This window comes from Chiloscyllium plagiosum, chromosome 9, assembly GCF_004010195.1.
Source record: "Chiloscyllium plagiosum isolate BGI_BamShark_2017 chromosome 9, ASM401019v2, whole genome shotgun sequence".
Lineage (NCBI taxonomy): Eukaryota > Metazoa > Chordata > Chondrichthyes > Orectolobiformes > Hemiscylliidae > Chiloscyllium > Chiloscyllium plagiosum.
The window spans coordinates 59,456,413-59,528,501 of NC_057718.1; the positions used below are offsets into that span (position 1 = coordinate 59,456,413).

A 72,089-nucleotide genomic window follows, 5' to 3' on the forward strand; every position below is an offset into this window, starting at 1 on the left:
TTTGGAAGCCCTTGCTTAGGAATAGATTTTAAATGCGTGTGTTTGAATTTGTAGGTTATTTCCAGCTACAAACTCTGAAAAATCATTTCACTTGCCCAATGCTCAAACATAAATATTAGAACCTTTGAGCTTTCAGTTAGTGAGTCTGAAGAGGTAACATTGGGTGAAATGCAAAACACATGAGGAGCACTGGAAATGACAGGTGAGGAATCGAAAGACTTGAGAAAGCTTTAAGCCCCTGCCATTTGCCTACAGTGCGAGTAAATGTAAGAATCTACCAGAACTATGTTTAGGTGACATTAATGCTGGAGAAAAAAGCATTTGTAATTAACTTTGAAACCACTTTGAGTAGATTGCAGCAATTGTCAGAGAATGGGTAGTATTACCTCTCTGACATCACTGCAGTGATATGCAAGAGACTTTGACGTGCAGAAAGTGGAAAGTTTACCATCATTTGCAAAGGAGCCACAAATTTTTCAGAAAGCAACCATCAAATGGAGTTCTCTCATGAGCACTGTAAATGGCACCATCAAAACCTTCAGTATCCAATTACAGGAGATTATCTTTCTGGATCCCACAGTGCATGACCACTTAGATACGGGTGGGTCAGCAGGTTTCATCCACATCTAGATTTAATGGCAGCTCTCACATCTTGAAGCCTGACAGGAACAAAATTGCCTCTCCTTTATTGCCACAAGAACTGAAGTCTGAGATTCTGATGCAAAGGAAGCAGTGATCAGTCCTCAAATGCATTTGAGATGATGGACCTGTAAATTACAATGAAGCTGTTATGGGTTCCATTGATGGGTGTGGTAAAGAGAGAGTTTTCCTGATGTTGTTAGAATTGAAAGTAGTGGAATTTAGCTCAGGGAGCAAAACAAATGGATGATGGTGAATTGGTCACCTTTTTATCACCTTTGAGCGAGTCCCAGTTGCATTGAGCTTTATGGAGGATTTCTGCTGTGGGGCCTCATGAGTTTTTCCATCATATCTTACTACACTTCTTTCATAACTACCTACTCTGTCCCTATGGAGTTCCTCATGTCCAATATTGGTCCATTGTACCACAAACAATACACAGAACAATGTGCCACTCAGTGGATAGCTAATAAGGACTAGCATACCTTGTGCCTGCAGCACCTTTAAAAGTCCACCATGCACTGTTTGAGTGCTGGCACGTCAGCATTGTCAAACATTTGACGTGCCCTATAGCTGTGACTATCCTTGAAATGGGGGGGAGGGGCACAGCGTCCTTCATAGGGGTCTACTGCTGTTCCTGAGCTTGTGGTCCTCCTGCATCCACCTTTTTCCCACCTTCAGTAGGCAGCCATAGTGACCAGCATGCCCCGATTGGCAGGGTCCAGGACCCAGTGGAAATGATGGAAAATGGAAACAGGAATAAAAGAGGTTCTTAGCTCTCACAACACACACATCTGTTTGCCTCCTTCAAAGAGCACTCAACCCAGCAGTTGTGATAGCCTTGAGCTCTGGCTGAAGCACTAATACATGAACAGGGAGGCCAGAGCCATTCAAGGCATGGATGCTGTGAACATGTGGGTAGGCACAAAATGAGCAGCTTGAGGTGCAATCCTTATCCAATCCTTGAGCTGGAGCTTGTCTTTGCACACTAACTATCCTGTTGCAGCCTTTCAGTTCTCATTGCTGGTGTGCCCTGCTATGTGGCTTTCTGTTTCCTAAGTTGCCTGCAATTATATTGGTGTGGTGCCATGATGCTTGTGAAGGGTTAGCAAAAGCCAGATGCCAATATCAGTGCACAAGGGGTACATGTGGCTGGTGCTTGTGGATTATGCCCTGTGCTGCACTTTAGTTGTATACAACGTGCAAATCAATCAGAGCAAGTAAAGAGCTGAAACTGCCAGGTGCTTGTTCTGATTTCCATGTTGAGTTTTCTTTTGGTGGCTAGCTTGTTTGGTGAGTTTGGAAAGATAGAAAGTTGAATATTAATGAGGTAAATTAGGCTGTCAACAAAGCATTATAAAAGCAATAATCCGCCTTAATTGGTGAATCGCCACTGCCCAGCAAGAATCTCACGATGCTCCTTGTTGAGAGCATAAAAGATGGAGCAAGATGCTGACAACACTGAGAGTGACCTCATCAAATGTCACTACATCCCACATTGCTTGGCTTCCCTATAAAACTCTGTCTTTTGACATTTTTACTTGGAGGGGATTACTAACTTGGAATTACAATGACAAAGAAGGTTGATAGAGATTTATGGCTTTGTGCTTCTAAAGTTGTACAGTAACTTCTCTTGCAGGCTATGTTTCAAATCTCATCATCTTCCATGACGAGGTCAAATTTCTCCTCATCTGCTCCCTGGCCTGCACTGGGGATAATTTTGTCTGGTAGTCTGCCTCTTGTGGGATTTATGTGCAATTATATCCCATTATATGGTTGCGTGAATTGGATGTTAGCTAGCTCCTGAGGCATGTGTACTTGTTGCACAGCTGAAGTAAGAAACAATTGAGGAGAAGTGTTAAATATTGTGCATAGTTATAATTGCTGGTGGTGGAGACAGGTGTTCACATTATAGAACTCTGAGTTAATGTTTGATTAAGCACTAACTTAAGCAAGTTGCTTCACCAGAACGAGGGGTTAATTGTGCAGCAAATGCTGAATGAGACAAAATATGCTGGTGACAGGATCTTAAAGTGAAGGGATGCAATATTGTCTTCCTTACAGTGCAATATTTTGTTGCACTGATCAGGAGTGTGAGTATTAGAACCTTGGCAGACATTGCAAGTACATCCCCACCTGCGTGGTATGGTAGACAGTTAGTGAGGATTCCTCAAGGTAGTCAAAAGCGATCGGACTGTGACCTGCTCTTGGGGCCTACAATTTATTTTCTTTTAAAGCACAGCCTCCTGACGGTCTATAGAGCTGATTGAAACACTATACTTGCATATTCATTCCTGTGTAAATTGGGAGTCATTTGCTGGGATGTTTGGAAATTATTGTGAATCTTTTCTTATGCTACTTGTGGCTAAAAGTTGCAGCCACAGACCTGACCTACTTGACAGGATTGCTTATCAGCTCTATTTGTGTGGCCCTTCCTCCCAGGAAGCTGTAGCTCCCTAATACATCTCAGGCTACTTCACAATCTCTACTGGATGGACATGTCTTGAGTGGTCCAAATGTTGGAAGCGCTGTTTGTACCTTCCCAAGAGTATTTTCACTATTTATTCTTTTATGGGATGTTTGTGTTGCTGGCAAAGCCAGTATTTGCTGCCCATCTATAATCCTACAAATAGCAATTTGACTCTCTCCTGCTGTATTTCAATGAATAAAGTGCTTGAGTAAAATGCAGTGTAATGGGATGAAGCATACAGAATGACAATGATGCTGTCAGTGTCACATGATCAGGTCGAGCAGGTAAGGGGAGCAGAAGCTCTGATCTCATGTCAGATAATGTGTGCGTATAGATCAAATTGTAATTGCAGATTTCTTGCAGAAAATTCCATGGATTCCTGTAACATTGCTTTGAGAGACTAAACAGAATTGAATCCCAAAAACACAACAAATCAGGAAGTTTGTAGTCTTGTTGAAACTGGGCAGTTCTTTTATACCTTTGTACCATGCTATTTTCTTTGACATCCTTTGACAGATATATAAGTGAAAGACATTCTTGAACAGTGGCACTAAAACTCTGATGAGGCATCTAGGCAAAGCTAACAGAATGAGTGAGAACATTATCACTTACTTGCTGCTGTCCGGGTCTGTGGCTGCAATTTTCAGCCAGACGGCTATAATAAAAGCTGCGCTGTAATTTCCAAACATCTCAACAGATCACTCCCAATTTACATGGGATTTGCACCAATAAATCCTCTAATGGATATGCAAATACAGTTTTCTAATCAACTCGACAGACCGTCAGGAGGCACAAATAATTTTGCTTTGCAAAACTGTGTCCAAACTCATCACAGAAATTCAGGCCAGGTAAGTACTAATTTTATCCTGAGGAGCTTTTCACTGCAAGAAACATTAAAGATCTGCAAGCTAAATAGAAATTAAAGTGCTCATCACAATGTCGATAGCACAGAATAACTCAACATCCTTTGTTATTACTTTATTTTGCTCACAGTTTATGGCAAGGTGGAAAAGGCTGGTACAGCGAAGAACGAGGGCGCTGCACGTTGGGAGCGATGGGGCTGTGCCATGATCTTGGGGCTTCTTTCAAAGCACAACCACAGTGAAGTAGTTGCAGGAAGTGCCTGTTGTTGAAAATATATGAACTTTGATCCACTCAATGTGACTGTCCATCCGTTTCATCCCTCCTCCCTTACCCTGGATGGGCACAACTTAGGGGTCCAAATGTTGGAATATCTTTTTGTACTTCTACTGGTGTATTTGTATTGCTTATTCTTTCATGGATGTGGATGTTGCTGTCAAGGCTAGCATTTGTTGCCCATTCCTCATGACCCCTGAGGTGATTGCTAGATCACCTCAGAGGGCAGTTGAGAGACAATCACAACCACTTGTACTACATTAAGACTGGTACATTATTGCTTTATTTCTTTGTGGGTGTTCTTTATGAGTATGCAAAACCAGGACTGGAAGGCATGATTTGGAGATGCTGGTGTTGGACTGGGGTGTACAAATTTAAACATCACACAATACCAGGTTATAATCCAATAGGTTTATTTGGAAGCATGAGCTTTCAGAGCGCTGCTCCTTCACCTGATGATCCGAAAGCTAGTGCAACCAAATAAACCTGTTAGACTATAACCTGGTGTTGTGTGATTTTTAACTTAGGACTGGAATGGATAGCCTGAACTAAAATCCATCCATTAATTTAGTTTCACATGTCCTTATTACACAGGAGATGGCTACCAAATAAAAATATCTTAAATGCTTTAGGAATACTAGAGTCACATGTGGAAACGTGATGGCCAAATGAATTTCATTGATGGTGCCCCACACTCTTGGAATCCTGGGGGTAAAAGAAACATGTGAGTTCTCCAACTGCTGGTTCCTTTTTGATGAGGAATTGTATAAGTATTTCCCCTGGAAAACATGGCACCTGTGACGAGCTTTGTTAATCAATTTATGACAGTCTGACTGGTTTACTTGATGTTCCATATGAAACTAACTTATAGCATAAAAGGTTAACTTCACCAAGCACTTGTAGCTGCAGTCATTGGTGTGCCCTGCAGTAAATAGCACAGAACATAACTATGCCATGTAAATAGCTCAGAACTATGTCATAACAGAGCCTGGGATTTGGGGATGGCTAAAAGGTATTTAACAAGGTGTTCAGGCTCTAACAATCTTGAATTCAATATTGAGTCTTAGAGGCTGCATTATCCCAAGCAGAAATGAGATATTTACGCTGAGCTTCACTGGAACACTGCAGCAAACCCGAGACTAGATTAGATCCCCTAGAGTGTGGAAACAGGCCTTTTGGCCCCAAGTGTCCACACCAACCCTCCGAAGAGTAACCCACCCAGACCCATTCCACTCCATTTACCGCTACTTAATGCACCTAACACTATGGGCAATTTAGCATGGCAAATTCACCCAACTCACACATTTTGTAGGAAGAAATAAGAGGACCCAGAAGAAACCCAAGCAGACACACAGAACGTGCAAACTCCACACAGACAGTCACCCAAGGGGGGAAATCGAAACCAGGTCCCTGGTGCTGTGAGGCAGCAGTGCTAACCACTGAGCCACTGTGCTGCCCCCACAAAGGGTTGGCTCAAGAGATGACTTTCAACAGATTGCAGCGAGGTAGCTGCTCTGCTACTTATGAAACCCTGAGCCAGAATCAGTTTGTCCTCGAATGATTTTGAGATAGGATGAGACAGAAATGTTGGCCAGAGAACACTGTGGTGTGTTGAAATGGCAGGCAACTGGAAACTCAGGGTCATCTTTGCAGACAGAATGTAGGTATTCTGCAAAGCAGTCACCCAGCCTGTGTTTCATCTCCCCAGTGTAGAGGAGGCTACATTGTGAGCAGCGAATACAGTAGACTAGATTGAATGAAGTATAGGCAAATCATTGCTTCAACTGGAAGGAGTATCTATGGCCTTGGATAGTGAGGAAGGAGGAGGTGAATGGTAAAGGAGGAAGTATTACACCTTCTGTGATTGCATTGGAGGGTGATGCAGGGTGATGTAGTGAATGGAGGCAGAGTGGACCGAGATGCCTTGGAGAGAATGGTCCCTACAGAATGCTGACAAGGGAGGAGAGGAGAATATGTGTCTGATGGTGGCATCTCGCTGGAGTGGCAGAAATTGTGGTATATGGAAACTGCAGAATACCAACAATGTTCTGCTGCATGTTCCTCCTTGGAATATTACCATCCAGCCCATTGTCTGCCTAACTGTTATTCTCTCTGGGCTACTAGTTCCCCATTACCCACTTTTCTTTCTCCATGGCATATTAACATCCATCCCTTTGTTTTCCTAACCCTGTTGTTCTTTCTCTGGGCTCCATGTCCACCTATATCTCACTCCTTTCCTCCCCAACTCCCCTGCCTTTAGCTTACATATCATTTTTTCCGAAGAAGAGCAACTCAACTTGAAATGTCAACTCTGCTTTCTGATGTTGGACTTTCTTGAGCAATTTCTGCTTCTTCTTGCAGTAATTGGAATTAAATAATTGGGAAGCAATGAAAAAATGTATGGTGGTTTCCCACAAGATTGGAATTCTTGGAGGAAGCCACTCTTAAGATACACACTTGTCTCAAGATCGAAATGCAGAAGTTAGATAAGGTTTCAGAGCAGTGATTAGTCAAATGGTTACTCCTGCAAACAGCTTTAAGTGTTTGGACATACTTCATTAGAAATTATACCTGAGATTCATAGGGAAAATTGATAATGTCTGTGATTAATGTTTCACGGAACTTGTTTATGCTAACGAATATCCTGTTATATTTAACCTTGATACAAACCAGGTATGCATCAGGTAGGTGAAAACAATGACTGCAGAATCTGGAAACCAGATTCTGGATTAGTGGTGCTGGAAGAGCACAGCAGTTCAGGCAGCATCCGAGGAGCACTAAAATCAACATTTCGGGCAAAAGACCTTCATCAGGAATACAGGCAGAGAGCCTGAAGGGTGGAGAGATAAGTGAGAGGCTTCAGGTATGCATCAGACCAGTTACCATAGCTGATGAAGCAAAAGCCATAACCTGCCGATATGAGATCATGTGGTATGGATGGAATAACTCAATAACGTGGGTACATTACAAGCTACACTGCTGAAGGCTGTTGAAAGAGCTGAAGACTGTTGAAAACATTTATGTAGTTTGGAATCAGCACTCCAAAAATTTGAAAATTACACAACACCAGGTTATAGTCCAACAGGTTTAATTGGAAGCACACTAGCTTTCGGAGCGATGCTCCTTCATCAGGTGATTGTGGAGGGCTCGATCGTAACACAGAATTTATAGCAAAAATTTGCAATGTGATGTAACTGAAATTATACACTGAAAAATCACCTGATGAGCCTTTCATCTGTTAGAATACCGTGATAGTTTCACTTCTTTCATGTGTAAATCACCAAACCTTTTTTTAAAAAGGTTGCATTCTCGGGTTAGCTGTTAACAATGGTGATAGCTAGACAATATGTTGAAGGTGTTGGCCCCCCTGTGTTCTCTGTCTATGACCTGATGTTTAGATTGATTCTAATCTAAAAAGTGAGATAACAGAGTTTTACATAAATTCATGCAGTTTTTGAGCTCAGAGTTCTACATGAATGTATGCAGTTTTTGAGCAAAGTGCAATGTAACTCTGCAAGAACAAATTCACCCCACAAAATGTGTGTGTGCACGTGGGTCTTTGTCTGTGTGTGTGTGTCTGTCTGGGGTGGGGGTTGTGAGTGTGAGAAAGTGTGTGTGTGTGTGTAGTGAATGCAGAGTGTCTTAAGTCTGTGAGGGGATGCATGTGTGCATGTGGGAGTGTGTGTGTCTATAAGGGTGTCTGTGTGCGCGTCTGTGCGTACCTGTGTCCGTGTGTGTGTTTGTGTATGTAGGAATATCTGTGTGTGTGTAGTGCAATGGTGATCACCTGTAATGTGACATGAATCCAAGTCCCGGTTGAGGCCCTCCCTATGGGTACCGAACTTAGCTATCAGCCTCTGCTCGGCCACTTTTCTCTGCTACCTGTCCCGAAGTCCACCTTGGAGGATGGTCACCCGAAGGTCCGAGGCTGAATGTCCTGGACCACTGAAGTGTTCCTCAACTGGGAGGGAACCCTCCTGTCTGTTGATTGTTGCGGTGCCCATTCATCCGTTGTTGTAGCCTTTGTTCGGTTTCCCCAATGTACCATGCCTCCGGGCATCCTTGCCTGCAACGTATAAGATAGACAACGTTGGCTGAGTCACGTGAGTACCTGCCATGTTCAAGGTGGGAGGTGTTCCCACGCGTAATAGTGGTATCTATGTCCACAATCTGACACGTCTTGCATCGTCCACCGTGACAGGGATGTATGGAATTGTCCTGAGAGCCGGGAACAAGGCCTACAAAGGACCATATCCTCTGTAAAGATATAAAAGATCACCTCACCATGAAATAATCCACAAATTAGATCCAAGGTCAAACATTCTCAAATGAAAGATGTAGCACACTTTCATATCTGAAGCGAGTGCATTCTGTCCAGATGGCCTAAATTTGTGAAATCAGAGACTAGCAGCAAAATGGGGGAGTGGTAAAGGTAAAATATTTATATGCATGTTTGTCTGTTGTGTTAATTTTGGGAGTATGTCATATAAAAAAAATTATTCTGAAAGATTTAATGTTCAGGCAACATTAAGCTCCACTCATTCTTTTGCTCATGGACACCTTGTGGGTAGGGGGAAGAGTGTTTTACACACACAGGATGTTCTACACAACATCTGTTCCTACCTAGAAGGACAAAGTGACATTGACATTTGGGACAGCCAACAGTGGTTCATTGATCAAAATTGATTTTAATCTCTCAAAAGATTCTTTGCACTCCCTAGCACTTCTTTCACAGCAGATCTGTCAATGGAACAGCTATACTGCTGAGACTCAGAACAAACTTGTAGAAACTGCACATTTCCAAGACCTCAATATTTCTGGTTTGGTCTTAGGGACAATGAACTCCACCAGTGCTTGTACTTTTGTTGTTGTTAGCAACACTTGCCTTTACCCTACAGTCTGCCCTTGGTCAGTTCCTCACTTTTGTGCAGACTCACCTTTGGCAATGTTTGTCACCAAATCAGTCCACTGTAATGATCTAAACATAGTCTCTAGTTGTTCCAGAGCCTCCTTCCAAGCATCACTGGATATCAACACATCAAGGTTAACCACACAGTCAGGAACACTAGCTACTACATGGTTCATCAGTATCTGGAAAGTTGCCAGTGTATTTCCTTTTAGCCCAATTGTTATCACTCAGTATTGGAAAAGACTCTCTGATGGGACAAATGCTATTATTTTTCTAGCTTCAAATGTTAATATCTTTTTAACAAATCTCTTATGGTAAGAAATGTGGCAGTGCCAACTCTATCAATACAATCTTCCAAACAAGGAGTTCTATAGGAATCTACATTTGTTACTGTATACACCTTTCTGTAGTCTATGTAGAATCTGATTGAAGGCTTAAGCATTAATATGATTGTGAAACTCCAGCTGTTTTGATTAGATGGTTATACTGTTTTACAGAAGATTTTCCTACATCCACTTCATGTATGGCTCTTTGGTTTATCTTGACATACTCCTTATTGTGGCGATCATGTTAAGGTTACTCACTGTCCTCCATCTGAATATGATAGGATGGTATTCACCTTTCCTAAGAGTTCTGTGTTAGTTAACAAGATTATAGGAAGTTCAAGTTGGGAATTATTTCGGCTTCCTTCTGCCTCATCATCTGTATCCCTCTAAACAGTGACATTGCTTTCTGTCACAGTTGATTCTTTTTCTGGAGTGTCATCTAAATAATTTTACTTTGCTAAACCTTTTGACCACTCTATATGAATCTTTTACTTGCACCCTACCAAGGCAGTGATACAAATACATCAACACCTGGTTGAAATGTACAGTTCTCGTCATGCTTGTGCACCCATTTCTTCATAGTTGTTCATGAAGCTTTAAAGGGTTCCAGAGTAACTTGTCTGCCTCTTGACGAGCTACTCCCAGAACATGGATTTGTAATCCAACATGGAAGATTCATCTGAAGACGTCTTACTGGACATGAAATATTAACTCTCTGTTTCTCTCTCCACGATGCTGTCATATCTGATTTTCACCAGTATTTTTGGTTTTTGTTTAAATTTCAGATTTCCAGTATTCACAACACTTTGCTTTCTTTATTAAAGAAAGTTTGTTGCTCTGTTCCCAATACTTGCCTTTAACTAACTTCAAGGGCCTCTTACAATATGTCCATAAATTAATTCAAAAGGACTGAAACTGCTGGACTCATTCAGTATGCCCTGAGTGGCAAACAAAAAGAATTTGGGGATATTCATGATAGTTTGCCCTGATCATCGTTTAGAGGGTTTGATTATATCATTCTAAAGACCCTTGGATTTGTGAATGGTATGCTGAGATTTTTAATTATGTTACACCCAGATATGACTTCCTGCAAAATTTTAGACATAAAATTGGAACCTTGATCTAACTGGATCTCAATCAGTAATTCATACTCAGTTAAGTTTCCTACCTTCCCTACCTTGGCAGAAATTGTTCTCAAGGGATTGATCTTTGGGAAGACAAGTAGCCACAAAAGTGAGGAAATACTGGTGTCCCACATCTTGAGATGCAATGATCCCACATGGTCTACCAAAAACGTACCAAATGGATCCTCAAAAATAGTATGGGAACTGGAGGTGTCAGTTTGTTTGCAGGTTACAGCTTTCGCACAACTTGGCATGTATGGTACATTTTACAAAACCATAACATATCCTTGTGAAGACCAGGCCAGTAAAACCTTTGACTTACACATGCTTGATTCTTTCAGATCCTACCTTCTGCTGTAGGTATTTCATGGTCTATCCTTAATCTCTCCTGATGATGGTTTGGGCAGCACACTATCTGGTAAGTCACCATCCACTCTTCATCTGTAAGCCTGTGAGCAGATCTCCACTTCATCAGACTCACATTTAAATATAGTGGCCTTCTGGAATTCCCCCTTCAATTTCAGCTCTATTACATGCACAAACTGGGTCACATGACCTCTCTCTGAAAGTATTGTAGACTTAGGGATACCTGTTGAGCATCTTGTGTTCTTTGCAACTGCAACATTTTCCCTGCATCAACTAGTCTCCTTTGTTTTGTGAAGGATTCTTTCCAGACAGTCCAAGACACATCAATATGTCCAATCAATTAATCAATATTCCAGATAAGACATCTTAGTCATGCAAGAAACTCTGGATTCATTTCTCATTCCTTTCCTTCTTGGACGAATGAGTCTATCCTTTACTCAAATTCTTAATTACTACTCAGGGTGACCTGTTTAATCGGCCTACTAACTCTCATCTTCGCACCCCATTTAGACAAATATTCTCAAGCAAGATCTACAAAAGGTTAATTTCTTTTGACAAGACTCATCTGCTGAATGCAGATTTTGATCTTCCACAGCAAGAATTGTACTCCTTATACAAGTCAAGATAAACCATGGCCTCCACCACTTTGCCCACAGTGAAAACCCCCTATGTACTTGCAGAGAGATATAAATGTTGCTACATACAGGTTTAGAACATCCTCTACAGATTCAGTAGTACATCTATCATCTTAAACTAAACAACTAAATAAGCCGAGGGGCCCATTCCTATGCTGTACTGTTCTATGTAAAGAGGCTATTGCTTGGTTCTGAAGATCTGCATTTACAATGGCCAGATTCCATTAATAAGGATCATGCTTTGGATGAAGCTCAATCCACATCCAGTTATTTGGTATAGGACCTGCACTGAATGATTTCCTTATGTAACTTTTGGTTTCATATACCTTCCATATGCTTTTGATATGGAGGATCACCCATTAAGAAAGTCAAATGCAGAAGGTTTTGTCAAATTGTATAATTGGAGTCATAGCATTAATTGATCTAGCCATAAATATTGCACTATGACTGATGAATTTGACTTAAAAATAAAACAAAGAACTGTGGATGTTGATCTGAAACAAACAAAGGCTAGAATTGCTGGAGAAACTCAATTGGTCTGGCAGTGCCTGTGAAGAAAGGAACAGCATTAGCGTTGAGTCCGTGACCCTTCTCTGGAACTGATAGTCCCTAGGAAAAGGGGATATTTAAACTGATGACAGGATGGTGATGGAGGGTTGGTGGAGGAGTGAATGGATAGTTGGAGAAGAAACCCACAGAATGTGTGTGTGAGAGTGTGAGTGTTGTGAGGAGAGAGAGAGAGAGAGAGAGAGAGAGAAATAAAGTGGACAGACAAAGGGGTTGTTGACAGCAAGCTAGGGAAGAAGAAAAGCTGCACTGAAAGCAACTCATTTCACAATCGGGCCTGAATGTTGGGCTGGGTATTCATCATGAAAGGAGGCGATCAGATCCTAAAATGGTTAAACTCGATATTGAATCCTGAAGATTGGAAGATCCCAAGCGGAAGACTGTTATCCCAGCCTGCATTGAGCTTTGCTGGAGCACTGCAGCACATCTGAGACAGAAATTGTGGACAGGGAACAAAGATAGTGTATTGAAGTGGCAGATGATTGGAAGCTCAGGGTCCTTATTACAGACAGAGCGTAGGTGTTCTGCAAAGCTGTCCCTCAGTCTATGTTACATCTTCTCAGTGTAGAGGAGACCACATTGTGAGCAGCAAACACAGTAGACTAGATTGAGTGAGTGCACATAAATTACTACTTAATCTGAATGAAGAATCTGGACTCTTGGATAGTGGGGAGATAGGAAGTAAACAGGCAAATCTTACACCTTCTGCAATTGCAGAGGAAGGTGCTCTGGGGAGGTTTAGGAGTAGAGGAGTAGTGGACTAAGGTGTCCTGCAGGGAACAGTCCCTGCAGAATGCTGACAAGGAAGGGAAGGGGAATATATGTCTGGTGATGGTATCCCATTGGAGGTGGATGAAATGGCAGCTTATGATTCCTTGGATATGGAGACTGGTGAGATAGAAATTGAGGACCAGAGGGACCCTATCATTGTTGATTTCATGTATCCCATGTCTATTATCACTCCATCCCAGGTCCTGTCATGAAATAGGTTGCTTTCAGCACAGCATAAATGCTACCTTTTCCTAGCTGCTATCACTTCTGATGAAGGGTCATTAGACTCAAAACATTAATGCTGTTTTTTCTTCACAGATGCTGCCAGACTAGCTGAGTTTCTCCAGCAATTTCTGTTTTTATCTGTGAAATTGGCAAATGTTTTTACCATTCTTTCAGGCAAAATTAAAATAACCTATTTGTATCAATGCAAAATTGAATAAAATCGAGATATTACATTAGAAGATAAATGGGTTGTCTTCCTCAGAGCACACTGTAAATGGGCAATTTGTAAAAGATTAACAACCCCTTAAGTAAAGACCTAAGAGAGGAGTTGTATGCTGTTTTAAATTCCTGAGCTTCAGTCCCATTTGAACGACAGGCTGTCTTTCCAACCGCCTCAATATCCTTATAACTCTCCCAAACACAAATGTTTTTGCCAAGTCTGTGCTAAAATCTATTTAAAGTATGGATATATCTTTTTGGTCTCATTCACCTATAAGGTGTGGTCTACAGAATCTAATATGTCATATGTCTTGTCACAAGTAATTAAGGCCTCCAAATGTTCCCTTCTTTGTGGGATTAATGATCACGCTGCATTGTGCTTGAAATTCAAATAAAATCATATTTCCAACACAAAAATGTATTTATTTTAACACAAACAAATATTATCATTCCACTTTGTTGCCACAGCTCTCTATCCCACACTAGTCTCCAGCGCAGAAGGTGAGCAAATAGCTTATATTCCAGCCAATTTAGAAAATGCCGTCTGCTTTGTCAGGCCCCTTCTTCTCTAAGTATTCCTCCAACTCAATGGAATCAGCAATAAAACCACCTATAATAATAAGCAGACAACAAATTGCGTCATGACCAAACTAAAGTGCAAAAGAAGCAATGCAGAGACTAGAATCATTCCTGGAAAACACGCAAAAGCTCCTATTATCTATTTACTTGTGATTGAACAGCCCTTTAAACACCATCTCAGTCGTGATCAAATGCATCTTTTTTTAATTGGAGGGGGTGTCAGATACTGGGCAAGGCTCCTGAGGTTTCAGCTAAAATGACATTGTGGTCTAAGTGTCTTACACGACTCAGATTTTAAAGTACCCACGATGTCCCTGCCAGTCTGGGACAGGAATCTGTTCCAAATTTTAAAACTGCTCAGTTCAGCTGGTAACAGGAAACAGTGCATTGTGAGCAGGAACCTTCCTGTCAGAAGGGCTTTGTTAAAATCGAAGCTCAAAAAATTCAAGAGTGTTGTTCAGGAAACTCAGGAATACAAACTAGTTCATTTTACCTTTCTAGGAATCTTTGAGGTCAGAATATCTATTTATTGTACCATATGTTATGTCACAGAATTTCTTTAATATGTTTTAGTATAAAGCCTTTCAGGACCTTTCAAGATCCATTTGATAGGAGAGAAGAGAAAGCTGGAGAAAATAAAAAGGTATTTTAATAAAAGCAACGATTTAGATAACACAGTTTAAAAATTAACTTGTCAGACACTGGGATTGAATCAACATTCTATTTTGTTCTACGTTATTCTAAATCAAAACGTTCATCAGAGTGGGTCTAAGCTGTGCTATAGGTCCAGTGCAAGTAAACATTTTAACATGTCACCACATGTGATCATGCAAGACATGGCATGGATATCAGATACAATATGATACAGATGATTACAAATTCAACTTGTTTCAGCAAGACTTGTGTATGGAAAGTCTGACATTAAAGCTGGTATCGTTTTGCTATCTCTGAAGAATGTATAAGATTCCATGGTGCTATTCTTGCAAGATTTGGGGATTTCTCCTCCGTTTTCTTGCCAATATTTATTCATTAGCTAACATCACTAAAAAACAGATTATTTGTCATAATCATATTGCAGTTTACAGACAATGCCATGGCAACTGGATATCCTACTTAACCACAGCACTGACACTTCACTGGTTGTAAAGCATTCCAGGACTTTATGGGTTGTCAACGGCACTATATAAATATAAATCATTTTTTCTTTTATCTTGGTGCTGTTAGTTGGGGTTCTTTACACCGTGCTACTGAATGCCAAAACATCAATTTATACATTACAATTTTTCTGATAGGCAAATATAAACTTCCCTGAGCCAAACCTGGTACACAAGGAGGGTGAGGTTGAAAATCAACCCCACTGACTTTTCCCGAACTCCATTCTGTTATATAAGATGATGGCCCTGAAGGGGTTAATGTTACATTGGCTCTGTCCATTTTTGTGATGTCACACACAATCTGTGATAAGTTCTATTTTTACGTATGGAGAGAGCAGAGATACCTTTGCTGCTTCCTAACTTGTGAGTATTTATGCTTCCCAAATGTAGCTGTACTTATTATTATTTTGTAGCAAACCTTTTTGTTATCTAAGCACAGTGCATATTCTGTAGATACTCTCCAGTTGTGTATCCTTCACTAATAATCACGAGATAGGCCAAAGATAAAGCACAAGCAAAGGAAGATTGATAGTGGCAAACTACCTCAAACAACACTTAAACAATGGCACATACAAACATTTAGAGTCATATAGCATGGGAACAGACCCTGTGGTTCAACCAGTCCATGCTGAACATAATCCCAACCTAAACTAGTCCTACCTGCCTGCTCCTGGCCCATATCCCTCCAATCCTTTCCTATTCATGTACTTATCCAAACGTCTTTTAAACATTGTAATTGTACCTACATCCACCACTTCCTCAGGAAATTCATTCCATCTATGAACCACCCTCGGTGTGAAAAATTTGCCCCTCGTATCTTTTTAATTCTCTTTCCTCCCACCTTAAAAATGTGCCCCCTAGTCTTAAAATACCCCATCCTAGGGGAAAAAAGCCCTAGGTATACCCCTCAATATTTTATAAACTTTGGTAAGGTCGCCTCTCAACCTCCCATGCTCCAGCAAAAAAAAGTCCCAGCCCATCCAGTCTAATTCAAACCTTCCTTTCCCTATGTGGCAAATAACACATAAGGCTAACTTTGGTCTTCCAGGAAAGTACCATGCATCCCATCTATAGGTCATATCTGCAAAATTGGACTGGGAGGGGCTATACACCTGCACAATCTGGGCTGATTTCTGATATGATTCCTGATTACATTAATAGCACAATTTGGGCCAAGTAAAAGAGGCCATTTGGAATTTTCCAGTCTGCTTCCAGTTTCCCAGCAGGTTAGGTGCTTGGAGGATAGTATCCAGTGAGAGGCCAGAGGGCTGGCACTCTGACCAGGTTTGAAGACCCCTCTCACCCCAACCAGCCCGTGTGCAAGAGCAGCTGCAGAGGACCCTTTCGATGGACTCCTCACTTTTTACTCTTCCCCATCCCCTCCCCAAAACTGGTTGGCCGGGTCATGAAACTATTTTTCAATGACTAATTTATAAATATTAGAGAGATACTAGCTCTACGATGATGCGCCCTCTTACTTTCCCACAGCCTGCTGCTCTATTTAGCTTTGTTAAAAATCACTCAACACCAGGTTATAGTCCAGCAGGTTTATTTGGAAGCACTAGCTTTCGAAGTGCTGCTTCTTCATCAAGTGACAACCAGCTGATGAAGAAACAATGCTTCATAAGCTAGTGCTTCCAAATAAACCTGTTGGATTCTGACCTGGTGTTGAGTGATTTTTAACTTTGTCCACTCCATTCTGGAACCAGCTCCTCCAAACCATTTAGCGTTGACAGCCTTCCTGGAATCCTTACTGAAACAATGAACCACCTCTCTGACCATCAATTTGCTGTCTCTATGGAAAATCATACATGGGTAATTATTTTGCCCCTAGCGATAAATTCAAGAATCAAAATATGAATAGTGTTCTTTTGATATTTTGTAGAGCTGTGTTTCTGGAACAAAGTGAAGGAAGTGTAGCTCTTCATTCAGTTGCACAATTATTTAAGTCTCATTGTATGATACTTACATTGGGTATGAAAGGTTGCACTGCAGGTACTTTGTACAATACAAAACCACTTTAAAAACTTAAGAAAACTAAAATATTTATGAATAATTCCAAGAAAAAAGATAAAAGTACAACATTCAGGGAACAGTTCAAGGCCGCAAGGAATTAATAACATTCACTTACACACAATGAGAACGAAGTGGAAGGCTATTGTTTGGCTTTCTCTTTATTAGGACAACAGTTCTATATTTTAGCTGAAATTCCTTTTCACAGTATTACAAGCATTTTTGAGAGATAAAGGGCTCATTTCTTGAACGTCAGACCAGATTCAAGGTGTAAACCCTTTTGTTGCAATGACAGAACTCTCAATTCAATCTTCCAGGAGGTATCCAATTAAATGGGCAAACCTGCTGACCATTTTGGGATGGAGACAGACTGAGGATTAGAAAAGTGATTCAGGCTGTGGGCTGGCATGAGCAGCAGGCATCCTTCACTGAGTCTGCAAATGGAGACAGAGCTGCTGAGCTGAAAGGGACGAGGTAGGGTGAGATGAAGTGCAATGACAAAATGGCAACCGTTTCCTCACCACCAGTGCTGTCCTTGATATTCATCTCCAGATCATTCTCCAGGAGGTGATCTTACAAATGCAAGCGTCCAAGAGCAGATAACCTCACCCTTGCTGATTTGTTCCTTTTGTATGCAGATTACGTATTAGTTTCATGGTGCTCAATCTCCAACTCTGCACTCTGCTGTGAGTTGACAAACTGAAGACACTACTGAAAAAAAGGTCTAAAAAAAAAAAAAAGCTTGTAATAGTGTGAAAAGAAATTTCTTGTAGTGAAAGTGCTCTGCCCTCAGAAAATGCCTGTTGATTGCTGCATGAACCATTGGCTTCTGACCACTGTTGGATGGGCTGCTGTCAGTGCACAGAAGTGACCAGCAAATGCAAGGAGATGGGAATATTCCTATCCAACACGGTTTACCAAAATTTCGTTGTCACCCGACTGCATCTCCAACTCTGAATCCACCTATATGGACATGGTAAACTAACCACCCTTTCTGTAAATTTAAGACAATTGCTTTATTAAAGTTACTATTTCAATACAGAGCAACAAAACTACATGAATGAATTACTTTAATTTGTTCAAATTATTACCTTTTTCAGGAACATATGTCTGGGCAGGCCATTAACTATTGTTAAAAAGGACATCAATGAATTGTTGTTGATGTTTAAGAGTTTGTTACAGAGCATCCCTTGCAACATCTGCGTTTAGTACCACATGCTCCTGGAAATTTGCTGGCAAAATACAGGAAAACAACTCTATATGCATTTGGCCTGCTGCCAATTGTCACTGAACTTCAGCCAAGGAGTGCCATTATGGATATCACAAACAAGAGAGATTTGGGGCAAATTTTGACTTAACCATCTGATTTAATTGACAGAATGAATGCACCTGTCAGTGTGTAATATTCCTTTGATTAGTCTTGGCCTCAATGATGAGATAATGTAAAAGCTTGTCAGTGCAACAAGGCAGCACTGAACCGTACAGGGATTCTACAGTAGTGTGTTCAGTGATAAAGATGGGCAATTGCAGGCACTGTAGAATGTTAATGCATTCACTTTGTACTGAAGATGAACTGACTGTACATTTGGAATCCATTAATCATGAAAAATCGTCTCTCTTCATGGGGATGACTGTTGTACCTTTGTACAAATGCCAGAATCTGAGAAATTAAATCAGTGACACTTTCAGAGATATTTAGCATTTACAGAGGTTATGCTTTTCCCAACCACCTTCAATTGCCTAGTTCTTAAAATCTACTCATCTTTGCATCATTACCTTCTGACCGAAAGAGAGGCAAATAGAATACAGGCCCTTCTGTGATCTTCATTACTTCATGCATTGGGTTGGCAAAACCAAAACATACTGGGAAGGGTTTGAAACGTTAGCTGTTCCAGCCACCTGTTTCTACAGCAATTGTGGCACTTTTCTTGATACATGTTGCATTCTAAGGTTTGGCATAAAACTGACATTATAGATCTGCCACCTGTATTTGAAGGCTGTACATTGGCACTCCCATAAATTTAAATGGAACTGCAAAAGAAGTAGGTTTAGTAATGGGTTATATCAGTTTTCAAGCTGGTTCAGCCCATTCAAAACTTGCACTTGTGTCCAGACTGCTTAATGGCCTGACTTTTGCAGTAGGAGTAATATGAAGTTATTAGTGTTCTCGCTGTTATTATGGAATAAATTGAACAATAATACTATGCATCGTGAGAAGTTAAATACAGAAACTCAGAAGTTGTTCCATTATTTATTCTACTTCTCCCAAACATTCATTACGCTGGTACCTCATTGATGGCACCAAAGTTGAAAAGCATGATCAAGCAACTACTTAAACCCTAAACTAGCCATAAAGTCTTAGGCTGGTCCATTTGAAACAAATTGCAATCTCAGTGAATGGCTGTTATCCGAATTTGTATTTTTGCTGGGCATTGATGTCAAGGTTGAGAGAGATAGGGGCTGAATCTTATGCTTCTTGGCAATTTGTCAACTGCATCATGTTTCATGGAGAGTTTCTCTCAATGAGGCCTAGTGAGCAACATCTCAAGCTCACCTCATCATCTACTTACCCCATCCCAATGGTGATCTTCTCATCTGATGCTAGCCTGATTGTATCACTTGCCATACCTAGAACCCACCAGTGCGAGAATATTCTGTAATGGACCAGTATCCCTGGCATTGGCACCATCGTTAAACAGCCATTCTGCATCTGGGCAAGTCTTTCATTCCGAAGCTGTCCTGCACAATATGCGATATTTGCCCCAGACATTGCAGATAAGTGGATATTGGAACCTCATGTTGTGGGCAGCAACCTGGAGGTCCTGGTGTTTGTGTTGTTGCACAGGGGGGGCTGTCCTTTTCCATAGATTGGCAGCGGAGGCCACAAGCACAGAAAAATCGACGTTTCGGGCAAAAGCCCTTCATCAGGAATACAGGCAGAGTGCCTGAAGGGTGGAGAGATAAATGAGAGGAGGGTGGGGGTGGGGAGAAAGTAGCATAAAGTACAATAGGTGAGTGGGGGAGGGGATGAAGAACTCTGCCAGCCTGCTCTGAGGTTGCCTACCTAGCTTAGTGCACTTTCAAATGTCCAGAAGAAGGCACAGCGTTGTCGGAAGAAGTTCAATGATGTTTAATGGTTCGGAATGGCCCATTTAAACTTTGTTGCAACCAGATTTGACCGGTGAGGTCCCAAGTTAGAGTCCTGTTTCTTGGATTCCTCAATGGGTAATTCTGTGTTTAACTCACAAACATGGAATATTGAGTATCCCATGGCTTTTATTTTAAAATTTGCTTACTGCTAAAAGGGTAGCTATCAAGTGATTGTTCAGCATCTGCTCTGCATGTCTGTGACCCTTACATTAAGTGAGGCTTTGTCTGCATTTCCTCATCACGTTTTTGATAGCTCCACAAAGTCTTTTGTAATCTTATCATGAAGCCACTTGATAACCAGATCGCTGGCTCTAGCCTGTCATTCTTTGTCAGCTTCCCTTGCACCTTCTGGTTCTCTTTTTTGGTTACTGACCTGGGTCGGGAACTTTTAACCCTTTTGGGATCTGTCCTGACTATTTCTGAAACTTTAGGCTGGATTTCAAGCCTTGTGACCTTTCAGCAATCTTTCCTGAACATGTTTACAGCCCCATCTTAGCTTTCTGGATCTCACTCTTTGCTGCTCCTGCTGAATTAATTTGAATGAATTCCATGGTCACCCCAACCATCAAGGGTTTTACTGCTCCCTCTAGGTCTTTTGAACCACGTTTTGTCTTTTTTTATTCATTCATAGAGTGCATCGCTGGTTGGCCAGCATTTACGGCCCATCCCTAATGGATGGCTGAGATGGCAACCACATTTTTGTGCCTCTGTGGTCGCACGTAGGCCACATCAGGTAAGTTTGGTGGTTTCTGGCTGGAAGGACTTTAGTAAATGAGGTGGGTTTTTCCAAAAATCAACATTGGTTTCATGGTCATCATTAGACTCCTAATACCAGATTTTTATCAAATTCAAATTGCACCATCTCCTGTGATGGGATTTGAACCGAGATGCCCAGAACAATACCTGGGTCACTGAATTAGCAGTTCAGCAATAACACTGCTAGGCCATCACCTCCCTGTTGTTCCTGGTCAGAAAGCAAGAGAAGCACATACATGGACCACCACCACCACCAACACCTGCAACTTCCCTCCAGACCACTCGCCATCCTGACTTGGGAATATATTGCTGCTCCTTCAATTTGCTGGGTCAAATTCCTGAAATCCCTCCCCATCAACATTGAAGGTGTACCGACATCAAAAGGAGGGCACAGTTCAAGAAGAAAGATCACCATCAACTTCTCAAGGGCAGTTGGGAATAGACAATAAATGTAGCATCCATGTCCCATGAATGAATAAAAAAAGTATTAACATTCTGTGTCAGTTCCCTGGACTTACCTAAATCTGTCTAGATAGTCACAGCAGCTATTTTAGGTCAGTTTTTGTAATTTTAAAAACCATTTGTAATCTGAGTGGCCTCAGGTATAATAATCAGTTGATGGATACTGCTCATCCGTTTTTACGACAGTTGTAATGCAGTGTCAGACAAGAAGGGACAAAAAGTTTAATGTTAGTTGTGCAACACAGAGCAAGGTCCATGCACAGAATCATAATGAAAAGAACACATTTGCGAGTTTATTATATCTGACTGCATGGAGTATCCACTGAAATTTCTTCGACTTATACCTCCTTTGTTTCCTCTTTATTAGTGTAGGATGGAGCAAAAATCCCCATCATCTAAAATACTGGACAAAATCTCGGGCTCAGGCGGCAAACACACAACAGAGCCAGAATGATTTTCAGCCTGCAATTCCAATTTACAACTCCACTCTAAGAGAACAATCAACCAAACCTAACACCAAAACTAACTTTTATGCCTCAGGCTACCCGGCACAGTTAGTATGGGGTCTACTATCGAACATTCAACTTAAATCAAAATCCATTCACACATGTTATTAATGTTCAGTAAACCAACTGAACACTAATAACACAATGCCAAGCACAGATTTGGGGCGAAGAGAACGGGCCTACAATCAGTATAATTGTAGGCCCAACCTCACCTGAGGCAGCAATCTCTGGGTGTGTTCCAAGAAGCTATTTCCAGAAGAGGAATCACAAAGAGCTATCCCCAGAAACATTCCAAAGAAAGATCTCCAGAAGAAGAATTCCAATAGCTAATTCCAGCATCCATTTCCAACAGCTATCTCCAAAAGGAGGATTCCAACAGTATTTCCAAGAGCTACCCACACAGGTCTGCTCCATACCAGGGGAACCAATGACACTTGATCACAACCAGCAGATCCAAGGAGTGACAAACTTCAAAGACCACCAACCTGACCAACACCATGGGGCCTCAAATACAGCTGGAGGTGGACATCGGGCGCGCAAAAGCAACAGAAAGTAAGGAAAACCAAGTACATACCTGATAGATCCACTACATGTTGGACTCAACACAGACTGAAGGCCTACACAGTCCGAAGTCTTCATCCAGATACCGGGTATGGCAAGTGGGAACAGCCAGTAGTACTTCAAAATCGCGTTTTCCTCAGTGGTGAGCTGAAACTTCGGAGACACCAAAGTTTCCGACCTAGTTAGCAGGGAGGGGAAGGCAGATGGTGACAGTGTATGGGATCCCAAGGGTAGGAAGTTTGATTAAAGTTTGTGATTAAAACTCCTGTTTTAAATTCAAATAGTGTTTAATGTAGCTAATTGTACATTTAATAGCATTACTGTCCTTTGTGTAATTGATTGTATTAATTTCACTGTTTATTGCATTTGCCTTTTATTTCTTGTATTATACTTTTATATTGTAAATAAATGCAGAGATTCTTTTGCCCTGAAACACCTGTCGACTGCTTTCTTCATTTCACCTTCCCTAAATAAGTCCAGTATTTTGAACCAGGGATCTGGGGGTGATTTGAACCACCTAAAATCAGCAAATTACTGTTTGTAAACCAGAACCCTACAGAATGGTGACCACTGCAGGACACCGGCAGAGGAATGTGATGTGGTAGAGGATATTTTAGAACCAAAGTCTCTGATGAAGGAAAGGATCTGTTTAAAAAGGTAAAAATATCAAAGAAGTGGGACCTGGATCTCTTGAGAGCTGAGCGTCTGGGGTAGGCAGCAGCCCCGGTGGCTGACAGCAAGGAGCATAAACCCTCCACAAAGAAGGCAATCTGGCTCCACTGCCTTCAGCGACAGATCTGGATACTGGTTAGGAAAGTTAGGGAACTGAAGGCATAGTTAAGGGAGTCAGAGGCAGGCTCGAGCAGGAGGACCAGGGTAGAAGAAATGCTGGATGCAGACCTGCAGTGAGAGAGGTGGCAAGCAGAGAAAAGATTCAGAAACAAGTGGGATTACCTGCGGTGTCAAATTACTGAAGCTTAGGAAAGTGAACAGGCACTGAAAGGGAGAATACCTGTCTGGGGAAACAAGTAAAAATGCAGGAAGAGAAGTTAAGGTAGATGGGGCCACAGGGCCAGGCTGGGAAGTGTTGGGGCCAGGGCCCACGTGCCCAGTTCAGTTGCGCAAGTATGGCGTGCCCTGGCTTGGTCAGGAGCAGGGGAAATCCAGAGAGTCATTTCATGTCCCCACATGGAACACAGCACACCTGTATAATGTGATGTCTAAAGAGGACTCGTCTGTAAACTTCATGGAAGTGGAAAGGGGGAGAAATAAGTAGCTGTGATAATGTGGAGATGGCCAAGTTGATGCTGTTCTCCTGGACAGCAGGCTGTACAAGGCCCTCTCAGCTGACAGCACACCCCCGAGTAAATTTGTAGCCATCGAGGAAGAGAACCTGGAAACTTCCGGGTAGATAATGCCCTACAGGTCACAGGAGAAACCTCGCACTAGTAAACAAGCCACGGCCAAGGAAGGTGCCCATATATATATACACACCTTCTTGGATTTGAGGGGCTCAGGCTGGACAGCAACAACCAGGGATAGAGGGGGTGTGAAGAAGGGGTACAAGGGTAGCTCTGGCTCCAGACCTGAAGACAGTCCACACACAGGATCTCATCCTTAACCCCGTCCAGGGAACGCTGACTGGGGAGAGATTGCAGAGGGCCCATACAAAAGGGCAACCAGGCAATGACCCCAGACTGTGGAGAGTCCTCGGGGGAAGCCATAGTTCTACAGGCTGCAGGACCAGAGCTGATGAACTGCCTCGCAGGGCAGGTTAGCTCACCCATAGTTTGGGGCTTGGGAGGGTTCCCCATTAGAAAGGGGGAGTACTGAAGTGAACACTCTGGGCTCTGAAGCTGAAGACACCATGCTCTCTGGTGTATGTGCTGCCCAGAGGTGGCAGGAAGTGTACACCTGCCCCAGACAGTGATGGGACACCACAAGCCAGGCAGTAGCCACAGACAGTGGAGAGACCCCAGAGGAAACCATGGTCCCATAGGCCCACAGAGCTAGGGGCAGCCAAGACCCCCTCAAGCCAGAGCAGTCCACCTGTAGTCTGGGACAGGGGAATGGCCCCATAAAGAGGGGCCATTCCCGTGGAGAAACTTCGAAGCCCAGAGGCTGAGGATCCTGAGGTCCCCAGTATAATGGCTGCCCAGAGGCCATAGGAGGTACAGACCGTCAGGTTCTAACCCTGCCATCTGGAGACAGATAACATTGTACAGTTGTGAGTATATAGTTCACTTAGAGTTCAGGACTACAGTTAGTGTAAGGTGTGAGCTGTTGGATTGCTCTAATATGTGGCCAAGCCTGAGGGCAAGTGAAGGGCAAGGCTCTGTTCTATGTTTTTTGTGTTTTCTAGGGAACGATCAGGAAACCAATTGACTTCGAAAGGAACACCAGTAACATGAGGACAAGCACAGATTTGTCACGAAGATAAGGAGCCTGAAATCTGTATACTTGCAGGCCCCAAACTCACCTGAGGCAGCAATCCCCAGGAGAGATCCCAGCAACAATTCCCAAGAACAATTCCAAGAGCTACCAACACAGGCCTGTTCCGAATTAGGGAAACAACGGCAACTGACCACAAGCAGAAGGTCCAAGCACCAATGAACTCCAAAAGCCACTGACCTGACCAACACCACAAGGCCTCAGACACATCCTGAGGTGAAAACTGGGCCTGTTAAACCAGCAGAAAGCAAGGAAAACCGAGCACTTAACCAATAGATCCACTACTCAATTTGCCACATCAGTGGACTCAACGCAGACTGAAGGCCTATGCAGTCTGAATCCAGACACCTGGTACAGCAAGCAGGAACAGTCAGCTGTACTTCAAAATCACATTTTCCTCATTGGTGAGCTGAAATTCTCAAGATCCTAAAGTTTCCAACCTAGCTATCAGGGAGGGGAAGGTAAGTCATGACAGTGAATGGGACTCCAAGAGTAGGAAGCCTGATTAAAGTTTCTGTGATTCAAACCTTGCTTTAAGTTCTAATAGTGGTTAATGTAGCTAATTGTATATTTAATAGTATTATTGTCCTATGTATAACTAATTGTATTAATTTTACTGTTTATTGCATTTACCTTTATTTCTTGTGTTATACTTAACTTTTCTATTGTTAAAAAACAGAGATTCTTTTGCCCTGTAATACTTGTCTACTGCCTTCTTCATTTCACCTTCCCTAAATAAGACCAGTGTCTAGAATTAGGGATCTGGGGGTGATCAAACTACCAAACAAAATCAGCAAATTACGGAGTGCAAACCATTAGCCAATCTTTCCCTGCGTCAATACATTACTCTTGACACCCTGAGTATTTATATTCTGCAATATATTTGCTGTGGTACCTTATATGCTTTCCAGATATCTCCCTGCAACATATTCACCTTTCACCCACATTCCAGAGCACGTTATTCTTTATGCTATGCAATAAACTAGTATCAAGGATCACTGGGGCAAATCAAGCCCCATTATTCCCAAAGTCATCACAAAGGAATAGATTTTATCAAAAGTACTTTAAGTTCCCAATTTTCCTGTCAGCTAGAAGCAGTCTAACAGAAAATATCATCCATGTTTCTGTACTTAACAAGAGTGTCCATTTATTACAAAAACATTGGTTGTAACCACAGGTAAACAAATATAAACTGATGGCATAAAGTCTACTCATTCATGTCTAATCCACTTACAACCATCTACCCCACACATAACAAACAGACAAAAAAATGATGTTATTTATGAAGTGGAAAAAGTGCTGGCGAAGCATTTCAATTACCTCAGTCCACATTGTCCACTACGATGATAGTTTTGCTTGCCAGAATTTTCTGTTCTTCAACCTCTTTTCTTCAAGTTCTCTTCACTTATCTGCAGGAGGCACAGATGATTAGTACACAAACTGCAAAGTCTCTTAGTTACTGGTTTAAGGCTACAGTTTTCAGCAACTGCCGAGAGAAAATAAATTTGTTTTTCTTCAGGCTTTGGGTACTTTACTGTGGAGAAAGAGACACCGTCTGCCCTTGGAGCTGTCTGACAGCTTATTGTGCACATCTACAAAATGTTCAGCTATTTAGGAGCCAATCAGATAGTTGTTGTCGGGCCGATGGCCTTTGTCACCCACAGCTGATCACAATCCCACAAATCAATTAGTAAACTGTTTCCTGCCAAATCTCACTTTGTGCAAAACTCCTGATGCCAGCCAGTTTGCAAAGAGCCACCCCTATGGTTTGAACAAAGCAGCAGTACAAACACAGCTTGCAATGATTTTCAGCCACCTGTTATTTTTTAAAAGTGCAGCAATTCCTTTCATAATCCTTGAGTTTAAAGCAGTCTTTTTTCCATTTCAGTCCACAATCAAATATACAGCAACATTATAGAAGATATAGTCTACTCGGGAGGTAAATTGTTTTAGATCTAGTATTGTGCAATGAGGAATGATTAATTAGTAATATTAAAGTTAAAGAAAAACTTAAATATCTTTGTACATGGAACTCAAAAGTTAGCATGCAGGAATGTGAAACAAAGGGAAAGAAAATGGAATGTTCTTTTTTACAAGGAGATTGGAATATAAGGATAAAGAAGTCTTGCCACAATTCTAATGATTTTGAAGAGACCATACTTGAAATACTGTGTACATCTCTTACTCTCCATATTTAAAGAAATACATGCTTGCATTGGAGGCTGTACAGAGAACAGGTACTAAACTGGTCACTGGCAATGAGAGGGTCTTCCTATATTGAGAGACTGAGTGGACTGGGTCTATATTCCCTGATGTTAAAAAAGAATGAGAAATTATCTCATTGAAACATTCAAGATGAAGGCAGAAAAGGAATACAGTGACGGATGTTTCTCCTGGCTGGGGAACCTGGAGGAAAGGTCTTTGAGGAAATATCTCCTTACTAAAACGTTTATGACTCTTTCAACTTCTCTGTCCTAGAGAGTTGTAGTTGGCCATCATCAAATGTATTGAGATAGAAAATTTGTCATCATACAGGGAATCAAGGGATATAAGGGACAGCTAAGTAGTGTTTTCCCTCTCCTATCTCATATGTTCTTATGTTAAAACAACACAACTTTGGGTCACGATTTGAGAAACCCCTAAAATCCAGAAATCTTTGTTGTGTTTGCATCTGTCACATAGAATATACTTACAAAATGTTATTGCCATCCATTTAACATCCCAGAGGAACTGTCCATTTCCGTTTTAGCAATGCCTTCATAATATTTTGATTTCCCACATTTCAGCACCTCCCAATTGGCTTCTTGTTCTTGCCACTTGATAAGCATGATAGATTTGTGATGGTTTTGTGAAATGTATTGACAGCTTTCAAAACTGTGGAAAGGAATTAAGATCACAATTGTGTCATAAACTTGAAATGTATTGTAGTCTGACATTGCGTTGAGTACGAAGTCATTGCTCTGGTCTGCTAAAGTAACAACTTGCCGTCATGATGTGAGTAAGCATTTCTTGATCAATAACAAATGTCTGAGAACACACTCCCAAAGACGCTAGGTCCATTGCAACATTTATTTCAGTATAGCTGCTGCTATTGTGTTGTTTACTTGAGCCAGTAGCAAGCCTGAACGCCTTCATAACAGTTATTAACTCTGTTCATGATCCTTTGTTGATTCTCCTGGAAGTGTCCTTTAAGCACACAGTCACTAAGGAACAAGAAACTACTAATGAGGTCTTCTAATAAAGTGTAAAATAATGGAATCCTATTTCAATCATTTATTAAGACTCGGGGAGGAAAGTGCATTGATTTGTCATCCAGTAAAATAATCAGGCTGTTCCAAAGTACTTCCTAACCAATGAATTACTTTTGAGGTATATCATTCTCAATTATAGAATCCCTCCAGTGTGGAAGCAGGCCATTCAGCCCATCAAGTCTATGCCAATCCTCTGAGCAGCATCCCACCCAGACCCAACCTATTCCTGCAACCCCACATTTCCCAGGCTAATCCCTGGACATTATGGGCAAATTATCATGGCCAATCCACCTAACCCAAATATTTTTGGACTGTGGAAGGAAACCAGAGCATACCCATGGGGAAAATGTGCAAACTCCACACACACAGTCACCCAAGGGGGAATCAAACCCAAATCCCTGGTACTGTGAGGCAGCAGTGCTAACCACTGAACCACCATACCTCCAGCTACTTTTGAAGACAAAAAGTAATTGCCAATTTATCTACAGCAAAGGTCTACAGACAGCAAGCCCAAAAAATCCTAATCAGCATTCATTTTCCACTGTCAAGACACTGTCTACAGCACATACTATCTCCAGGACGTACCACACCACTCATTGTTGTACATATCCCAATCCTGTGATTTTGATCATCAGGAAGGAAAGGACCAGCAATGTTGTAGAAACAGTACTAGCTCCAAATCCATGACTTAGTCACATGCCATGCAAATTTGGGTATATATTGCCATTCCTTGCTTGATAATTCATTACCCTGGATGTTTCCACCTAACATTATGGTTGGAGCACCATCAGTGATAGGACTCAAAATATTCATGAAGAAAGACCATTATCACTCTCCCAGGGCAGCTAAATTGGGGAATAAACTAGGTTTGCCAATATCCTGAGAATAAGTAATTCTTTTTTAAATGAATGAGTCGTGTATTAGTGGTATTAATTGAAGGCAGAATATTGGTTCAAACCTTTGGAAACCTTTCTGCCTTTCCCTGAATATTATTATTAATTTTTTTTTGGTTTTGTCTAAATACGTTTGGCTCAATAATCTGACTGACAATGCACATGTCCCTCATACTGTGCTGGCTTGAGGCATGAAATCACCAGCTCCTGACTCACATCAGAGAAAGTGTAAGGACTGTATCTTTTTATTTTGCATATTTTTGACTGTGAACTGAAATGAGAAAGAGCAGTATTAAAACAAATGTTTGAAAGGATGTTTTGAAAAGCAAGTAACCTGACACCCAAGGCAGTCACCATGTAAAAGCTGTTTGGACAAGTTGTATGGCAAGTTTGAGTTACAGACAGTTTGGAACCAAGGGGTTATACAGATGAAGATTTTCCTGGCTACAAGACGTTGATTGGTCTATGGACCAGTTATCAATGACAGAGACCTGTCTGCCTGCTAACAACCGTGTGATTAGTTCTCAAGTAACTTAAGATCTTAACGCTGGGAGCAAGTTACAGAGAACAAAGTTACAGAGAGAAGAAATGCTGTTCTTCCCCAGTTCAGGAGAAGTTTCTCTGTTCGTTGCAGTCAAAGTTCACTGTGAACCTAAAGCAAGTAAATTTATCTTTCTTGTAACCATTTTTGTAAACCCTGAATTTTAACTGATGTAGCAGAGTCAGCTGGCCAGCTTGTGTCTTTTATCAACCAGTGATACATCCAGAGAGAGGTGCCTGAAATAATATGCTGGCCAGCAGAACAGTCTTAAGGATCATCTCAGCAACAGAGCCTGAGAACAAAGACTACTGAACTGGCTTTTCAGACTTTCCCCTTTGTCCACAACCTATTTTATCCTGTTTGTTTGTTGATTAGTGTGCGTGTAATGGGATGTTTATAAGGGGTTAGAGTATTTTAATCATATTATTGTTTATGTGTAGGTACAGTCTAGTTATTTGTAAAAATAGTGGTACTTATTTGATACAGAAACATGATTCATGCTTTTTACAAATCTGGGACTGAAAGTCAGGTAAATTTGGAAACTTTGTATGTTTTAATTTTTCTTTGACTTTTGTGACACTTCCCGGAAGAGTAGAGCTTGATTTATAGTGCACTTTCCCAGTGAGTCATAGCAAAAGCCAAACTGACATTCATGACCCTAATGACATAAAACAGGCAAGTGACAAAAATATCAACAAATTGTATTTGGAAAGAACTTAAAGAACTGTTTCCTGCATGATCCAGGAAATTTGTTTAGAATGCACAGACAATATCTTGCATTCACACTGCAAATTTCTACTACATGGAGTTTGATTTGATATGAGGGAAATATAATTTTACCATAATTCATAATTCATGTACACCGGATGACAAATGGTGTCAGAGGCAGAGGTGTTTTTTTTCTTATTTTTATCAAAGCAGAAGAAAAAAACTTTGAAGGTTTTGAAGACAGAATACATTCACAGGCAGACTGCTTCTAAGCTCACAGCACAGTAGCTCAGTGGTTAGCACTGCTGCCTCACAGCATCAGGGACCCGGGTTTGGTCCTAGCCTCGGGCAACTGTCTGTGTGGAGTTTGTGTGTTCTCCCCATGTCTGCATGGGTTTCCTCACAAGCCAGGTGAATTGGCCATGCTAAATTGCCCATAGTGTTAAGTCAGAGGAAAATAGAGGGTAGGGGAATGGGTCTGGGTGGGTTATCCCTTGGAGGGGTGGGTGTGGACTTATTGGGCCAAACAGTCTGTTTCTATACTGTAGGGGATCTAATCTCAGCTGAGGAGGCACTGACATGGTGGTATTATCTTCATCGATTATTCCAGAGACTCACGTAATGTTCTGGGGACCTGTGTTTGAACCCCACCACGGCAGATGGTGAAGTTTGAATTCAATAAAAGTCTAGAATTAAGAGTCTAATGATGACCATGAACTGATCAAACCCCATCTGGTTCACAAATGTCCTTCAGGGAAGTAAACTGCAGTCCTCACCTGGAATGGCCTACATATAACTTCAGACCCATCGCAATGTGTTTGACTTTTAACTGCCCACTGGGCAATTAGGGATGGGTAATAAATGCTGGCCGAGCCAGTGGAACCCACATCCTGTGAATACATTTTAAAAACAACTAGGGCCATTGGATTTGATTTTAAAACTGTGCAAGTGTGTGGAATTGGGCCAAAATATCCCTGGATTTAACAGTAGCACAAAAGAGGAGAAAGTGAGGATTGCAGGTACTGGAGATCAGTGTCGAAAAGTGTGGTGCTGGAAAAGCACAGCTGGTCAGGCAGCATCCAAGGTACAGGAGAGTTGACGTTTCGAGCATAAGCTCTTTGTCAGGAATGTGGGGAGCCCAAGGAGCTGAGAGATAAATGGGAGGTGGGGTAGGGTTGGGGGGAAGGTAGCTGGGAATGCGATAGGTAGATGAAGGAGTGGGCGATGGTGATAGGTCGGAGAGGATGGTGCAGCTGATAGGTGGGAAGGGATTTGGACAGGTAAGACAATTCAAGACGGTGATGCCAAGTGGAGGATTGGATCTGGGATAAGGTAGGGGAGGGGAAATGAGGAAACTGGTGAAACCCACATTGATCCCATGTGGTTGGAGGGTCCCAACTCAGAAGATGAGGCGTTCTTCCTCCAGGTGTTGGGTGGTTAGAGTTTGGATGTGGAGGAGGCCCAGGACTTGCATGTCCTTGGTGGTGTAGAAGGATGACTTAAAGTATTTGGCCACAGGGCTGTCAGATTGTTTAATGTGTGTGTCCCAGAGATTGTTTCTGAAATGTTCTGCAAGTTAGCGTTCTGTCTCCCCAATGTAGAGGAGACCATATTGAGAGAAACGGTCACTGTAGATGATGTGTGTGGAAGTTACTTGGCCTCCTACACTGCCAAACTCTAGCCACCCAACGCCTGAAGGATGAACACCTCATCTTCTGCCTTGGACCTTCCAACCACATAGGATCAATGTAGATTTCACCAGTTTCCTTATTTCCCCTGCCCCTACCTTATGCCAGACCCTACCATCCAACTCAGCACCACCTTCTTGAACTGTTCTACCTGTCCATCTCCCTCCCTCCCCCCATTCCTGATGAGGAGCTCATGCTCGAAATGCTGGCTCTCCTGCTTTCTAGAACTTGCCTGACGTGCTTTTCCGGCACCACACTTCCACAGTCGCACAAGAGACTGGAAATTATCACTAGAAATGAATCTCCATTGAGTTATGAGCCAATGTTTATAAAATCATGAGATGAATGGATAGGGTAAATAGACAAAGTCTTTTCCCTGGGGTGGGGGAGTTTAGAACTGGAGAGCATAAGTTTCGGGTGAGAGGGGAAAGATGTAAAAAGGACATAAAGGACAATTTTTTCACATAGAGGGTGGTACATGTATGGAATGAACTGCCAGAGGAAGTGGTAAAAGACATCTGGATGGGCATATGAATAGGAAGGGTTTAGAGGGATATGTGCCAAGTGCTGGCAAATGGGACTGGATTAATTTAGGATAGCTGGTTGGGATGGACAGGTTGGATTGGAGGGTCTGTTTCCATGCTGTAAATCTCTATGACTCTATGACTCTAATTGCATAAACTGTCAACTATCTAACCTCTGAAGAAGGGCTTATGCCCGAAACATCGATTCTCCTGCTCCTTGGATGCTGCCTGACCTGCTGCGCTTTTCCAGCAACACATTTTTCAGCTCTGATCTCCAGCATCTGCAGTCCTCACTTTCTCCTAACTATCTAACCTCTGAAGAGGAACTGGAATATCTATCACTAGGAATTGAATCTTCAAAGCACTCACCTTAAACAGGGTAACTCTTCTGGAGGCTGGGGCAACTTAGCTCAACAAATTGATTTAACATCTGCTAACAACAGTTAACGAAAACCCAACAATATGCTCCATGCAGTCCAGAGATTACCCTAGTCAGAACTCAAGTAAGTCATTAATGGCCAGTCTAGTACAAGACAAAAGACCACCCTCAGTATTCAACAGCTGATGTGTTCATTCTCTTTGAAGGTGAAGCTCATTCATGAAACATTGAATTTGATTTTGTAAAATCAATAAAGTCTTGTAGATTATGTTTGCAATTGGGCTAGGTCAGGAGCTAAATAATTTGCATTTGGATTTTTAAAATCTAGAAATGAAAATATATTTCATTTGGTTTTTGTTTGAAGGTGTTAAATTAACCATTGATTTTTGCAAATTCCTCTTCCAGTTCACTATTTTGCCACAAAGCTAGCTAGTTACCTTTTCAAAAATCATATTAAAAATGATGTAAAGCCCATATAGCGTGATTGCCCCTTCCCTTGCGAGCAGCACTTTTATTTTCTGAAGCATCTTGGCACATGTGGCACTGTTTTATCCTCTGGGTCCTCATTTTCAAAATTTATGCAAGTTGAAGGTGCCTTGGTTGGTGCCAATTAATTAGCACAAAAATGTTGCATAGTGTGCACATTCAAATCATTATTGTTAGTGCCCTTTTCAAACATACAGAATGTAATCAGAAGGATTATATTTTTAATTAAATAAAAATGCATCAGCATGGCATGCTACCATATATTAATAAGGCCCTACAGTTTCATCTTCGATAGAAAAATCATGTATATTTTAGAAAGAGAACAATTGTGATCAACTAACAATGTAAACCAGTGGGAGATATTGAACCCAACTTTCAATATGACTGATGGTGTATTTATACTACTGCCTGTTGTGATCGATCCAGACAATTCCATTTTCCACCTGAAGTAGTTTGAAATAGACTGCCAATGATTGCAAAGCTGTGAGTATTTAGCTTCTTTTGTGAACTGCTTAAGGCTTTAAGCTTTGAATGGTGAAGCAAGTTGCATCAGAATGGAAAGTATTTCTGTTTGCATTATAAATGAAGTATTAAATAACTCATTACAAATTGTACCTCACCCAAAAGTGAAAAGTATCAGTCTTACTTAATCAAATAAGATCTGTCTCTGTAATTGTCTTCATTGTTAGTTTTATCAACACGCTGTATTCTATTAAGTTATGCCTAATACTAGGAGAAAGTGAGGACTGCAGATGCTGGAGATCAGAGTTGAGAAAGTGGTGCTGGAAAAGCACAGCAACTCAGGCAGGGTTCGAGGAACAGGAGAATTGACGTTTTAGGCATATGCCCTTCATTAGGAATAAGGCCTGATGAAGGGCTTATGTCTGAATTGTCGATTCTCCTGTTCCTCGGATGCTGCCTGACCTGCTGTGCTTTTCCAGCACCACACTCTCGACTTATGCCTAATACTACATGAACAATGGATGTTGAAGAGTTACTGTAATTACTGGAAATTCCAACTTTGTACCAGCAGTAAACTTTGTATTCAACAGTAAATGGGGCTCAATATTCTTATACACTGAATGCTATAACAATATAGCTGTGGAGATTGTAATAACTGTGCAAGTAAGGAAGAGAATATGTCTGAGGAATATTCCCCACGGTGGATCACAGAACTATACAGCGCAATGGGAGACCATTCAGCTATACCAGATTCCTATACCAGATTCTGAGAACCAGTAGCTGACCAATTCAGGGAGACCACAGAAACATGCCAAATAATTGCATGCATAGATTACATAGGGTTACCTCAATGCTGTGAAAAAAAAAATGGAAATTGCTTAGCCTGCAATGAAATTAGCTGCAGATGTCCCCCAACTTCTCCTCCAGCCACTTGCTGTGGAAATGACCCTCCATGAATAAAATCAAGTCACAATCAAAACTCCCATTCATTCAACATTTTCAGCCAAACAAACAACTCAAATACTTTATGAAATTGAATTTAGATAAAATTTTCCAGAGACTAGGAAGTAATCAGGAAATAAATGTCTGTGAGGCTTGTCTAAAATGTGGAGTGGAACGGCCTCCAAGTTTGGAAAGGACATTTCATAAATTATTAGGTAACCTTCCCCCTGACCTGACAGTAGCACAAACTGCAGGCAAGTACTTGCCTCATTGCAAACAATTTCCATTCTATCACTGACAAACAGAAAAAGCGCAAAGCAAACTCACTGGATTACCATGTTGCTAACAGGCATCTACTTACCAAGGTGAATGTATTTCTGCAGTGCCCCACTGGGCTCTGTAATTAAAGTTACTTTGTGTATAGGTAAGAGCTAAGTACCTACCTCATAAATAAATTGTAAGCATCTCACCATCTGCTTGTGTTAATTTTTTTTGTAGCAAAGATCAATTTCGGCAAGGACTTCTTTGTGCATGCATTCCACTGACCTCCACCTTTTACGTCCAAGTATATGCCTTAAACTCCTTAATACCAATACCAAAATTAATTGTAAAAGCTTGAATAAATTTCATCTGCTAGATAAACATCGACTATTCTAACTCAATGCTTATGTGTAGGGAAATCAGTTATTTAGCACAGTAGAGTTTATGCTACACGGCCTTACAATTTTTCTTTTAATCTCCTTTTGGAGAGAGAGGAGAAATGATGCAAGGCAAGTGAATTTCCATTTTGTCTTTTCCCCTGTATGGCTGATACAACTCTAGCGGAGCATCTGTGCATATCCTGGAAAGAAAACTGAAAACTAGTCTATGCTGTCTTTTCCTGGGTGCCCACGGCTCTTCACAAAGTAACATCATCCAAGTGGGAGAACTTTCATAGTGATCTCAAAATGATGAAACGAAGATTCCTCAGTGATGGATCAGTACAAAGTACAATGTGATTAAAAGCTAGGTTCAGTTTCCAGTGTGTGCTGATCCCAACCCAAGGTAGCAGCTGGGCTCTTACAATTGGCATCAGTGCTTCTGAACGAGATAATCACTGCTGCTGGTCTGGGTATACAAGTCCATTATCTGAGGGCTGGTTTGGCTTGGTTGTAGTGCCTTCCATGGTTGAATAGTTTTGGACTCTCACTGCTCGGCCTCATAGTTAAATAATGGTCACTTGGGGCAAGGTTCGCACCAGAAGGCTGGAGACAACTGAAACTTAAACCTTCGTAAAAGCCAGTGCCTTTGGGTAAAAATCAGAGTGAAAAATGCAATTAAATGTGATTGCATTTTATTTATAGTTCAATTGATTATTACTGCTCATGCCACATGTGTAAAAATTAAAGTGCATCAGAAGCAAGGATAAAACATCTGGCAGTAGATGCTGCTGAGTCAGAAATCATTGCTCCACACAAACGTTTCATCAAATCAACATTTAATGTGCAAACCAGAGGCTTGTTTTATTGTATGAAGCCAAGACAGATATAATCAATCAAATCCAAAATAAGCATCATTCTGTATTTCGAGAAAAAACAATTATGTTGACAAATTTGCATCATGTTCTTTTCTGTCAATTTATTTCAGAAACTTGATACTCTTGAAAAGGATAAAGATTTCAGGGTCATGCCATTTGAAATTTGGCCTGTTTTTCTTTGAATGACCTTCAGCTCCTCCCCACCTGCCTCTTTGTGTTCTGGTCGGAGACAGTAGTCTTTAGGAGCTCCACTGTGTCTCTTCTCTGGAGACTGCGGTTGGAATGCAGCCCAGAACAGGGTGACTTTGTGACGGCTGTAAAGGATCCCAAGTGAAATGAGTTTGAGCAGCCTTGGAGCGCATAAAGATGCTTACCTGCTGACATCCTGTGGCCATTGACTCAAAATCCGGAGGAGGCTGACATTCCAGCCTGTCTGCCATATGTGTTGTAAGTTCCCTCAGTTTCCACCTGCATCCCACTGAAAAGGGAAATAACACTGCAGCCTCCAGATAGAGCTGGATGTGAGTTCAACCATGCGTGAATTTGGATGGCCATCAGGCCAAACTGATGGATTAACAGAGCTGCATTGTCACCTACTCTGTGGGGAAATTTTTCGGTTCTACTAATCCTGCCGTTGAAGGTTAGTAGAGTTGCAGCTATGATGGTTATCAGCTAATATCAGATCATGAAAAGGCAGTAACAATAAACTAAAACTCCTGTTAACAATTACTTCAAGGAATTAAGCCTGCCTGTTAACAATAGCAGCCACAAAATTAAATGTGCCTATTTTTGGTCTTGTAGAGAATCCAGGATTGTCTGAATGGATAGGCCCTAAGCTCACCTGATATTAGGCTTCAGGTTTTATTATCATTTAGCTGTTGAGCTGAAAACATTTAACAGGAACTGAGTGGCAAAGGAAAATTGAACATGGGTCATTGTGAAATCAGCGATAGTCTCAGATAACTGGTTAAGGGAAGGAGTTAAGTGGGGAGAGTGCCAATTGATAAAGGGGTCTTCAAGAAAGAGAAAGGTTAAGTAATTGAATTGGAGGGAAGGTGATCAGATTGAGAGGGTAGTTGATTAGTTGTGAGGGTAGAGGATTAGTCGAGTGATTAATCAGGAGTTTGCTGAATGGTCAGGAGTGTGCATCAATCAAGAGGATAGGTTAGGAGGTTAGGTGATCCTCAGCTGGGTTGGTGATTGATCAGGAGGGTAAGTGTTTGGTAAGGAGGATAATTAATCAGTCAGGAGGATAGGTTATTTGTCATGTGGGTAGGTGATCAGGCAATTAGTGATTTGTCAGATGGATAGGTAATCAGTTGGGAGGATACATGATGTGTTGTGAGGGCAGATGTTAGTCGGGAGGGTAGGTATTTGGTTGGGAGAATGGGTGATTGGTTGTGACGGTAGATGATCAGTCAGGAGGGTAGGTGATTGTGTTAAAGGGGTAGTTGAACAGTTTAAAAGGAGGTGCTCACTTTGTGTCTTCCACTGTGTCTCCCACCTGCACACACACCATGGGTGCTGGGGATAAAATAAGCACTACCGCACTTAGGTGGTAGTGTGGGGGTTAAAATAAGGAAAAAAAAAGAAATAAAAGGAGGTGCTGGTTGTGAGGGTAGAATACATAAAAAGAGGTCCTATCTTCCACAAACGTTAGCTCATCCAAAGCTTTAGTACCCATGCCCTAACTTGCATCCCATTTGTCCCCCCATCACCCTGTGACACCCTCTTATCACTATATCCTCCCCTGCCACTGAAAGCCTCTGAGATTTCAGCTCTGTTCCTCATGCATGTCCCCAATTCTAATTGCTCCAATATTTTATTAGCGATGTCTTTAGCTTCCTCGGCCTAAAGTTCTGGAATTCATTCCCTTAATCTCTCTGCTGTGCTCTCCTCCTTTAAGGCACTCCTCAAAATCTATCTTCTTGGTCAAGCTATTGGTCATTTGTCCAAATATCTCTTTATATAATGCACTTGTGATTTGTAATAAACATTTACTCATGGCCAAACAATAGTGGAGTCTTAGAAGACAGTTTAATGCACATTGAAAGAGGCAGAGTCGGGATACATTTCTGAGCCTGCGTTCTTCATTAGTCTGACACTATCCTTCTGTCATTCCAAGAGCACAGGTAGAACTTCTTGACCTTTGGTACATGAAAGTATTGGAAGCTGCATGTTAAGGTTGGGAAATTGCTGCAGTAGACGGGGTACTTGCACTGATTTGTTTGCAAAATATAATTATTTTCAAAAATAAAATGATAGGATTTGGTTTTATGACATTTTCACAAGGCCCATAAATTGATATTCTATCACCTACTTCTACAAATTAATGTTGCAAGATCTTGAGAGAAATAACAAAGGTGTACACCATCTGCACAGACTAACTAATAAACTCAGTAGGATTTTCACGGTCAATATGAATCTGCTCCTAACATAATGGTGAGTGTGAAGGAAGTAAATTGACCCATAGTGTCCAGTCTAGGTGAACCAGCCATGGTAAATGCAGGTTTATCGGGATAAGATAGAGGGGGGAGGGTAGAAAGTGGGTTTAGGTAGGATGCTCTTCAATAGGTTAGTGCAGACATGATGGGCCAAATGGCCTCTTTCTGCACTTTAAGGATTCAATAATTCTAGGTAGACATAGATCTTGTGGCTAAAGAAATCAAGGAATATAAGCCAAGGGCAGGATTAGGGTATTGGGCTCGATGATCAGCCATGATCATATTGAAGGCGGAGCAGGCTCAAGAGGTCAAATGGCCTACTGTTGCTTCCATCTTCTATGTTTCTAGGAACTGAAGATGATTGGTCTGTAAAGATACAGAGACATCCGTATCTTAGCATTCACTGTTTCTGGCCCATTACCCTCACCGTGAATGTACTCTTAACATGCCAGAACTTCGATTTGTTGATCACAATGCGTTCTATCTTTTTGTCTCCCCCAGATATGAACAACATTACCATGGACTCTGCAATCAAGAGGATGATGCCACAAAACATGGTGCCCTTCATCTCTGAGGGATGGAGTGTGGATGCTTCAGAGAAAACACTGGCAAGCCTTCCTCCTGTACCCTTCACCAGCCCAGACGGGTCGGTACAAGATAAGAGTCAGGAGTATCTGCTGGTGAATACATCACTGCCACATCTCTACAGCTGGCTGAGGAAGAAATGGCCCAGTTCACTGTCACTCAGAGGACTACCAGAGACCAGGCCTCAGCTCAGCCTTAGACAGGAGTGGGTCCCATTCATTACTCCATCGACACTTAAAAGCAGTCACAGGAGCAACGGGTAAGGAGTGTTTAGAATTCAAGAAGTTAGGACTCTACCTCCTCAGGCTTGCAAGTCTGTAGCTGCCTCCATGGACAGGTTGGCAGCTGCATTGGATAGCTCAGTCAATTAGTCTCAAAGTCTGCTGGGTAAGTGCATTGACCTGAACTTCATCGCGATAGCCATTTGTACTTGGCATCAACAGCAAGGAGTGAGGGGCCTTGGCCTCACTCCAGGTGCCCTTCCTCACAAATAGATAGAGAAATGCCTGTCCACCCACAGTCGCCCAGAAATCTCTTCTTGAGATACTCCAGAGGTTGCCAAAACCTCCACCCTTCTTGTCACTCTTAAATCTGCTAAAGCCAAAGTAGGCATGTGTCCTTCTAGGCAGAATGCACTCAACATGTCTGGGCCCTGGAGGCAATTTCCCTTCCCTCCTTGGTTGCCTAAGTAAAATTCCAAGGCTAATGCGGTTCACTGTAGGGCAGGCTCCTTCCACCTTTGCACTGAGATGTAGTGGGAAGGAGAGAACATAGGTGGTAAGGGTGACATGCCACTCTAAATATGTTATTGAACTTATAAATATATATTCCCTCCTCTTCATCAGCTGTGTGTGTGTGAATATGTGACGAGCAGCAACTATCAAATTGTAGGTACACAGCCTGCCAATCCTTAGTACTATATAATATTTGATATGAAGTGAGCAGTCCCTGCACCATGTACAGGCTATGGGTAAAACTCAGGTAACTGCTATTTAGCAACTAGAAAGTGAGAACTGCAGATGTTGGAGATCAGAGTCAAGAAATGTGGTGCTGGAAAAGCACAGCCAGTCAGGCAGCATCTGCGGAGCAGGAAAATCGATGTTTCATCAGGAGCTTATGCTGCACTCCTGGTGGTCAATGATTGTTAAGGGATCATGAGTATTGATTTCAAAAACTGCATGATGAAGTCAAGACTGCTTGGGGTCAGGATTTGGGCTCTAGGTGGCAGGATAATGCCTGAGGCTCACTTAAAATGTACTGCCATTCGGTGTATTTTACCTGTGCAATATCAGTGCCTATATAATGTTGCTGCTCTTTGAAGGGCCTCATATAGCTGGAAATTGAAAGTCCTCCCTCACAGGATAAATACTTTACTCACTGTGGGTGTGATCACAGCTATTTTCCAAGTTTACCCCATTGAATAACATTGACAGATAACTCTCAACAATGACTGACCTCCCATCACTCCTCAGCTGGCTACACTGTCCACAGGACTGACCATGGCCCACACCCTGGATTGTAGAGGTACAGACCCCCTAACTCTGCCTGTCCACAGTGGCCAAGTGATGGTGTCCAAACCCTTGGATTGATATCAGAGACTGCCCTTAACTTACTGTGCTGGGGCCTTGCATGAAGCATATCTCCCTTGCTTTGACTGAGGACTACTTTTCTCAGACTTTGAGACATGGATATTTGCATAATACTCATGCATGTGTTTGGCACATTTGCAACTAGCTTATGCAACAGGCATAACACCAACACAACCAGTCATCAGTCCACCTTGACTGATGACTGACTGACAAGCTTCTGGATTTTGTGCCTGCTCTGAAAGACAAGGTGAAAGAAAATGTACTCTGAACCTACTAGCTCTGTCTGAAGAGGAAAAGCACAAAAGGCAATACAGGGACATTATATAGCACTGAAATAGAGACAAGGTGATTGTCAATAAGAGAGCGAGTAAGGACCTTACTCCAATCCATGAGCGGGGTGCCTCTTTCTATGCTCAATGTTCCTGGCAGCAATGTTGCAATGAAAGGGGCTGGTGAACTGCAAAGTGCAGCAATGCAGCAGAGTACTGTATTTTAAGTGGACTGGGGATGATGTGGTGTGCTTGGTACATTTTAGATGCCAGTGTCCTTGGGGTGCATGCAATTGCTGTCCATGGAATGTGTCCTGAGATATTGGTGCCGGGTGTCCAAGATGGAGGTCTGGAGGAGCAAGTGACGGGTTGGGTTTGTTCTGATTTTCATGTTGGGAATTCTTAACATCTACTGTCTATCCAGCGGGTGGTGGAATGAGAAACTACACATTAATAAGGCAATCTTAAATGATAATGAGGCTGTTAATGAGTTATAATCCACGCTCAGAGGCGTCTCCTTTCTTATTAGTGAGAAACTCATCTTGAAGTTCAACACTTGCTTGGAAAATGGGACATTTTCCACACAGCATCAAGAACGTCTTCACTCAAATTCTCATCCATTTTTTCCAAATTTCTCGCCATGGCCCACATTGTTTCGCAGCCAGGAATATTCAGCCCTATATTTTGTTTGTGCACAATTTTTGTGCGGACACCCACAGTTATCATTACTCCCAGCCCTACAATTCCCTTACCCTGTAAATATTTTTTGCATTCAACACAAATCTAGATGTCAGCCCATTTTATAGTGTTAAATGACTTGTATTGTATACCGAATGACATGCTTCAGTTTGTAAGTAACACATATCTGGTAATATCTGGATCCTTTAATTCAACTGAGGGATCCAACTATATGATTTATGACATCATCCCAGTCCCTCGGCTGAATTATAGTTTTGTAAGGCGCCATTGATAACTGTCATGTTTTTCTCAGGAGTACAACATGTAATGTTTTGCAAATGTCCTCCCTGAAACATAATTTTAAATCATTATGGAAATTATTTTTTACATTAACCCTCCCCTCACTCAGAGTAACTTTGGGCTCTTATGGGTAATGATGAAATATGAATGGACTCTACTTTAATCTTTGGTTTCAATTATGCTATATCAAAAAGCCATGAGCCCTTTGATATAGGCTGATGTTTACTAAAGTAAAAAAAAATCAGTGAAGCAATTAGATATTTGTTTTTGTCTCAGACATTCCAGTTGTGACAGTAATTTCCAACAATCAGATAGAAATTAAACATTTCTTGAATGCCCATTTTATACACACATACTTGTATAAAGTGAACTTTCAAATCCACACCATTTTCAGAACAGACTACCCAGCTTCTACCTTCATTACACAGTATGCCTCTGCCTGTCTCTTCAGCCCAACTGCTAACCAAACCCTCATTCAACCTGTCGCTAGCACCAAACTGGATTATTCCAATATTCTTGCAATTGGTCTCCCATTCAACATCCTCTAAACATTGGCAGCAATGTTGCAATGAAAGGGGCTGGTGAACTGCAAAGTGCAGCAATGCCGCCGCTTGATCTCGCTGCAAACGCATTATTACACACTCACTGATTGGCATTGGCTTCCAATGCTCAACCATCTCAAATTTATTTGTCTTATCCTGTATTTAAATCTGAATGAGGAATCCCCACAACCCCGCTCTAATCTCCAGTGCTATAATGTTTATCTGAACTGTCCATTACTTTAAAGTTGTCTCATTGTATTTAGCTTTCTCTGAAGTACTTTGAAGTTTTCTTATTTTAAGGGCTCTATATGTATATATTTTTATTTTTTAAATATAGCCAATATATTTCTATTGCAATTATTGGATGTAATCATGTTCAAACGTCAGTATCCTAACTGTTTAAAGTCCAGTTTAGCAGACTTAAAAGAAAATTGAAAGAACAGAAAATTATTTCTGTAGGTTGTTCAATTGAAAGGGGTTTTGCAGAATTGTTGTTTTCTTGACTCAGATTTTAGATATTCCAATTTACATGGTTCATTTTTATACTTCTTCATGCACTATTGTAAAAACCGCAATAGCTTCGTTCTGTGACATACACAATATGGGAATCATTCCTTTTGACAAGCCATTAGTGCAGGATTACTGGGGAATAATTTCAAATACCTCACAGGGACATTATATACCGAAAACTTAAATGGTAAGGTGACCTTATTCGCACAGTTACTTATTCACTTCTGCATTCCCTTATGTTGAAAATTAGAAAACATAAAATATGAAGTAAAATGTTCAAAATGATTTATCACTTCTTAAATTACTCAAGCATTTGATTGAAAATAGTGCTACTCCTGAATTTAACACCTATTAGATTCCGTAAAGATGAATAAAAAGCTTCACAATCGAGGAGGTGGAGGGTAATGTATCACACAAGCGCAAAGAGCTAATACTGTTACTTAGATATGCACGTGTTTATAGATTTCATGTTCTTGTGCATGAAATAATAAAATGGAAAGTTAATAAGTATCTACCAAACCTAATTATGTTCATAAAAAGCACACACAGGATTACAGACTGCCAAGTTAAGCATACAGGTCAAGAAAACATTTCATTGTTGTTTGATACCTTGTGGATTAGATATTCATCTAGCCTCTGAGAAAGGATATAAGAATCGTTTTCAAATGATTTTAAACAGCGTCCATACATGACTGCAGGAAACGTAGCAACTTTCGTAGTTTTAAAACTTAAATCTAAAATTAGTCAGTTTAGCTTCATAAGGTCACAATGGTTGCATTCATAAAATTTGACCATAAAGTCGCAGCAATGTTAATGTGCCGCAGACATTATGGGGTAGATTTTCAACTAGATGCCTGTGCAGAAAACTGGCTTTGGTGAGTAGCTACTGATTACAGCATGTGCTTGATTTTTCTTTCCATTGATATCAATAGAGATGAGCACAAAGAAGTCTGTAAAATTTGCTTTTCAATCTGTAACACCAGATTTACGGCCAGCCTTGTGGTTTGAGCAGTGAGCATTTGCTTTGAGAAGAATATCTAATGGGGAGCTATGCCACAGAAATTAAGAAAGTCGAAGACTTTCCATGCTGAATTAACTGATCCTTGCTATAGTTATTGTAACATTAATCTTAATGACCTGAGAAAAGCAAGGGCAAATTGACAAGGTACTTGCATTCAATTATAGAGTTTTTGATTCCTGCTGTAGTGTGACATTTATTGAAAAAATGACAGGGTCAAGTTGTGATGCCCACTGAGATCGTACAGCTTGCTGATACACACTATTTAGGTAAGACAGGAATTGCAGTCATTTTAAGGAAATACGGGAAGGTAGTGGAATTTTGAAATTGTCCACCAGTAGGTTGATCAATGTCTTCAGCTGAAGGGTGTGGTTGAGGAGGGAAAATGCTCACAGAATAACTTTGAAATGAAGACATTTTCTTAAATAGTGCATATAAAAATTCCATCTAACAATGAAAACCTGCAGCTCACACTGCCCTGATTAATGTTATGTTCATAAGCGGGAAAGCATTCATATAAAGAATTCAGACAAGCAATTGCTTTCTTTCCTTGAGGTAACAACTTAATATAGAGACTAAGAAGTGAAACTGAAATATCATGTTACTCAGACAAATACTGAAGCCCATAAAAGGAGAAGCAATGAATTAAAGCAGAAAAGGTTTTTAAAAAGATGTGCCTGCATGTAAGGGCTACATATAAAATAGCACATAGACTATGTTCCCAAAATACATAGAAGACTTTGTACTTCAACGTACTGTTACTAAAGTTAACAATAAATCAATAATTGTAGTTTAAGTATTTCATTATGATACAATTCTTGTCATATGTCTTTTAGACAAACTCGTAAATCAGTTGTCCTAATGAACAGCTCAATAACTCAATCATACTCAGTGCATCCACCTATCTCTAAGCAGTAAGAAAATTAGCACAAATGTTAAAAATGAGTATTGTATGTGTTTTTGAGAAGTGGAAGCTGTTCACACAGTGTTTGCAACTTGGTAAGATTTCACTCTTGCCTTGTATCGTACGGGTTGCACCTCTTGTTTAAGTTAACACTTCTCGTTCCCTCTTTCATTCTAATGATCATACAAAGATGATAAGAAGTGTCAGTGTACTCATACACTGCAGTGAAATACTTTCTCTAAACCATAAAATTATGTTCAGAATAGAAACGAATGATAAATTGAAAAAGCAATGTAGACCTAATTGAAAATGCCAAGCCGAGTCACTCAGATATATCTGAAAAAGGCCAACAGTGGCATCTACTGGTGGTATTCCTTCTTCACAACATGTCTTTTTGGAAAATACCCAACTCTGTAGGTATTCACAGATAATAATCAGTTTCTCTGGGCTTGTGAAACTGGCTCATTAAGCATCCTTTTTAACAGAAAATATTGGAAGCGATTAAGCCTACTTTAGTGAGCGGGCATGAAATGGCTAACCTCCGGCCACCCACAGCTCTTCTGCGGCTGGCACCGATTATACCCGCGGGATACTACCTTCACTCAAAAGGTGTTTATCCATCACCTGCATATTTATTTTCTTGTTTTTGGCAGCAATATCAATCAATGTTCAAACACCACCTGAGGTTATTTGTCTTTTCTTAACATTCAAGACCTTTTCAGCATTGCCCACCCGAGTGCCACAAATGGGCTTGACAGATTTTATAACTTGGCACCGAGCCAGACAACCTTTCTCCACAAAAGCAGCTTTCTTCTTACAGTCCGGCAGATAGTAACATGTCAGATCTTTCTCGTGTTGAATTTCAAAGCAGACCTCGGCATTAATTCCTTCCTCTTGATCTTAGCTCTGGCTTTCAGCTCGTCAGGTAGGCTGTATCTGAATAAATGCTTATGTAAGTGTGCTGATGCTTAATGAAGCTTCACGTTTTGGTTTGCAATGAAAAACATTTAAATTTTCAAGACCCATTTTTGCAAAGAATTATAATGGACTATTCAAAGTGCTTTTTTTAAAATGCTGAAGAATTTGCTTTTGGATCCCATTATCTTGCATAAAAAGATATTATCTGTTTCATGAAAAATTCAGGAGTTCAGCTCACATTGGTCAAGGGGAGAAAAGAGGGGAAAAATATACAAGATCAGGCTCCAAATCCCCGAGGGGGGTCAGATTGCATCATTTAGCAGGAAAATGAGCAGCGTGCAAAGAGCAGGGGTGGTGGAGGTTACAGCCCGCTTTCCTTATGGTGTTGTTGGCTCACAGTCCAAATGAAGCCCTGCAGCTGTAGGTGGGAACTACTCAGGATAGCTAATGCAGCATACCATGACATTTTTATCAGTGTTCTAAGAGATGAAAATAAATTCAACTGCAAAGTAAGCTGGCAACCTAATACTGCCTTGTCACATTCCAGGAATGAAAATATGCACTTGAGCCAAACAATGCTAAAGGTGAATTTTAAACTGCATTAACCCATTCCTGAAGTCCAATTTCATAAGATAAATGTACACTCGTTAGCCTAAAGAGGTTTGTTATCCGCTGTCATGATAAGCTAATACTTTTGAAAAAGAAACAATGAAGAGTTGTGAGTTGTTCCCGATGCTCAATTAGCTGGTCTTAATGGCTGTCTGCAAATGGCTTCAGTGTCCCTTGGGTAGAAAAGAGAAAAGCAACCAGGGCCCCTATTCTTTACTGCTATCTAGTGACTCCTAGCGAAAATGTGTCATGGGGACATTTGGTGGGAAAAGGAATAAGCTCAGCATGATACTTCAGTGCTGTAGACCATGTTGGTTATCACAATTAAAGTCCACAGGTGAACAGTGATCATGAGGGCAAGGAGTTGGAGGGTAACCTGTGCTGAGCAAACAGTACCTCACCAAGCATTCCACACTGTCAAAGCAAATGTGGCATTAAGAAAAAGAAAAAAACTTGCTTCACAATTTTCAAAGCATATGGATGCTAGAAATATGCTGCTTCTATGAAAGAATGATTGCTTAATATTTTTGGTGTAGCATTTCTAGTGAAAAGTCAAACTTGAAGCAATTTACATTTCTCTTGTATATACCACTCTTCTTTCCCTTCTGCACATCCATAACATTATTTTGATTTCAGATTTCCAGTAATCAGTTATTCCTTTTAATCTGATATACTCACATTCATATTTTATTCAGTTTTTTCTTTGCCAACCACACCTTTAACAGCCCCATTTCATTGCCATTTTTCAGCTCAGACTGCGGGCAGCAGATTCACTCCAAGGCCTTTGGCAAGTTTACATGTGTTAGTAACGTACACACTGAGCTGTGTGAGATAGATCCTCTCTCTCCATATTTGATTGCTTTTCCCCTCAGTTCATTATTTCCCTCTGACAGCAGAAACTTGCATGTACCCCATGTGATGGATGGTGAATATAAATCTATGTCTTAGCACTCCATGACAGAACACTTTGATAGCCAACATGTTAATCCATTGCCTAGTTTTATTATGCATGCAAATGACAATGAATTGCTGTAGTCACGCATACTATTCCTGGTCAAGTCATGTCTTCAGATTTTCTATTTGTGTTGAGTAAATGTAACTATGATTTTGCCTATTAATAAAAATAAAGTAAACCTTTAATGCTATAGATCATATGACATTTTGATGGTTTTTTGCAACTAGAATTTCCTATTCATAAACATTCAGAGACAAATCAGATTGATGACAATCAAAACCCAAGTCCATGGGCTGGAGAGTGTCAAAAATGCAGATTCCAGTTAAAGAAGATTGTACTTATGAAACTCCAGAATAAACATAAAATTCATGGCAACCTCTGTAAATCAAGCTACTCGTTTAATTTGTCCTAAGCCTTACCTAAAGAACAATGTAAGATCACAGCAATATTCTAGCAGACTTGATTTTGGAACTAATGCAGAGAATTTATCTGAGGAAATTATGCATGAAACAATTTGCAACATTTACCTTGATGCAAATGGAAACACAATGTGCAAGTTCAATGATATTGACCCTTGCTACAATGGAGGCAAATTCATATTTAGTCCTACTGTGGGTTTATCCTGGTGAAATTAAAATGAGGCAGATTTTATATATTTTTGGTCAATACAATGTGAGACCATTTGCTACAATAGAAAGTACCCTGAAAGGTGCTGGTCGACGGCACATTGCTTACTCCATAGCAAGGCATTGCAAAATGAAATATCACAGGTATGAAGAAATTAAAGTGTGAACTGCAATACAATCTGCAATATTTAGGGTTTCGTTCCATGTATGTAAGGAGCTTTCAAATATTTGTTGCCTGCCAACTAGCTATGTATACTGCAAATCACATGAAAGTCCCGCACCCATAATATACATTGTTCAAATCTGATTTAAATGTGATATGTTTTAAAAGTTGCTTTGCTGAGTGCACAACTGATTAAGCTTTTCAAATATTTAGTGCATCATATGTAAGTTTGCTAAAAAGTTTTTGAGACGTTATGTAATCTTGCTCCAAGGCAACATCAACTTGCAGCAACATTGCCAGGCAGTTAATTCCAAAATCTAAATTATTTGGTAGATTAACCTGAGTTTGGATTTACTTTAACTTATTAGAGGAACTTGGTTCTTTGTTTCTTTGAGGGGAGCCTGTAGCCTAAAGAATGATTCTGGTCATTTATTGATTTATCTGTATATAATTACATCATTTGCTCCCGAAATTAAATCAGCATCATCACCTGAATCTGAAATTTTTCTGGGATCTTTTCAGCTCTATTTGTAAACCAGAAAACTAATGGTAGAGTTTGAACTCTTGAAAAAATTGTCACATCCTTTGTGCATATTGTGGCATTCAGCAAAAATAATCCTCAGCTCTTCTAAATTGAAGCAATTTGACAACAGCCTTTTAATTAGTCCCAATTTACACAGGCAGTGGGGCAGTGTCTGGTGCTAACCCTTTTCTTTGTCACCAGAACGGCATAGTCTTTGTTTCCACTGCTAGCATAAATAAATAATCGTTTTCAGTGTCAGCGTAAGTACTTCACCTGCCTTCAAGGAGTGGTTCTGGCCCATGTTTACAGCTACAGCATCAAGATGAAGTGGCTGTGAGGTACTCTCATTGTTGTTGATTTTCATTGATTTTCCAGAAACAGACCACAATTCCGACATGTCTGCGTTCAGGTGCCATGTGAATTCATAGAATCCCTACAGTGCGGAAACAGGCCATTTGGCCCATCGACCCTCACCGACACTCTGAAGAGTATCCCACCCACCCAACTGCCAACCCTATCCCTGTAACCCTGGATTTCCCTTGGCCAAATCCACCCAACCTACATATCCCTGGACACTGAGCAATTTAGCAAGGCTAATCCGCCTAACCTGCAGATGGATTTTTACAACAATTGACAATGGTTTCATTTCACAATGTGTCCATTATAGTGTCTGCAATGTTCAGAGGTGGATGTAAAGTTTTGGCAAAACAAGTATAAAAAGAGTTTCTTTAAAGTCAAGAAGCAGTTCATTAGTACATAATCAGACTGTGTGTATGTGTGTGGGTACATACCTGCTCACTTTTGGACTATGGGAGGAAACTGGAGCACCCAAAGTAAACCCACACAGACACGGGGAGAATGTGCAAACTCACACAGTCACTGAGACTGGAATCAAACCAGGTGCCTAGCTGCAGTGAGGCAGCAGTGCTCACCATTGAGCCACTGTACCATCCACATTCAGGATTATCCCTGAGCCACCATTTAGTTCCGATGGGGTCAGCATTAATCAATTTCCATCATGAGCCTAATTAGCCAGCGGGCAGGTTCCCCATATCAGCCCTTTCCCGCTAGCTTGATGGGAGCCAGTTTTCCTATTGGCTGCGATGGCGTGCACAGCCTGCCCCCCCCCCCCCAACCTGTTCCAGCCAAATGTATTAAATCTAGCCTCATGTTTCACTCCAAATTATTTGCATTAGCGTAACAAGACATGGAATTGACACAATCTTGCAGTTGGTTCTGACACAGATTTCTCAGCCCTTTCAAGAACTCCATTCTTCTCCTGGATCATGCTGGTATGATCATCAGTTTTATCATGATATTATTGTCATAATGTAACAGTGTGTGTCAGAAAGTAAGAGTCTTATTTCCCCTTCATTCTTTTTGCTTGACACTTCACTTTTGGCCTTCCTTGAGCTGGAAACTTGGAAGATCCAAATGTCTCCTTGGCTGTTGCATTGAAGAATTTGAGAAGAATTCCTCTCATTTTTATTCTTAGGCTTAGAATGTAAGTGACAACTGAGGCTCCGAGGTGACCTTAAGCCTTCTCATTGCGGCTGCAGCTCATTGTCACTCAAATTACCAAGCTTTCTTCCTGCCCATTTCAAACCTTCCTTTCTACTCAACAGCCCCTGCACCTCAAACACAAATGTTTTGTTCAAAATCCTAATTCAGAAAGTTATTGTAATGGAACATAACAAATTGTATAAAGGAATTTTGGATTTTTCCAGTACCCCATTCCTAATGAAGGGCTTGGAGTTGTGTGGCACAGTGGCTCAGTGGTCAGCATTGCTGCCTCACAGTGCCAGGGACTCGGGTTTGAATCCAGCCTTGGGTGAGTGTCTGTGTGGAGTTTGCATGTTCTCTCTGTGTCTGCATGGATTTCCTGCAGGAAGTCTGGTTTTCTCCCACAGTGCAAATGTGTGCAGGTTAGGCGGGAAATGCAAGGTTACAGTGATAGTGTGGGGGTTGGATCTGGCTGGTTTTTGGAGGGTCAGTGTGGACTCAATGGTCTGATTGACCTGCTTCTACCTTGTAGGGATTCTCTGAACAAATGCAGAGTGTTGAATATTTGTGCAGTGATATCAGAGTTCAGCATGTAAAGTTTGCCCATTTGAGGAAAAAAACAAAGGCAGGCTAGGCAGAGAGAGGGGCTGAAAAGTTCACTTTTAGATTCTGGTCTTTAGGCAGTGATTTGTTTTATTGCTTTCTTGAGCTTATATACTGTCTCCATGCAGCCACTGTCCTTTTCTTCCTAACATATATATATAAAAAGCTGTTTGGATTCCATGTAGATCATTTCACCTTTAATCTAGAAACGAAGGGATTGAACTGTCATCACCAATGCATTATTCTGCAAAGCATTAAAAGCAAGGTTTTCTGGGTGACACCTCTTTCTTCTCCCCTTTGTCCTGTCGACTCAGTCCTTGATATCTTCATACACTGACATGCCCAGATGTGCTGTGAATGCTGATATGAGCAAGTCCCCCTCCCCCTTCACTGCTTGTGTCATTAAAACAGGAAGGTGGCTGTTCCCCTGGCATCGTTGGCAAGGCTCATTGTATACTGCAGAGTAAATTATTAATGAAGAGCACTTCTGTCGCAGAATGTTTTACCGGTAGTTAAATGATACAGTGAGGATAGAGCTGTCAATGCTGCCTCACTCCCTGCAACTTCTACATGACATTTATGATGTGGTTCAGACTGCACACAAGCAATTAATTTCCATTGGGGTCTATACTTTGAATAAGAATCCCTGACAATTACTGAGGAGTGTTTGTCAGTGAGCACAACAGAGTCATTGGAAACTTGTACAAAGCAGAAAGCACACAGCTATTTGATTTAGGTATGAGGTGATGCATGTTTCTAGATGTTTTACCTATATCCCAGCCGACGACAACACAGCACAAGGCAGAGCATTATGGTTTTGTGTTTCATACTCTATTATCTAGGATATTCTGAAGAAGTATGTCCAAAAACAGATTAGGAATTGGTAAATAGATTCCCTCTTCTCCGGATGGGGAAAGCATTTTGTTTTATTTTCTCTATAGCCAGTTGGTAATTTCTTGTAAAGTTCTGAGGGTGTGTGTTCCACTATTTTATCCCACACTATCATTCATGTGTTCAACCTTGATAGGGAGGATTTTTGACCATGATGAACATCATAATTGAATGTAATTGATCTGGGTCTCACTCCACATACACACATAAACTCTTGGTCCAGATTTACTATCTCTTAACTGAAGGGTGACTGAGATTAATTGCTACAATGACATTGCCTTTTGAAATCAATTAATTTAATGCCCATCTGTCATCAAACTTTTAGACAATGTCGTTAAGCTATTAACTAGATAAACTTCCTGGACTATTTGGAACTGCTGAGGTTGAACTGGGTCAGTATCAGCTCCACTGCCCATAGTGACACTGAATGATACAAACCAGGAACATCCCAGGTTTTGTTCCTTGTTTGTGTTGAAAGAGCGCAGTGCGCTGGGAGCCGGAGGTAGTGGTAAGCACACCTTTCTGGTCCTGACTAACATATAGTCACTTCTGTTGAAAAGTCCACCCACATTATATGTTTGTGGAAGATATGACCAATTGCACTGATTCCAATACTGAAGTAGTTGCAAATACACATGAATGCTGACAACTGGAGAGGAGCCATTGAACCATATCACAGTATGATTTAGAACTCTCCTGAGAGAAAAGAAGAAATTGGAAGCAAGCAAACTAATCACTTGTCAATTAATCAGTAATAAGAATTTAAATTGTTCTCTTAGCATAGTATTAATGAATTGATTAATGTACAACCACAGTAACTATCATTTATATTGAACTACTAACAATGTAAAGATCTTGAGATAATTTGTTGGAGCAGCCAGTAGAATTAGTTTGACACTGAACTTCATAAGGAGATAGGAGAAGAGGTGAATCCAAGTTTAGCTCATACTGCTGTAAAGAAGGTTAGTACAGTAGAGGGATGGAGAGGCTGACAGATACAGTTCCACTGCTGATGGCGTGGGGTAACTAGTGGAGGAGCATAGGATGCACTAGAGAAATAAAAGTAAGATGTTTAGTACCTCAAGCATTCAGTTAGAGAATAACTGATCTGTGTCTTAACTTTACCTTCTTGAATTTACCCAAAACCCTTATTAGCCTTAACCAAAAATAGGCCAGAATGAAGGAATGTGGACTTTGCAGGGAATTGAAAGGAATGAGAGCATTGCAGAGATAAGAAGATGTGAGTTCATGATGGCATTTGAACACCAAGTTGACAATTTTAAAATTTGACATTGTTGTTAATGCTGCTTGAAGTTCCACTAAATTTTAATATAGTCAATGGAAGCAAAATTTGATAGCCCCAAACTCAGGTGTGCAGATCACAATGTGTGATTGATCCATGCCCATTTCTTCTAACACAGCAGTGCACAAAATCCGTGCAATGTCTTCATTTAAATGTATCTGTCTGTTAAACAGCGTGTCTCCAGCAGAGTTCTGTGCGAGGTCAGCACTACTTAAAGCCAACTTGCAATGGGGCATTCTTGCTGCTGTGGATAATGGAAATGACAGGAGTGTGCAGATCTGCAATAAGAGGGACTGTGGGTAGAAAGAATATGCATTGAGCTTCTCTGACACAATACTAGAGACCTTGGTGGAGGACATGGATAGTGCATAGAGATTCTCTATCCACAGATTAACAGGAGACCCAACAAACAACTGTTGGAAAGGCAATGGGAAAGATAGCCATAGCACTTCACACATCAGTGTAACTCTGAGTATCTGGATGAACGAGAGGAAGAGATTAATGACCCTCGTGTGAGTGGTCAAATTCATAGAATTTGTTTTCAATTATCAAAACATCTCACTGAAACTCTAGCCTCACACAGGTCACTCATCCATCATGACTTACACCTCTCATTTATAGCTTCATTTTATCTTCATACACCTAACACTGTTACTAGCCTCACACTCACATTTCACGCTCGCATATATTACCATCTATTCCACAATGTCTGGGACATCACATTGCACTATGTTTACTGACACACTTTCCTCATTCTTACAGGACAATATGGTGCTTAACTAGAGGCAGCTGGAACTAACCAGCTGGGGACAGGCGCGTTTTCAAGTCTTCCTGCTGATGGAACAAACAGTCCCCATCATGAGAGTGGTCTTGACTGAAACTTTAGCAAGTGGAGAGGCAGAAACCATGGCAGGGGGTCTTCAGACTAGATGCTATTTCTCATATCCTACTTCTCTGTCTCCCGCAATCTCTCCTGTTTGCAGAACATTACTTTTCCGCACACTCTCCTCACCATACCTGATCCTTGTGCTATTTCCCTTTCAGATACTCGCAACTGACTAGGAGAGTTGCAGAAGCAAGAGATGGTAGAGGATAAAGAAACTGAGGGTGATGAAACTCAATAATTCATCCTGACATTCATAACTGATAGCTCCGATTCTGACACAATGCATATTTGAGACGAGAGCTAAGAGGCGGCATCTCTACATGATGAAACATGTGAGGAAAGCCGTCAGACTGGTGAATCGGTGTGCACTCCGTCTGTCGGCTTCCCTTTGGAAAGAGAGAAAGTAAAGTATTTCCATCAATTCACATGCTCTGTCAAGTCACCTCCCTTTGAGCAAAATGCAAAATATTAGAAATACTCTCTGCTCTAGATGTTAGAGAGCTCAGTGCAAAGAAGTTCATGGAAACTATCATCTTTACAGTCCCTGGAAGTGCTGTCAATAGCTGGCTGTAGGTGATGCTGACGTTGTATAAGACACTGGTTAGACCTCAGCTAGAGTACTGTGTACAGTTCTGGGTGCTACATTATGGGAAGATGTGAATATTTTGGAAAGAGTGCCATATGATCTGCTATTTACAAATGGCAGTGGAATAGGACTCCTGAGCCAGAACTCAACTGCTCCAATTGTTTCTTTTTTTTTAACAATTCGTTTGTTTTTTTTAGTTTTCTCTCTACTTGTGGCCATTCCCCTCAATAACAAGTAAACTGTTTTGGATACTGTTGGAGGGGAGGGGTCTGACCAGGGGCAAGCCATGGAGTACAGGTCTCTGGCATTGGGCCTGTCCCTGTTGCTGAGAAGGAAAGGGGGAAGAGGAACAGAGCATTAGTCATTGGGGACTCCATAGTTAGGGGGATAGATAGGAGGGGTTGATGTGTTGCCAACCAGGTGCCAGGGTTTGTAATGTCTCTGATCATGTTTTTGGGATCCTTGAGGGGGAGGGGGAGGGGGAGCAGCCCCAAGTCATGGTCCACATAGGTAAGAAAAGGGATGGGATCTAAGGCAGAAATTCAGGGAGCTAGGGTGGAAGCTTAGAACTCAAACAAACAGAGTTGTTATCTTTGATTTGTTAGTTGCGCCATGTGCTAGCAAGGCGAGGAAAAGGGAGAGAGAGCAGTTGAACACGTGGATACAGGGATGGTGCAGGAAGGAGGGTTTCAGATACCTGGATAATTGGGGCTCATTCTGGGGTGGATGGGACCTCTACAAACAGGATGGTCTACACCTGAACCAGAGGGATAGCAATATCCTAGGGGGATATTTGCTAATGCTCTTCGGGAGGGTTTAAACAAATTCAGCAGGAGGATGGGCACCTAAATTGTAGTTCCAGTGTCCAGGAGGTTGAGATACTGAGGTCAGAAATAAGGTTTCAAGGTCACTCAAGTTCACCAGTAAGCAGGAAAGTGGTTTGAAGTGTGTCCACTTCAACACCAGGAGAATCTGGTGAACTTGCAGCATGGTTGGTACCTGGGACTTCAATATTGTGGCCACTTCAGAGACATGGATGGAGCAGGGACAGGAATGGTTATTGCGGGTTCCAGGATTTAGATGTTTCAGTAAGATCAGAGAAGATGGTAAAAGAGGGCCAGGTCTGGCATTGTTAGTCAAGGACAGTAATACAGTGGCAGAAAAGACATTTGAGGACTCGTCTACTGAGGTAGTATGGCTGAGGTTAGAAACAGGAAAGGAGAAGTCACCCTGTTGGGAGTTTACTATTGGCCTCCGAATAGTTTCAGAGATGTAGAGGAAAGGATAGCAAAGATGATTCTGGATAAGAGCGAGAGTAATAGGATAGTTGTTATGGGGGCTTTAACTTTCCAAATATTTACTGGAGCTACTGTAGATGGGTCAGCTTTAGTCCAGTGTGTGCAGGAGGGTTTCCTGACACAGTATATAGAAGGCCAACAAGGGGCAAGGCCATATTGGACTTGGTACTGGGTAATGAACCAGGCCAGGTGTTAGATTTGGAGGTAGGTGAGCACTTTGGTGATAGTGACCATAATTCAGTTACTTTTACTTTAGCGATGGAAAGAGATAGGTATATACCCCAGGGCAAGAGTTCTTGCTATGGGAAAGGCAATTACGAGGCAAGATTTAGGATGCATAGGATGGGGAAGGAAACTGCAGGAGATGGGCACAATTGAAATGTGGAGCTTATTCAATGAACAGCTACTTGATAAGTATATATCTGTAAGACAAAGAGGAAGTGGTTGAGTGAGAGAGCCGTGGTTTACTAAAAAAGATGAATCTGACTCAGCCAACGTTGTCTATCTTATACATTGGAGGCAAGGATGCCCTGAGGCACGGTACATTGGGGAAACCGAGCAAAGGCTATGGCAACGGATGAATAGGCACCGCACAACAATCAACAGACAGGGGGGGTTCCCTCCCAGTTGGGGAACACTTCAGTGGTCCAGGACGTTCGACCTCGGACCTTCGGGTGACCATCCTCCAAGGTGGACTTTGGGACAGGCAGCAGCGAAAAGTGGCCGAGCAGAGGATGATAGCTAAGTTCTGTACCCATAGGGAGGGCCTCAACCGGGACCCTGGGTTCATGTCACATTACAGGTGACCACCATGGCACTATACAGACACACAGACAGACATTCCTACACACACACACACACAGGCACTCCAATACACACACATACACACGGACACACGTATACACAGACACGCACACAGATACTCACACACACCCTTAGAGACACACACACTCCCACACTCTCACATGCATCCTCTCACACACTTAGACCACTCTATACTTACGCACACACATATACAGTCTCTCTCACAGACACTCACAACCCCCCACCCCACACATATGCACACACACACTCCTACAGATGCACACACTCCCACACTCACACATGCACCCCCTCACAGACTTAGACACTCTGCACTCACATACACACATATACACTCTCACACTCTTAACCGCTCACCCCAGACAGGCACACACACACACACAAAGACCCACATGCACACATGTACATATACGTTTGTGGGGTGAATTTGTACTTGCAGAGTTATATTGTACTTTGCTCAAAAACTGCATGAATTCATGTAAGACTCTGTTATGTCACTTTTTAGATTAGAATCAGTCTAAACATTATGGCACAGACAGGGAACACAGGTGGGTAACACCTTCAACATCTTATCTGGGTAGCACCAATTGTTACAGTTAACCTGAGAATGTAACTTTTTTAAAAACATTTTGTGATTTACACATGAAAGAAGTGAAACTGTCATGGTATTTAAATAGATGAAAGACTCAACAATCAAGGTATTTTTCAATGTATAATTTCAGTTACATCACACTGGAAACTTTTGCTATAAATTCTGTACCTTACAATTGTGTCTTCCATAACCACCTGATGAAGGAGCATCGCTCCGAAAGCTAGTGCTTCCAATTAAACCTGTTGACTATAACCTGGTGTTGTATGATTTTTAACTTTGTACACCCCAGTCCAACACCGGCACCCTCAAATCAATCTCTTGTCAAGAGGAAGAAGAAGGCTTATGTTAGGATGAGATGTGAAGGCTCAATTAGGATGCATGAGAGCTCCAAGTTAGCCAGGAAAGATCTAAAGGGAGAGCTAAGTAGAGCCAGGAGGGGACATGAGAAGTCGTTGGCAGACAGGATCAAGGAAAACCCTAAAGAATTCTATAAGTATATCAGGAATAACGGAATGACTAGAAATAATATTCGGGCCAATTAAGGATAATAGTGGGAAGTTGTGGTGGAGTCCGTGGAGATGGGGAATCACTAAATGAATATTTTTCATCAGTATTCACACTAGAAAAAGACAATGTTGTTGAGGAGAATACTGAGATACAGGCTATTAGACTAGACAGGATTGAGGTTCACAAGGAGGAGGTGTAAGCAATTCTAGAATGTGTGAAAATAGATAAGTCCCATAGGTCAGATGGGATTTATCCTAGGCTTCTCTGGGAAGCCAGGGAGGAGATTGCAGAGCCTTTGGCTTTGATCTTTATGTCGTCATTGTCTACAGGAACAGTGCCAGAAGACTGGAGGAAGCAAATGTTGTTCCCTGCCCTTGTTCAAGAAGAGGAGTCGAGACAACCCTGGTAATTATAGAGCAGCAAGCCTTACTTCAGTTGTAGGTAAACTGTTGGAAAAGGTTATAAGAGATAGGATTTATAATCATCTAGAAAGGTATAGCTTGATGAGGGATAGTTGACACGGTTTTGTGAAGGGTAGGTTGTGCCTCACAAACCTTATTGAGTTCTTTGAGAAGGTGTTCAAACAGGTGGATGAGGGTAAAGCAGTTGTGCTGTATATGGATTTCAGTAAGGTGTTTGATAAGGTTCCCCCTGGTAAGTTATTGCACAAAATACGGAGGCATTAGATTGAGGATGATTTAGTGGTTTGGATCAGAAATTGGCTGGCTGAAAGAAGACAGAAGGTGGTGATTGATGGGAAATTTTCACCCTGGAGTTTAGTTACTAGTGGTGTACCACAAGGATTTGTTTTGGGGCCACTGCTGTTTGTGATTTTTATAAATACCTGGTCGAGGGCATAGATGGATTGGTTAATAAATTCCACTAAGGTTGGTATAGTTATGGGTAGAGTTGAAGGGTGTTGTAGGTTACAGAGGGATATAGATAAGCTGTAGAGCTAGGCTGAGAGGTGGCAAATGATGTTTAATGTGGAAAAGCGTGACGTGATTCATTTTGGAAGGAGCACTGGGCTAAAGGTAAGGTTCTTGGTAGTGGAGATGAGCAGAGAGATCTCGGTGTCCATATACATAGATCCCTGAAAGTTGCCACTCAGGTTGGTAGTGTTGTTAAGAAGACATACGGTGTGTTAGCTTTTATTGATAGAGGGATTGAGTTTCGGAGCTATGAGGTTATGTTGCAGCTGTACAAAACTCTAGTGCAGATGCACTTGATGTATTATGTACAGTTCTGGTCACCACATTATAGGAAGGATGTGAGAGCGTTGGAAAGGGTGCAGAGGAGATTTACTAGGATGTTGCCTGGTATGGAGGGAAGGTCTTATGAGGAAAGGCTGAGGGACCTGAGGCTGTCTTTGTTAGAGAGAAGAAGTTTGAACGATGACTTAATTGAGACAGATAAGATAATCAGAGGGTTAGATAGTGTGGACAGTGAGAGCCTTTTTCCTCAGATGGTTATGGCTAGCATGAGGGGACATAGCTTTAAATTGAGGGGTGGTAGATATAGGACAGATGTCAGAGGTAGTTTCTTTACTCAGAGAGTAGTAGAGGTATGGAACTGTCTGCAACAGTAGTAGACTCGCTTTCATGGAATTAAAATGGTCAATGGATAAACATATGGATAAAAATGGAATAGTGTAGGATAGATGGGCTTTAGATTGTTTCCACAGGTCAGTGCAACATTGAGGGATGAAGGGCCTGTACTGTGCTGTAATGTTCTATGTTCTATGCTCTATTTTCCTTCTGGAGGGAGCTCAGTGGTGGAGGCAGAGGCAGTGACGGCAGAGACTGGGGGCCAGAGCGGTGACTTTGCCTGTCAGCCATGAGGGGGGTTGGTGTGGCTGGGCAGAACTCTGGCAATCAGTGGCATCAGGGATGTGGCTGGGGGCTCATGGTAGCACCATAGGGGGACTCTGGCAGCCTGTAGTGATACAGCTGGTGAGCTCAGGATGGCACCGTGGAGGTGCGTGGATTGAGAAATTGAGCCCTCATAGGGTAAGCCAACACGGAGCAAACTGCATGCCAATGGCTAAAAAGGACTGTAATTTGGAACTTCTAACGTTGTTTCTTGTTTACTACTTTATACTGACTAGAAGTGTAATGTTGAACTTTTAACTTATTTCTTTATTTTTCTACTCTTTACTAAGATTTTGTATCTAGATAAGTTGTACCTGAGATGGCACTGTGAATGGTGACATTGTAAACTTTTCATTGTACTCCCATATCCTCTGCTTGACTACATGTGACAACAAAACATAATTCAAAACAATTCTAGAAATGATTTACAAGAAGCCCTCCATCACTTATTGTTGTTCTGGATCAGACCAAACCCCCTCAAAATATATTAAGAAAATAGCTTTGACCCCAACTTTTCCTTATGTTTAAAGGCAAATGTAAGGCATTGTGTTCTGGATGCAATTAGATTAGTCAAGCTACCAGGCTTGAAGTGAAACAGACTTTATTCTTATACAGTAGTTAAAATACAAACAAAAGAAAGAAGAATTAGAATAACAACGCTACTGGAAAACTTAACACAATAATAGATAATTTAGTTACTAAACAGCAACTGTTCCAACATAGTAACATCCCACAAACGCACCCTTGGCAAAGGCAAATTCAGTAAAATAGATCGTCTCACATGTAATTCTCTAGTCCAGGCGGAAAGAACATCAAGAGAAAACTCTGAGAGAGAGAGAGAGAGAACTCAAACATTTTGCTGTAGCAGGGCAAGACGTATGGCAGTTTCCAAAATCTCAACAGCTACTGAAAGTTAAACTAAAATCCTGGTTCTGTGGGAGATTGACACCATCCCTTATGTTGCTTCTGTTGTTCCAACTTTAAAAAAAAACCAAGGCCTCACAGCCTGTTTAGTCCATTGGCTGGGAACAGACTGCTTGGCACCCCTGCCTCAACTTCTCTTCAAAAACAAAACCAAGACAATATATACCTCTTAAAGCCATGGCATTGTCATATGTTAACTTGCGCACCTTTAATATCAGTGTAAACTTCCAAACACACCCATTAAATCAGAAACAAATCTGAGTAAAATCATTCGGCAATTCAGTTGAAAATAGTTGATTATCACTTTAAATAGCATTGGTGTTTCATTCCTAGTGCTGAATGCTTGTTTGAGTGTGGAAGGTTAAGGGAAGGCAATAGTTGCTACGTTGAGTTTAAAGATGACACCATTATCATCAAACCAGTGTTATGTATATATACCTTTTTCAATCATCCCATTTAGAAATGGTATGACACACTTCTAGAATATGGACACCTCCTCCTACTGCGACCACAACCTCACCTCCCATCACCAAGCCATCATCTCCCAGACCATCCACAACCTCATTACCTCAGGGGATCTCCGACCACCAGTCTCCAATCTCATAGACGCACACCCCGCACCGCCCGGTTCTACCTCTTACCCAAACTTCACAGAACTGACTGTCCCCGTCGACCCATCATCTCCACTTGCTCCTGCCTCACCAAACCTATCTCCTCATACCTTGACACCATCCTGACCTCTTGGTCCAGGATCTCCCCACATACATTTGGGATACAAATAACCTGTGGAACGTTTCAGTGAACATCTCTGGGACACATGCACAAACACTTCAACTCCCCCTTCCACTCCGCCAAGGACAGACAAGTACTGGGCCTCCTCCACTGCCTAATCCTAGCCACCTGACACCTGAAGGAGGAATGCCTCATCTTCTCCCTTGGGAACCTCCAACTACATGACATCAATGTTGATTTCACCAGATTCTTCATCTCCCCTCCCCCATCTTAATCCAGAACCAACCTTCCAACTCAGCACCGCCCTCTTGAACTGTCCTACTTGTCCATCTTCCTTCCCACCTATCTGAGGGCTTATGCCCAAAACATCAATTCTCCAGGTCCTCAGTTGCTGCCTGACTTGCTGTGCTTTTTCAGCGATGTACGTTTTGACTCTCATCTCCAGCACCTGCACTCCTCACTTTCTCCACACCTCTGGAATAGGTGAGACTTGAACCCACATTCCCAGCTCAAAAATAAGAATATTAGCACTGTGATTCAAGAGACCTGGAATTATATGGATATTTTCTAACCAATCTGTTCAGAGATGGTATTACACACTTTTGAGGAGAGACTTGAACCAGGTGGGGACACGATCACTGTACCACAAGAGCCCCTCAGGGCAGTGTAAGGCATTGACAGACTCTGCAATCTGCCCATGACATCACCAAAAGGTGGTGTGTGTGATTAGCACCAGTACTATGCACACTCTGGACATAAAACAGTTATTATGACACTGATGGTACAAGCATTATAACCAAATGTTTCACTCACCTGGCTGAAATTGACTGTTTTTTTAATAATCAGAAATAATACTTTCCAACTAACTGGTGTACTTTTTATGAGACTGTGTGTGTCATAGCTGTGGAGCTATGGAGGAGGATAGATGACCGTTGTTGAAGGAACTGAAAACTCGAACGTGGTGTATAAAGAATGCTGGGCGCAGGAATATTTGAGGATCCTGTGATGTTTGATGGTTTATTCCAGTTGGAAAAGGGCAGAGGACAGGTATCTGGGGAATTCCTAGTTTGTGATCAGGGAACAGTTGTCAGTTGCTCAGAGGTTCCCCAGGCAAATGACTTTGGCAACTGACAAGCTGGTGGTTGTTAGCCCCTTGCTGACCTTTATATCAATTAATCACAAAAAGGAGCCTGAAAGAGCTTTTCGGGAATTGGGGAAGGGGCACAGGATTGAACATCATCTCATCACAAAGTGAAAAATGCAAACAGCATTTAGCAACCAAAGCATCAACGCCATTTCTTCAGTTCAAAGTTACACAGAGAACAATCATCATTGACAATACCAGTCGGTATCTTAAGATATCCAAACAGTAGGTTTGAGATCAGTAGCAACAGATTTATCTGGTCGCAGCTTTCCTATCAACTATCTACAGTGCTATCTTAGATGAAGTTTGAAGGCAGTAGCTTCTAACAGCATTTACCAGTAGGTTTCAGATTAGATTCCCTGCAGTGCAGAAATAGACCCTTCGGCCCAACCAGTCCACACCGATCCTCTGAAGAGTAACCCACCCAGACCCATTTCCCTCTAACTAATGCACCTAACACTGTGGGAAATTTAGCATGGCTAATTCACCTGCCCTGCACATCTTTGGACTGTGGGAGGAAACCGGAGCACCCGGAGGAAACCCACGCAGACACGGGGAGAATGTGCAAACTCCACACAGTCACTCGAGGCTGGGACCCTGGTGCTGTGAGTCAGCGGTGCTAACCACTGAGCCACTATGCCGCCCCATTTTTATGTTGGTAAGTTTGATGAAATTTGTCTTTAATGATATTCTGGACCAAATGGGATTGTAAGATTTGTACCCAATTTTCCTTTGCATTTAACTTATCTTTCAGTATTATTTGGGAATAAGAGAGCAATAAAGCCTTAATATCTCCTTACGTTCATTAGCAATAATTTAGTTCATTTACAAAATAGAAAAGGAATAGTGGCTCATTAGAGCCGACTGCCTGTCCCTCTTCCGCGGTTACGTTAGAGCCCGGGTGTCCTTGGAGAAGGAGCACGCGGTGTCCACCAACACCCTGGAGTTGTTCAGGGAGAGGTGGGCGCCGCAGAGAGTGGAGTGCATTATTTCCCCCTCCAACTCTATTCTGACTTAATCCCTGCCCTCCCCATCACTGTTTAATCACACAGCATTGCCCTTTGATGGGAAGGGCACTGCTTGTCACTGGCCACTTGGGTGTTTCTTTTCTTCCCTGCAGTGGAAATTGAATAAAGATTTGTACACCTTGTGTCTCTCATTGTGTCTCACACCTGCACACACACAACATGGGAGCTGGGGAAAAAAAAGCACTACCGCGGTTAGGCGGGAGTGTGGGGGTAATTTGAAAAAAAAGAAAAGAAACAAACCAGGAGTGCCAGGGGTTCTGTTCACTCTGAGAGCTGGCTCTGAGGGAGCTGCATCAGTGTCAAGGACTGTCCACATAGGGAAAGTAAATGGAAAAGGAATAGTGTTGATTGGTCGCTGTCATTACCTGGGATTTGGGCAGCCAAAACACTCTGAGCACTTCAAGGGTAAATGGTAACTGAAGCAGGTTCAGTCAGAGATTGCATTTATATCAATTAACAATATGAGTAAAAAGAGGAAGTGTTGAAAATACCCCAGAAGATCAAGGGTGAAATGTTACAGATGCAACAGGCTTTAACCAATTAAAGGGGCAGATAAGTGGGAATAGAGGAAAGCACAAAAGAGAGGCTGGTAATGTGAATCATTGGAGAGATTAATTGACAGAAAAGATGATAGCACAGTGAAAGAATGAGTGGTACTGTGACAAGTAAAATTCCAAAATATGGATCTAATGGACCTGTAAATAGCTGCAGAACATCCTCAAGAGATATGGTGTTATTCCTCAAGGTTAAGTTGAGATGGACTGTGGAGTGTGTATAACTGGGGGTGAGATCAGGAATTAAAAGTGCATGCTACTGGTAATGGGATCATGCTTGTGGACTGAATAAATATGTTCTGCAAATCAATGATCCAACCTAGGTGTCAACTCCTCAATGTAAAGAATCATCATCTTGAGCATCCAGTACAGTACACAAAATTGAAAGAAGTCTAAATAATTCATTCTTTTGCTTGAATGAAGTGTCTGGGGCATGGGACAGTGAGAAGATATTGGTTGACACAGATTGAGTAATTTGTTTGCTATTTATACAAATGATTTAGATGGTTAGTTAGTTTGCAGATGACACCAAAATTGACGATATAGTGGATAGTGAAGAAGGTTATCTAAGATTACAAAGAGATCATGATCAATTGAATCAATGAGCTGAGGATTGGCAGATGTAGTTTAATTTGGATAAATGTGAGGTTTGCATTTTGGTAAAACAAACATGGGCAGGGCTTATACCATTAAAAGTAGAGCTTGGGTAGTGTTGTAGAACTAGGAGTTCAGGTACATAATTCTTTTAAATTTCCATCACATGTAGACAGGATGGTTAAGAAAATGTTCAGCATGTTTGCATTCATTGCTCAGACCTTTAAGTATAGGAGTTGAGACATTATGTTGAGGATATTGGTGAAGCCTCTTCTGGAATATTGTGTCTAATTCCAGTCAACCTGTTGCAGGAAGGATATTATTAAATTGGAGAGGGTTCATAAAAGATTTATCAGTATGTTGCAGAAATGGAGAGTTTGAGTTATAAGGAGAGGCTGGATAGGCTGGGACGTTTTCACTGGAGCTGAGGAGGTTGAGGGATGACCTTATAAGACTATAAGACATAGAAGCAGAAATTAGGCTATCCATAGAGTCATTGAGATGTACAGCATGAAAAGAGACCCTTCGGTTCAACCTGTCCATGCCAACCAGATATCCCAACCTAATCTAGTCCCACCTGCCAGCACCTGGCCCATATCCCTCCCTGTTCAGCCTCTCCCTGTAGCTCAAATCCTCCAACCCTGGCAACATCTTTGTAAATCTTTTATTCAGCCTAACAATCTGCTCCACCATTCAATTATGGCTGATAAATTTCTCAATCCCATTCTCCCACTTTCTCTTTGTAATCCTTGATCCCCTTGATACTCAAGAACCTATCTAGATCAGTCTTAACTTTACTCAATGACCTGGCCTCCACAGCTTTCTGTGGCAGTGAATTCCATAGATTCACCACTCTCTGGCTGAAGAAGATTCTCCTTATCTCCATTCTAAAAGGTCTTCCCTTTACTCTAAGGCTGGACCCGAGTCCCTCCTACCAATAGAAACATCTTCCCAACATCCACTCTGTCCAGGCCATTCAGTAAGTTTCAATAAGATCCCCCCTCATCCTTGTGAACTCCATCGAGTTTAGACCCAGAGTACTCGAACGTTCCTCATTTGTTAAGCTTTCCATTTCTGAGACCAACTTTTTGAAGAGGTTTATAAAATCATGAGAGGTAGAGATAAGGCTAATGGCAGATGTCTTTTCCCTAGAGAGGGGGATTTCAAGATTAGGGGGTGTATTTTTTAAGGTGAGAGGAGAAAGATTTACAAAATACATGAGGGGCAGCTTTTTTACACACATAGTAGTTCGTGTGTGGAATTAACTTCCAGAGGAAGTGGTGGATGCGGGCATGTTATAATGTTTAAAAGACATTTGGATAAGTACATGAATAGGAAAGGTTTGGAGGGATATGGGCCAAAGTGTAGGTAGGTGGGACTAGTTTAGTTTGGGATTATGTTTGGCATGGACTGGTTGGACTGAAGAGTCTGTTTCCGTGCTTTACGACTCTATGACTGTATGAGTCACTGCTTTGTTGAGTGCCTTTGTCTGTCCTCAAACATGAGCCTGAGCCTCTGGTTGCTTTCCATCTTAATTCTGCACTCTATTGTTATTGTACCAAATCCATCCTCAACCTCATACACCATTCTTATGATGTTCAAGGAAGCTTTAGAAATAGCGTCTCGTCTTTCAATCAGGCATTTTACAGTCTTCTGAACCCAACATCACAGTCAGCAATCTCAGATGCTAAAATCTCTGCTCCCTTATATTTTAGACAGTGGCGGCTGCTAATGCTCCTGCCATTTATTGCTCCTTCAAATCCTTACCCTATTCCTTCATTTTTCTCATTGCACTCCTTTTTGTCTTGTAGTGTCATCCCTTTTATCCCTTATTCACTCATGCCTTTCAAGTATCACAGATCTTTCCATTTGTTCTTCATTCCAGTGCCCCCGAGTCTAATTTTACTGCCTCTGTACTTCCTTAATCCCTATTTGATGTCTAACTTTTGTTCATTCTGACGAGAGGTCAATAGCCTGAATGCTCTTTTCCTGATGTCCCAGAGAGCAATCTTGATTGTGGTTGGGAGGCATATGGGTGGGATTTGAGTTAGGGTTCCAATAGTAGGCAGGAATTTAACACCATAAAGAGAATATTGAAGAAACTGGCCAGGTATGATAGCATCTGTGGAGAGAGAAACAGAGTTAACATTTTAAATCCAATGTGACTTCTTCAGAACAGGGAGGTGTTGGAAAATGTTTTTTTTCTGTATCATCATCAGAGAGGCTGATCAAAAGACAAAGGGGTTGTTATTGGTGGAAGAGAAAAAGAGATATAAAATGAGTGTAAATCAAGGTGCGAAAAGGAGAGAGTGGGTCCTCTGAACTAACAACTAAGTAAACAAGGCATAAACAAGAGGAGAATGCATGGATTAGGTTGGGGACAATGTTTGAAAAATGCAGAACAGACATAAATTTCTGAAGTTATTGAACTCAATATTGAGATCTTAAGGCTGTAGAGTGCCAAAGCAGAAAGTGATATGTTCCTAGAGCTTGCATTGTGTTTCCTTGGAACATTGCAGCAGGCCCAAGATGGAAATATTAGCATGAGAACCAGGTGGTTTTCTGAAATACCAAGGAACTGTGAGGCCAGGGTTGTTCCTATGGACAGAGTGGAGGTATACCACAAAGTAATCACCCACTCAGTGCTTGGTCTCGCCAATGGAAAGGAGATCATATCATGAGTAGTGGATTCAGTATATTAAATCAAAAGAAGCATTCAAACCTTGACTGATGCACATTTTAAATCACTTTTTCTCTTTCTCCTCCATTAACAACTCCTTTATCTTTTGCTTTGAACCTTTGCCTCTGTGAAAAGTGAAGTTCCAACAGCTTCCAGCTCTGAAGAAGTCATATCAGACTCAAAATATTAACTCTGTTTCTCTCTCCACAGGTACTGGCAGACCTGTTGAGTTTCTCAAACATTCACTGTGCCCGTTTCCAGCATCCACTCAATTTTGCCTTCATCTGGAGGACAATATCTTGGCTTGCTTTGAGGAAGCTCTTCATAGGAAATGTTACAAAAGTACTTCACTTTTTCTCAAAGCTGTACTTGTCTGCACCAAACAAATTAGATTGGTGGGAGGGGTCCCACTCTTGTTTTAGTACTTAAATAAACAACTCAATTGGGATGGTTAGCTACCTGCTTTTTGCCTCAGCTTTCAATCTAGAATCGGGCAGTTTGAAGGCATGTTAAAGATATTTAAATTATTAACTTTTTAACCTGACTCAACTCATTCTTGTTTGAGGGCTAAAGTTAACCTTTCCATCACCATTGCCACCATTATAAACTTTGTTTCTCTACAGATATTACTTGGCCTGCTAACTTACCAGCATTTTTTAAAAATTCATAGTTCAAGTCTGTAATTTGTTTTTGAGCAAGGATAAATACATCAGTCCAAACGCCAATCCTCCTATAACACAATCAAGGCTATGTCAGCACAAAAAGATACTGTTAATAGTCAAAACTATACAAGTTCAGGCTAATGATTTACTGACATGAAGTAATCCATACCAACAAGTTGCTGTTAGGCGATGTGCACATTAGAAGACTTGGAAACTAGATAAATAAATAGATTATAGGGGTCCCTAATTTATAAACGTCTGACGTATGCTCACATGTACTTACGAATCCGATCTAACGCAGGGGTGTAATTTTATAGACCTGACGTGAACATTCTCTGTACTCACAAACGGCTCCTTTATACTGTTCTGTATTGTTTTCTGACTTGTACACAAATCGAATGGATTCCAAAGCAGATCCTGTTCATAACCTCAGGACTGCCTGTATAGAAGAAAATGTTCAGTCTACTTCTCTCAGTACTGTATGTATTCATACATAGAGATATATGTCAATTTATATACTTATATGCTATGAATTGTCAGCTAGCAATTTAAATCTTTAACAATTATTTTGTTAATCGTATCTCATTCTTCCGATAAATCTGTATTTTAAACTCTGAAATTCCAAATATTGCAAAATTGAAACATCACTACACTTCTGAAAGAAATGTAACAACACAAAAACAAAACTGCGAATTAAAATTTCTGTAAATATTATTAGATTGGTAACATTGCACAGAGCCATTTTAGTTTTATTTATTTACACATTTTTTTCTGCTTGCTGCTTTTGTTTACAGCACCCCCCTCATTATATTAGTTAACTTAGTCAAAATATTTCAACATTAAATGGGCTGCTCCCAAGATGCTCAGTGTTTACAGAAAACACAGAGAGGAAAGATGATCTTAGTTAGCTACAAAAACACCATCTTCAGACAATGAGCTTTACAGTACACCAGAATATTTTAATAGGACTTGGAGCTTTCCAAAGAACTTTGGATACTTGATTACAGAAGCCATTGGTTCTTTAAGGGAGTTCAATAAACAGCGTCCTCAGTAGAATGCCTCTTGTTCAAAAACATGACAAAACAATTCCCAATGAATTGTTATCTACTGTAACCTCACATATGCCTTGACTTATGCAAAACACTGTTCAGCAGGACTAAGATTTACAACACACACCTGTCCCAGCTGCCTGTCCTTACTCTCACACTCAGGTTGTGATGCTGTTTATTTTTCTGGCCACTGGTGAACTTGCCACTAAGTACAGTTTAGTATCCAGCTGCCACTACACTCTAAAAACCCTCTGCTTAATGTATTTTTTTAACCATGTTCTGTGTGAAATTAGGTTCTGACTGTTTCAAGCGCTGGTGCTGGAGTATATGCTGTCTTTGGTATCAACTCCTGACTTTAAGATTGAGTCAGACATTTGGACATTTTAATACATGCACATGTCAGTGAAGCAGCATGTCGGAATGTAAACACATGATGAAGGTGAGGTAGAGTATGAGCATGTGCCTGCATGGGGGTGGGGGAGGTAGAGTCGAGGTGACATGACTTGGTGGAGAGGGAATGTGACAGGCTGGGGGGGGGAAGACATGAGTTGAACATGGTGGTGTAACAAGATAAGAGTGGAAGGCAACCTGTGACAGGGTGGGGGAAGGTAGCATTTGAGGATATTGTATGGTTAAGAGAGTAAAGCAGAGCAGAAAGAAGGATTAGGGTAATATGTCAATGATACGTTTCATTTTATTTCAAATTTTCTATCTGTTGTAACAGTGATCTTAACATGCATTTTTTGACAACTATATTAACTTGTATAAATTTGTTACTTTAAAAAAAGATTAGACTTTGGTCAGATTTTGAAATGCCTGCTGTGAAGCACAAAAAGAACAAGTTGACTGCTTCCAGAAATGTCCAGCAATTGCCAAGATAAAAGCAAACTCAACATCTCCTGTGTGTGACAATCCTTGCATTGTATGAATTCAGTTGGCTGGACGGTTGGTTTGTGAAGCAGTGTGATGCCAAAAGTGTGGGGTCAATTCCCATCACTATCTGAGGTTACCATGAAGGATTCTCTTTCGCTACCTTTTCCCTCACCTGAGGTATGGTTGACCTCAGGTTAAATCACAACCAGTCATCTCTCTGTATTGAGAGAGCAGATTTATGGTCTGGTAATACCATAGTGACCAAAGTCCATTTGCATTCTATACAAGTCAAATAAAAGGGCTAGTGAACAACTAAGATGGTCTAGCACAGCCAATTCCGAACAAAGGAGATGATTCAAACATAATATGGTCTTAGTAGGTACAAATTGTTTGACAGTTATCCACTACTAAAATGGAATGGATTCTGATGAAGGAACATCAAAAGCTCCTCATTATCTGAGTGTCTCAGCCCAAAGCCCCAAAGACATGGTTAAAATCAAATTGAAAGGAAAAAAAAATGGAGAAGTTTAGTGGTAAATCGAAGGATTGGAAAAGTTTTAAAAGCCAACAAAAGATGATCAAAATAGTAAAGAGAGAGAGAGGGCTTCTTTACATCTGTTTAGAAGAAGAGAGAGGCTAGATTAAGCAAAGGCCCCTGAGAGAATGAAGGCAAAATACTGCTGAAGCTGGAAGTTTGAAACAAATCCAAATCCGAAGATGCGCAGGTTAGGTGAATTGGCTGTGCTAAGTTACCCACAATGTCTTGGATATACAGGCTTGGTGGATTACTCATGGGAAATGCAGGGTTATAGGGACGGGGTTGTGGTAGTGGTGGGGTGTTGGTCTGGGTTGGCTGCACTTCAGAGAGTCGGCATGGACTTGATGGGCAAAATGCTTCCACGCTGTAGGAATTCTATGATTCTTTGATTCTATAAAGATAGAGAATGTTGAAAAAACTCAACAGATTTGACAGCATCCATGAAGTGAGAAACTGAGTTAACATTTTGAGTCTAGTACGACTCTTCTTCAGTACTGAAGACTCAAAACAATAACTGTTTCTCTGGCCTTAGAAAATAAGGCTGGGGAAATAACAATGGAGAATCAGGAAATCGTGAGAGAGGTGAACAAATGCTCTGCATCTGTCATCATAGTAAACGACAGTAACAGCCTTCCAAAATACTAATTAATCAAGGGGTGATTGGGAGATGGTATAAGAAAATTAAACATAATACCGATCACGAGAGAAAAACTACAAGAGAAACTAATGGGTTTGGTACGTCCCCTGGACCTGATGGGTTGCATCCTAAGATTTTAAAGAATGTAGCTACAGAGATAATGGATGCGCTGCTAGTAAATTCCAAGAATCTTGGAAAAGACCCTGAGGATTGGAAGACTGCCAATTTAACAGCCTTATTCAAAAAGCGAGGGAGACCAAAATAAAAGGTAACTATTGGCAAGTTAGCTCCATATCTGAAAATTTGTTGAATACAAAGGATATAATGTCAGACCATTTAGAAATATGCAATCTAGTCAAGCAGAGTTATAATGACTTTATCAAAGGGAAATCAAAGTTGGCAAATGCATTCAAATTCTTTGAAGAAGTAACAAAGAGGATAGATACAGGATAAGCAGTAGATGTAATATTTTTGCATTTGATAAGGTACTACATGTATGGCTGCTTAATGTGATAAGAGCCCATGGTGTTGGGGTTAGTATATCAGAATGGATAAAGAGTTGGCTAATTAATAAAAGATAGAGAATTGAAATAAAGTATGTATTTTCAGGGTGACAACCTGCAACTAGTGGAGTGTCATAGGGATCAGTGCTGAGGCTACAATTATTTACAACCAACCCAACCACCCTGTGGCTCAACACTTTAACTCCCCCTCCCACTCCACCAAGGATATGCAGGTCTTTGGACTCCTCCAGAGTGTCATAGGGATC

General features: G+C 41.3%; 1 long non-coding RNA gene across 1 annotated transcript; it reads right to left on the reverse strand.

The window, feature by feature from the left end:
* Positions 1–13,538: 13,538 nt before the first annotated feature.
* Positions 13,539–26,616, reverse strand: LOC122553229. Its single transcript, XR_006312652.1, has 3 exons — positions 26,341–26,616; positions 22,583–22,747; positions 13,539–13,998 (listed from the first exon to the last, which is right to left on the reverse strand). It is a non-coding gene; the product is annotated as an uncharacterized LOC122553229 (long non-coding RNA).
* Between the last annotated feature and the right edge of the window lie 45,473 nt (positions 26,617–72,089).